This window comes from Pipistrellus kuhlii, unplaced genomic scaffold (genome assembly GCF_014108245.1).
Source record: "Pipistrellus kuhlii isolate mPipKuh1 unplaced genomic scaffold, mPipKuh1.p scaffold_m20_p_7, whole genome shotgun sequence".
In the NCBI taxonomy this organism is placed as follows: domain Eukaryota; kingdom Metazoa; phylum Chordata; class Mammalia; order Chiroptera; family Vespertilionidae; genus Pipistrellus; species Pipistrellus kuhlii.
The window spans coordinates 1,177,328-1,247,713 of NW_023425573.1; the positions used below are offsets into that span (position 1 = coordinate 1,177,328).

Sequence of the window (70,386 nt, forward strand, 5' to 3'; positions counted from 1 at the left end):
ATGAACAACCTGTGCAGAGACCTGGGCTCATGGGAAAGCATGGTTTCTCTAAAGAATGACACAAGATTCAGGTTGGCCCTGCTGAGTGTGTGGCAGAGTCAGCTGCTTTGAAGGGGCGCAAGCCCATCTCTCAATCTTGGTGATGGGTAAAATCATGTCACTGGACCCATCAGTTCCACTCACAGAAAAGCAGCATTTCCTGGTGGCTTGGTAATGAGGCTCAACTCTCTTAAACAGGCTCCGCACATACAGCTGTGCAGGTTGTGCCCTACACAATAACAGCCTCACCAGAGCGGCAATGTTCACACAATATACACCATACATATGTATGTTCATGATGACTATTTCCTGGAAGGGCTAGTAGAGTGTCTTGTTCTAACAAAATCTGTATTTTATAACAGTGTTCTAACAAATAGAAGTAAAGTATCTTGAGGGAAAGTCCCATTTCCTAATTCACACAACTTGGACCCATGGGCTAGGGGTGGTATCCTAGCTCTTATCTCTTCTCCCTCTTGAACTGTAATGAAACCTAGATTCCAAGCACTGTGATTGTGCTTGGCTTTTTCATGGCTTAGATGCATTCTGTCAAACTTGCTTCAAGTAACACTTTCTCTTTTCTCCTATCCCATGTGATTCCATCTTTCCTTCCTAGCCCATCTCTGTCCCCCTAGATCTGGTTCTACCAAAAACTTCTTCTAACTCACAACAGGTCACTTTTACTGGTTCATCTCATTTTTCCAAAATTCAAATACAGCTCTGGGATTGTCCACTGAAGAAACCCCAGAATCCTGTGGTCCAAGAAGACAAGAGGCCTCCAACCAGAAACTGTGTAGAGAGCCTCCCTTTTCTGCCATATCTCTCTGGAATGGCTCCAGAAGACTCCTGAACATCAATTCTTAAAATGATTAACTTATATATTGCTCACAGAAATATAAATCACTCTGAGTCATACTTGGCTCCAGCTCCTTCAAAAGTCAGCCAGAGGGTCAATGCAGACTCTAATTAAATTGCCACCTGTAGCAAGTACCTCTACAAAATTAACTCTAAAGTAGCACGTAGTTTCACCCTCAAAACAGTTCTCACTCTGTTCTATAAGGAACTTCATGGAAAACCTGGAAAAAACGTTGTGCAAAAAAAAGATACAAATCTAATTCAGGAATGTGGCTACCTCTGCGGGAAGCTGGGGGGGGGGGGGGGAGCAAAGCAGGAGCAAGAGCAGGAAGTGGGCTGTTCTCTATACCACTGTATTTCTTTTGAACAAAATCTCAAACGAGAATGGTGAAATGTTAACATGTGTTGAATGTGTGTGGTGAGTAGAGGATATCTGTTATGTCATCTCCTGTTCTTTGAATGCTTGAAATATTCCATAATTTACATTTTAAAATGTAAAAAGGACATTTTTATGCACTTTGACAAAGACTATATCCTAATTATTTATGAGAGAAGCTTTAGGGCATTCTATGGTGAACCCAAAGTAATTGTTCTGTCCCCCTAGGTCCGGATCTAGCAGAAACTGGTGGACCTGGACTCCGAGGTAAAGTGACCATGAATAACGCTTCTGCTGAGCCTTGAAGGCAAAGGGCTGTGCGAGGCTGGGCAGCACACGGTGGGCCCACCGGGCGGGTGCGGCCCTCCATCCCAGCTTCTGCTTTCCACATCCCACCGGGTCCTTAAAGACTTCACCAGTCTCAGCCTGGAGCCTTCTGGAGAGGAGGCATCATTCAATGATGTATCCATTCTGCCACCTAGCCTTCATCCTGGTCACTACAACAACGCTGCCTCGAACACCTCTCCATCTTCCTTCTCCAAGGAAGAGGTGGCAGAGAGGCATCAGTGGGAAGCAGAGAGTTGAGAAGCAACTGGCCATGCAGGGGGCAGTGAACCTTGCCCCTCACATGTGCATCTGGCAGGAACAAATGAGCCCCTTCCAGTGGAGTTCATCGACGCAAACTATTTTTCCCAGAAGCAGTCTTCCAAAGGTGACTGTGAACAGATCCAGGTCTTCAGAATGGAGGGCAGGGGGGATGAAATCAAGAAAGGCTCGTGGGCATTGCCCAAACCCAACGTCCCGTAACAGAACCTCCCGTTCCACTGTCACACATTAACTATGGACTTGTAAAAGCAAAGCCCTCTGACCAGGATCCCTACCTCTGGACAAAATTACTTCAGACAATCCCAGGCTGCTAGGAGCCTACCCGAGGGTCCCCTGCACAGCAGCTCATGTCCCATCCGCTCTCACCCCTCCTGACTAAGCCCACGTCAGAGTCCGGACACGGCTGGCGTGGGCACTTACCATTCACATGTTTGCAGGGTCCCCTCTCTCCAGGGCTCCCTCTGCCGCCCTACCCCAAGGACCAGCTCCTGCCACAACTCTTCTGTCTCCCTACCCTTGTGGTCTTCCCCCATGAATCATCCCCTCTTCCTTTCACCTGTCCTCACACATCTTATTTTCCAGCCACTGGAAGTCGGCTAGACAAAAAGCCATGTCACTGAAGGCCATCTCTCTCTGAATAGAGAGAGGGTGGTTGGAACCAGGCAACTCGTGTTTCTCTGGAAGGAGCACCACAATTTCCCCATTCATCCTAAAGGCTACCAGCGCCTGGGGTCGGCCTTGCTGCCTGCTGAGTGGGTGCAGAAGCAGGGGCAGGGGGTGGAACACACAGCGCACTGTTTGGCCGCTCTGCTAGCCCGAACTTGACACAAAAAAAGAAAATAACACATGACCACCCTCACTCCTCAAATATTTCAGCCAAATGTTTCCCTCCTGACTTACCGAGCACCCAGACAGAGGGGAGAGGAAAGGATGAAAAGCCTCCATGGTTTTCTTTTTCTTTTCTTTTTTTCTTTTCTTTTTTAATCATTACACACAGACCCTCCTCCTTCTCCCAGCCCACGTCTAAGACCCCTCTGGCAATACAAGCAAAAGCAGGCCTTTAAACGTTAGCCTCATTTTTTAAGCTGTGCCTTTAGGCAAGTATAGTGAGAAGAGAGATCAGAATCTGGGAGTGTTCACAGCACAGAGAGACTTGCTCCTGACCCAAACCAGCAAGAAAAATATTTTCCTAAAAGCAGTCCTGCAGGAAGAGTTCTTATCGTAGATGAGAGCGCAGTCTAGTGGCAAACTTCATGCAATGCAGCCCCTTCTAGGGGAAAGGCACTTCCAGAGGAACAAGGGAAATGTAAGAAGCAGCACTCCACCCCAGCTTCTCCCCAGTGGGCAGCAAGCCGGTCATTTCCTTTGACCTGGCAGTGAGGGCCCTAACCTGTCCGTGTCAGTTTCAGGGGGGAAAAATAAAATGGCCACGTTCCTTCTTTGAAAACTTGAGCTTTCTCTCATTTTACAAAGGAGAGAAGGAGTCCCCGGTGTCTGAATAGATTATATGGTGTTTCAAAGGGGATAATGATGTTCCTGGTCAGAATCTCTCCGGAGTCAGTCCTGCGGCCTGTCAGCTCCTATTCTTGGGACGTTCCTGTGTGTGCGAGTTAGCCAGAGAACAGGGTGTCTCGGGACTGTCCCCCAGCCCCTCCGGAGAGGTGGCCCTGCGCCATAGACGTGCCCCTTGAAAGAGAGGTGGAGGGAATGCATTATTCCAATCGGCCTTCCATCTAAAAGTCCCGCCCAGGACACTTCGGATCACCAGGCAAGATTTTCAGACTGTTTCCCCCACGTGCCAATCTCTGTAACTCACTGCTGTGCACTGGCTGCCCCTGCATGCTCACCACACACACGCACACACACACACACACACACACACAAACACACACTCACACACACACACTCATACACACACACACTCATACACACACACACTCATAAACACACACTCATACACACACACATATACACACTCACACTCACACACACATACACACACACTCATACACACACACTCACACACACACACTCACACACACACTCATACACACATACATGCTCATACACACACACTCACACACACACCTCTTCCCTGGGCCAACAATGCAGCAGAAGGGAAGGGGCCACGTCGTGCTTGGCCATATGGCCGAAGACAATCACTCCACCAACAACAGAAACTCTGGATTCCATTCCCCTTCCCCAGGCTTTTAGGGGAGAAATCCAGTTTTTCTTCTTTTCTTTTTTTTTTTCTTTTTAATCCAGGTCACCACCCATCACTGGCCATCCTATATTAATACCCCCAACACACACACACACATTCATGCACACACCTTACATGGTAACTTAGACACCAGCAAACTTAGACACTAGCAGGCAGCCATTTACCAAAGCTGGGGAAGAACTTCTTGGGCACCGAGTATATCCAGTTGGCTAATAAAAATTAAAAAAAAAAAAAATTCTCCTCGGGCCTGGGCCTCGGCTCGTTAAGGGGCGGGAGGCGAGGGGAGACTGAGTGACTCCTCATTGTGTCCACCTTGCACAGAACTCTCATCCCCACGACCCCCCCCCCCCCACTCCTCCCTCCCACAGCCCCTGCCTGGTCCCGGCGCCCCTTTCTCACATCCGGGGGGAGGGGGGGAGGAGGGTGCTGTGCGTGCAGGGAAGGGAGCCCCTGTGTGTCTGGAAGGCCCGTCCCCACCCCCACCCCGTGTGAGCTCGCCCCGCACCGCGCTCTGGCATCCTCGCCGGGCTGGGTGTTGGGAGCTCAAATTGCAGCTACGAGCTGGCTGGCAGCCAGGGCCGCGCGTTTAAAAGCGCCCGCTCCCCCGGAGCCGGAGTCTCTGTGGAAACTTCTGCGGGGTGAAGAGCTGGGGAAAGCTGCCCGGCAGTGCGGGCTTTCTCCTCCTTTTTGCTCCTTCTCGGTCCCCTCTCCTCCGCTTGCACCCTTCTCCGGGATTCGCGCCCAGGCTGCGAATTTCGAAGAGGTGGTTGCAAAATAGGGAGAAAAGAGGGGTTAGGGGTTTTTTTCCTCTTTCTTTTCCTTTCTTTTTTCTTTCTTTTTTTTTTCTTGATTTCAATATTTTCCCCTGCCCTTGCGGCTGCAATCGCCACCTTCTCCGCTGAAGGAGCAGAGTGCGCTTTAGATTTTAAACCACATTTTTTGAAGACGAACCTCTTTTTCTCCACCCCACCCCGTCTCCCCCGCAGCCTCCGAGCTCCTTACTTCGGTGGTTGCTCTGGGGCGAACAGTTTTTGGCTTTCCCCCCTGCAGTCGGCTCCGGAGCCGCTGGTCCGGTGCGCGCACCTGGCGCCGCTCTCTCGCCCCCAACCTGTTGCAGGTCTTGAGTCCCTGTGATTGGGACTTGCGCGCGGGCACCCCGGCCTTCTCCCTCTCTCCACACTCTGCCATTGTCTGGGGGAGGGCACCTGCTCTACCTGCCCGGATTTTTTAGGTTTCCTCCTCCCAGCCCCGCTCTCCCCGCGCCCTCGCTCTCCGCCCCGCCCGAGGCGAAGGGAGGCTTGAAGATGATGTTCCCCGCGGTGCTCCTGCTGCTGGCCCTCGCTGGGCCGGCCCGGGGCCTGGGCTCCCTGGTGCACTGCGAGCCGTGCGACGAGAAGGCCCTGTCCATGTGCCCGCCCAGCCCGCTGGGCTGCGAGCTGGTCAAGGAGCCGGGCTGCGGCTGCTGCATGACGTGCGCGCTGGCCGAGGCGCAGGCGTGCGGCGTGTACACGGAGCGCTGCGCGCAGGGCCTGCGCTGCCTGCCGCGCCAGGACGAGGAGAAGCCGCTGCACGCGCTGCTGCACGGCCGCGGCGTCTGCATGAACGAGAAGACCTACCGCGAGCAAGTCCGGGCCGGTGAGCGCGCTCGGGTGCCGGCCAGACACCCGGTGCACGAGCGGGGAGCGGGGAGCGGGGACGGGGACCGGCTGTGCCCGGAGAGTGGCTCAGAGCCGGGGCGCAGCCCGGGGGGAGCGCGGGGGACGGGGGGGGGGGGTCTCTGCACCCAGGAATCGGAGCCCTGGCTGACCCAGCGACCCCAGGCTGCCGTCCATCCCAGCCCCAGGCGGTCTTCGCTCTGGCTCCACACTCTGCACCCACCCTGATCCCCCCACCCTGCTCCCCACACCCCACCCCCTCGCCCGAACACTGACTCTGAGCTCCCCTCACGTCCCAAGGTCCAAATCCCCAGGTGCTGAGTCTCCAGGCTGAGCGAGTATATGTATTTCATTGCCAACTCCCTCCTCCGCCACCTGCTAGCCACCCCACACGTTCTGGGGCTTTTTTTCTGAACTTGGGGGAAAAAATCTCTTTGTTAACATAGTGCCTTCACGGAGGACCTGGGAAGAAAGGCGTCCTGGGCTCACTCTACCTTTGTCCTTCCCTCAGCCCCTGCCCCCCTGTCAGCCCCTTTGGACGTGTCTATCCTGCTGCCCCGAGACACACACACACACACACACACACACACACACGCACGCACACGCGCACACACGCGCGCGCGCGCACACACACTGGCACCGTGTGTAGTTCATGCCTTTGGGGTGAGGACTGGGATGCCCCTCCCATGGGCACACCCAGGACTTTTGACTCGCAGTGATTGATCGCGATCGCTGGTAAATAGGTTAAAATGTAAAATACCTTTTTTCCTCCCTGGAAAGGTAAGCTTACTGTGGGCGCGCACGGCGGAGGCGGGAGGTCAGAGGGCTAGCGGCGGGGGGTGGGGTGGGACTGGGGGGCGGGAGGAGCAAGAAGCAACGGGGTGATGTTCCTGTGCTGGATGTTCGCCCCGAAATCCAGTTACTTTTCCCGGCCCTGAGTTACCTGGGACGAAAGGGGGAGCTGGGAGGCAAGAGGGGGTGTGAGACAGAACTCCTAACTTCTCTGCCAGTCCCAGTCCCCTCCGCCCCATCCCCCTCAGACTGGATCCCAAGTGGGTGTGGTGTGAATATGAGAGGGGCCCTGGGATCTCTGAATGCCAAATGAAGAGGGCGGAGTCTGGGGCGGCCCCGCCCTGCTGCTCCCCTCCGCCTCCAAGGAGCCCCGCCCCCCCCACTGCCCTGCCCCCCGAGTTCTTACCCCCCACCCACCCCCCCACCCCCCCACCCACCCAGTCCAGAATCTAAAAGGCTGACTAAGCTACTTGTTTAATGAGGACAGTTCTGCTCCCTTGAGATCGGAGTTTCTTTATGAAAAAGGTACCTGATCTTAAGTTTTTTAAACTATTTTCATGAGCTGTACACAAAAACCTGCATTCTGAGACGTCACACTGGTTATTGATTCTCTCCAAAAGGGGTTAAGATTCGGCTAAACAATGCTCATTCTGCGTCGTTACTTCCTGGGACAGTGCCCTTCTCCCCTCCTCTCCCCTTCCCCTGGGAGCACCCCAGCACGAGTTTTCTTAAACTGCCAAGTACAGACTCTGTCACGTAGGGGAGAAGAGCATAGGTGCTTGGGAAGAGGCAGGGAGTTTTCCCAGGTTCAGCCTGCATCTCCCAAACCCCGCAGGCTCTGCCCTAAGGCAGCCGCCTCTCTGGCCTGGCTAAAGGCAGTCTCACTCCCACTGCTGCCTGCAGAAAAGAGAGGGAGGCAACGGGCAGACCCGGACGCCCCGCGGGCCAGTGTGTGGAGATATTTTTATTAAGAACCGTTTTTAAAAAGCGGCCATTCCGAGGGATATAGATTTTTTAAATGCTTGGGGTGGAGGAGAGATGGGTGAGAGATAGGAATCTGTTTCCTGGCTTGGCAGGGAGGCTCTGCTTAACAGCCTGGCGAACATGGAGAGTGTGCCAGGTACCACCCAGCCCCGCTCTGCCCCGCTTTTATGTGTCCAGCCGTGCTGGTGGAGTGATGTGGGAGGGGCAGGCGCGCAACTGCTGAGACAGCAAACAGGAGCATCCAACTTTCCAGTTCAACCCGCCACACACACACACACACACACACACACACACACTCACACACACACTCACACACACACACTCACACACACTCACACACACTCACACACACTCACACACACACACACTCACACACACTCACACACACTCACACACACACACACTCAGACACATTCACACTCTCATACACACACTCAGACACACACTCACACACACACACTCACACACTCTCACACACACATACACGCACACATACACACACACACACAGTTCAACTCATCACACACACACAGACACACACAGACACACAGACACACACAGAGTTCAATCCACCACACACACACACACTCACACGCACACATACATACACACACATACACACACTCACACACACACACACACACACACACACACACACAGGATGGGGAGGAAAGGAGGCCAGCTTTTGTCCCAAGCAAGATGCCCGTTAGATTCTCTGCATCCCTTTCCTCAACTCCTACCTTCAAGGTAGCTCTGGGCCAATGCTAGCCGCCTCTCCGCCCTCTCCCCCCTAACCCCCCCCCCCCCCAGCGTGTCTCAGGGACTCTGCCCGCCTGAGGCAGGTGCCTAATGGATTGTGAGGGGGGGGGGGCACAGGACGGATGGAATGGGAGTGGGCACTCCCCGCTATAGCTTTTCAGCTCCTAAACCGTTGGGCTGATTCCCCCAAAAGTTGGAGCCACACAGAGGCGCTTCTTAAGGAGTGGGAAGTGAACAGAGAGACGGGGAAAAGTGGCCGTTCCTTTGAGCAGAATTCCCGTTCCCCAGCACACACTAGGACATCCCCACCCCTAAACCATCAGTGTCAACCTGGGTGCGCCCCTCCCTTCCGCGGTTTCCAGATAAATGTAAATAAAGGTACCAAACACACACACACACACACACACACACACACACACACACCAAAAACATAGATGCCTATGGAGAGACAAATCTATACCTTTTTTCAATCTCTCCCAAAGAAGGAGTCTTTGAATTAGAAATGGGGAGCTGAGGAGGGCGAACTGGCCGGCGGCCAGAGCTCCTGGGAGGAGGAGGGAGGGCGGAAGGCAGGGGGGTGGGGTGCGAGGGCTGCTGAGAACCAGTGTTTGCTGGGCACGTTGCTGTGCAACCGAGAGGGAGTGGGCCCCAGAGCCAGGGCTGGGAGCGCGCGGGGCCCTGCATCTTATTTCGTCCAATTGGAGGGGCAAAGACACATATAGAGACACATGGCAGAGTGTCTGCGGGCGGAGGGAGGCGGGAGATGAGTTATTTGTTGGGGGGGGCGGGGCGAGCTCAGTAATATCGGTGAGCTGGGTGGAGTGGAGGAAGGCCAGGCTTTGCTGGCATTGTTTGCAGGACTCTGTGGCTCTGTGGGTGGAGGGGGCAGAGGGAGGGGGATGCTGCACGCATCTCTGCCTGGTCTGGGGGACCTCTGTGCCAGGGAGACTTACATTGGGGGTGCAGGAAGAACCTGACTCTGGGTTTCAGTACCGTCATTGAGAAGTAAGAAAATATGCTTCTGGAGGAAAAAGAAAAAAAAAAAACTCAATAAAAATGAATTAAGCCTTTGCTTCTTTTAGAGGTTTGGCCTGCGTCACCCCAGCTTCCACTCCACACCCGGTCCCAATGCCATGCTGGAGTCCAGTGCCAGAGTTAGGTTTCGTGGCCAAACTTGTGTCTGGGCTGAACCAGATCATGGAAAACTGAAGGAGGCAGATTCCTTTCCCACCCGCACCGCCTCCCTTTGAAGCAAGTCTCTGAGAGGCTGGCTGTGCCCTGTGCCAAGGAAAACGGGGCTGGGGAGAGAGGAGATGCTGCTTTTAACTTTACTTTTCTTACCTTCCCCCACCCCACCCCACCCCTCTCTGCTGGCGAGAAGAGCGAGCACCCTTGGCCACATTTTCTTTCCCTCTCCATCTTCCCTGCCACTTCCTTCCCTCCCACTCCTCCCTCCCATTCTCCATCCCCCCGATGGCCAAGGCATCCCCTCACGCAGAGGTCTGCAAACTCATTAGTCAGCAGAGCCAAATATCAACAGGACAGCGATTGAAATTTCTTTTGAGAGCCACATTTTTTTTTAACTTAAACTATATAGGTAGGTACATTGTTATTAATTAGGGTACGTGGTATCTTGTGGAAGAGCCACACTCAAGGGGCCAAAGAGCCGCATGTGGCTCGGGAGCCTTGGTTTGCCTACCACTGCCCTAAGGGCTTGCGTATTAAGTCAGCAGCTGTGAGTTAGTCCCAGGGCTTGGGCTGGGTTTGAATGGGCAAGTGGGCTTGTAGCTGTAGGGAGCCAGAGGTTAGTGGGCGGTTACGGCAAAGGGCATGGGGGTAGGAATCCCACCAGGAGCCCTGGTGCCTTTCATAGGGGAGGGAGGAGCTACGGAGAAGAAAAGGTGATTCTTGTCTAAAGATTTTACTTTGTCCCTGAGCAATGCCTTTGAAACTTCGAGTTATTTAATGTGTGAGAAATAAAACTTTAAAGAAGGAGCACCGTATGCCAGGCCCAGTGCGTCCAGAAGCCGGAAAAACACCATAAAGGGTCCAGGCACCAAGGAGGAGCCAACCAGGAGAAGGAATGGCGGTGGTAAGAGACAAGGAGGCAATCTGAAGGGGTTTTGTTGGAATCTTTGTTTTGCAGTTTTACTATAGTTGGTCCAAAAGTTGCAGATACCCAGACATCATCCTTAAATTTGCCAGCTGTATGTGTATTCCAAGACAACGATTAATTCGATACGTGAGAAAATAAATAAGTAAATAAACAAGGAAGCCAGTCCTAAGTGTCTACTCCACTTTCCCCTATAGCCGGGGATTCCCCCACAATTTTTTTTAAGTTCCATTTTTCCCATGATTTCTGTTACAATGTCCTCTCTCTCTCTCTCTCTCTCAATATAAATCCAACGGAGTGAGTGGAAATCTCTATATGGGGCAAAGTGCCCTTTCCTGCCTAACCACTTGGCTTAGCAAGGTCCTAACATCTCTCCAGGAATTACCTGGGCATTCGCCAAAGATTACTAAAGCTCAAGGAACCCACACAATCCTTGAAGTCCAGGTCCTCACTTTACAGATGGGAATGCTGAGGCCCAGTATGCAGAGTCATTTGCCCAAAATTAGATGCAGGGCTAGTGGTAGAAGGGACTAGAATTCAGCTCATCCTATTGATTTTAGGGTTCCATTTTGCTATTCTTCACTGCTCTTACCTGGACCCAGCCTAACCTGCCATGAGGCCTTTGGCAAATATCACCTGATGACATCATCCCATAGTGAAGGAGGCGAGGATGAAATAGGAGCTCAGATCTTGAGGGTGCCCCAGCTGACCTCGGCTAGCATGAAGAGATGTTTAATGTTGGCTCCGGGTATTCTGAACCTGGATTGTACCACCACACCTGTGATGTCTCTCTGACCCCAGCGAAGATGGCCCTCATTCCAGACACTTTAGGACAGCACTTTCGATTGAAATATAACACCAGTCACATCTGTCACATTTTCTAGTAGATACAGATGGCCCCTGGCTAGCCCCTACCGCCCTGGGAGGGAACTGCTCTCTCCACACTCTCCTCCTCCCCACAAAGAGTCAGAGGAGAAAAGAGTCTGGGCTTTGATTAATGGACAGGAATTGATTCCCTTGTTTGGCTCATACCTGTCTCCTCAGGGGTGCCAGGGAGAGTCCAAACTACCTGCTCCCTGCCGCCTCCTTCTGGTCATGTGGGTCACGCAGGGAATGTGGCTGCCTAATTGTAATGTTGGGAATAGGCTGTGCTGAGTCATGAGTGGGGGCGTTGCCAGGTCAGAGAAATGAGCAGAAGCTTCCTCCCCCTCCTCATCTCCCATTCTTCCATGCAGAGGCTTCTCCCTACCTAGTCCTTCCACTGCCTTCCGGAGTGGGGTGTGTAGGGAAAGGACAGACGTTTCTACTGAGCATGCTCCATCTTCCAGGCCCCAGAGAAACCGGCCTGGAGACACTCATCTTGGGAGTCTTGCATTAGTATGTAATTGGTTAGAGGTGCATTTCTTACCAACTGTCTCCCAGGGATCAAGAAATACGTCCTAGAGTCCTGAATCCTGGCTTGGCCCAGAGAGGGATTGGGGGGGGGGGGGGGGGGTGTGAGGAGAATCCTTTTTTTAACCTCTGGTCCCCAGGAGTGAGTGCAACCCCACCTTCGATCTGGGGAAGTGTCACCAACTTGACAGCGGCCACGTCTACCCTGAGCAGAGTGGTTGGCCACCTTTTCTCTCTCCATCTGTAGAAAAAACCCAGTGCCTTAGGGCGGCGCGAAGGAATGGGATTAGACAGGCATCCACTCCCAGGGTGGGTTCCCAGAAGCACTGGTGCCAGGTCGCTCTCACCTGGGTTGGCCATCGACTCCCCAGAGACAAGGATAGAGCCGTTGCTTTCCGGCAGAACGGTCTGCATTGGGGGAGCCTTAGAGCTCGTGGGGTGCAAGTCAACCAGGGCCAAGCCATCAAGCTTTTAGTTGACCATTGGAACTAGGGATGTGTGAGGCACAGGGACCGGTGCTGAGAGGCGATTAGCACATACCGACTTACTTCTTCCCCGTAGCAGCCCTGTGGGGAGGGGCTGTTGACATTCTCCCCATAACTCAGATGAGAAAACCGAGGCAAAGAGAGGGGAGGAAGAGAGTAAGAGTGATCACAGTAAATCTGCACTGAGGCTTAGGAACTATCAGCAGCAGCCTCGTCTTCCTCCCCAGAGGAGCGGCTGAGTGTTAAGGATGGGTAGTCTGGCTGTGTTTATCCGCTTTGCTGTAGGACGTCCTTATTTCACCGCGCAGGGCAGAGATGTGACACGCTCACGCTGGTCAGCTTTGCTGTTGGTTTAGGTGCCTGGTTGCGTCAGTTCTCCTAGTCTGAAATGGGACGGGGGCTGGACAGGAGCTCAGCTTTTGCCCCCCCACTGTCCAGTCATCGATTCAGAACCTGCCCCCACCGCTGCCATCCACCCCAAGTCAGCAGGACTCCCCTCTGCGGCCTCTCGCAGCTCCCCCCACCTGGCACCTGAGGATGGCGGTTGTTTGGGTTTGCTTTCCTCTTGGAAAGTCAGTGCTTTTTTCCTTCTCAGCTCATAACTCTTGCTCAGAGGAGCCCAGAACATACGCATCTGTGCCTGACCACAGAGGAAAAGAAAACAGTGTCTCCAGAGGGACTGGGACAGGCAGACATTGGTTAGAGGTAGAATGGGCAGGAGGGCTGGGGGAGGGGGGGGGCAGCTCCCGGGAAGGCTCCAGCCGCGACCTCGTGCCCTGTCCCTTACTCTGTGCAGAGGCACGCACATGCGGTGTAATTGAACCATTTGGCATCTGCAGCTGGGAATGGTCAGACTTCAGGAGACGGAGACATGCCTTATGGTTTTTTAAACAGGGAGCAGCGGACTCATCATTTTCCTATAGCTCTGGGGTCATAGCGAAGAGCAGGAGGCTGCTGTTGGCTAGGAAACAGGGCAGGGTGGGAGGGGACCAGGAGCACCTAGCCCTACCCAGCCATAGACCTGTGCCCTCTGACCAGCTGTCCAGTAGAATTTCCTGCAATGACAGGTGTGGCTATTGAGTACTTGAAATGTGGCTAGAGCAACGCAAGAGCTAACCTTGTAGTTTGGTTTCCTATTTATTCATTTAAATAGCCACGTGTGGCTAGTGGCTACTGGATTGGACAGTGAAGCCTGAGACCAGAGAGAAGCCCCACCAATCCAGGGGACCCGTCCGTCTGACCCTGTCCTGTGAGGCTCATTGCTCTGCTCCCCCACTCCTTCTGTGGCAGTCACTGTGCTTAAAGACAGTGGCCCCAGTGAGATGGCCGCCCAGGGCACCCACTGAGCTCTAAGGTATCCCAGCCTACAGGCAGAAAGCCTCCGGGCCCACTTCCCTTTGTCTCTGGCGTAGATCGATGCATCTCTCCACTTAAAGATTATTTATGGACTACCATTCGCCGGGGAGACGAAGATAAATGACAAGCCTCTGCCCGGAGGTTATTGTTTAAATTCCACCGAGGGAGCCGGAGGAGAGCCAGTGGAAACCCGGCTCCCTTTCCATGCCTCGCAGAGAGGTTCTGGGCGAACCCATCTCGTCTCTGGCTGGGGAGAGAGACTTTCCTCTCTCCGGGTCCAGGCGGCCTGGCAAAGCCCTGCATTCCTCCTGAGCCGAGAATTCCAAGTCCGCCTCAGTTTCTTCCGTTTCCGACACAAAGTCCCAGGTCTGGGCCACCCAGGTTCCTCCGAAGGTAGAGTCTGAGGTTAAGATGAATGGGAACCAGCACCAGCCTGGGAGCAGGCTGTGAATGATGCCAGGGAGGGGCTGAGAGCCCCGGGGTAGGAGGTCAGATTGCAGGGAGCAGCAGGTTCCCAGCAGCACCATCCATCTCTGTAACCAGGGAGCAGGTGGTATGGAAACATTTCTTAAAAACACATGCCTGTCATTGCTGCTCGAGCATCAATGACAGATGCTCGAGCAGATAACAGCGGCAGCAAGAGGGCATATTGGAGACGGTGGTGGAGCCTGGATGGGGAGTATGCTTTGGGCACCTGTGCTGTGAGTAGATCTGCCCATCCTACGGTGTCTCTGGGGACATAGCGGCCAGGCCTGCACCCAGACGCCGTCTGCGTTTGCTGGGACATGAGGACGGTGTCGTCCTCAAACAAGTGTTCACGTGAGCACAGGGAGGGCCCATGTACCCGTCTGTGCCTCGGTGAATGCTACTGCCCCGGTGTGGATGGGCATCACATGGCAGGGGCTGGGCTATCAGAGAGTTGGTTGGTTGGCAACCCACCCCAAAGGTAAATATCAGGGCAGTATGATAGCTCTCATTCACTCCGTCATCAGCAAGATCATGGAATTAAGAGAAAAGGAAATAATACTGAGCATTTCACACCTCCCATCCTCTGCAGAATCCTTTGGAAATGACATCAAGTGATGGAAAGGGAGGTGCCAGATACGTTTCATTTCTTCCCCTGGCCATTTGTCAATTGCAGATGAAAGAAATAGCTAAGGGTTTTGCACATAGAGTCTTGCCCCGCTCCCCCTCCAGTTCCCACACCTGCCTTCTCCACTCTCCCCCTATGAGTCCTTTCCAGTCCTCGCTTGTCCATCTCCCTAACTCTTTAAATACGTGCTGCAGACACACAGAGAGAAGGAGAGGGTTTGGTGGTTGTCAGAGAAACAGGCGCACAAATTCCAGATTTTAAAAATTACTTACAGTCCCTAGCAATGAGCACCCAGGCATGCTGTGTGGTCTTGTCTTTGTCGCCACCTACTGGCCATGTGGAGGTATTGACATGTTTGTCCAGCGGGTTCCAGAACCCAACGCCCTCCTCTGTTCCTGGCTGTTCAGGCACAGGGTCACCTCACCAGGAAGTCCTCCTTATATCTCATCTACATCCCTTCCACAACCTCAGTCTGCTTTCTCTTGATGAAATAGCGCAGGAGCTGCCAGCCTACTGGTGCCTTCCTGCTTTATCTCAGACTTAAACCCTGCCCAAATCAAAAGCCTATTTATGACTCAAAGCAGCTGAGCGGGGCCTGCTGGCTCTGGCATTCCAGCTCTGGGTCTGCGCTCCAGCCCTTTCATCTCCCCGGTGCTGTCCTGGCTCTGCCCCAACTCTCCACTGTCTCTCTGGAGCCTACAGGTGACCACAAGACCTTGATGAATATCTGTGAAACTCAACTCCCCCGGTGCCAAAGTAACAGGTCACAGGGGGGTTAAGTGGCATCTAAAGCCAGAAGACCCATCAAAGCTCTAAGCCTGCCTTTCAGAGCAGCAAAAGAGCCCGCACCCTGGGGAGGGTGTGCTCCCAGGAGGCCTGCCCTGGGGAGGCCCGCAGAAGGAAGGGGAGAGGGTTTGCAAACGTGTTTTGAGCTCCCTTAAGTGGATGCAGGAATCTACAGTTGGTTTTCCAGCCTCATCATTGCTTAGCCCAAGGCAATGGGAACACTTTCAGAGAAAAGACTAAGAGACTAGATGGCCTGTGGGGAGGATCCCAGGGCTGGTCCAAAGCCCTGGAGGTGAGCAGCTTGCTGGGGTCTCTCCCATTGGAGAGGCGGCCCCTGCGCTTGGCTTTGCAGGTATCCCACACATCCCCCTGATTGGCTGGTCCTCCAGGCCAGGCTGGGGCAGCCCCTGAAGGAAACGCTCATCTCCCTCCCATTTTCAACACCCAGCCCCCTCTCCCTCCTCCCCTCACTTCCTCTAGTTACAATCTTAATTGGAGAAGGGGTATGACCACGCACCCCAGAATGCCCCCAGCCTTTCAATGGCAACATCTCTTGCCCTCTCCCCTACCCCAGTGGTCAAATGTGTTTTGAAGATTAGAATGCTTAGTTTTGCCCAGAGAGGTTGAAGGAAGTGTCTCTGGTCCCTCAGTAAGACTGGCTCAGAGACCCATCCATGCCTTAGTAGGCTTTTCCTCTTCCCCCACCCCGACCCCACCTTTCCCTAAGGCCAGAGCCCTCGGCATGGGCCTCAGCTACTAGATCAGAGAGCCCTGGCCTTTCTCTTTGTACAGAGTCCTTCAAACCACCAGTGCTCCTCCCTGCATCCCGCCCCCCTTCTAGCTCTTCCCACAGCCAGGAAAAGTAGGCTTACCCCAGAGCATCACTCTATCAGCTAATTCCTGGAAGGCTGCATTCCACCAACCCTGCGCATCGCGTGTTGATGAATCATCACAGCAGGTTTGGATACAGTAGACTCTGAGCACTGAGTCAAGGCGAGGTGGGAAGTCGGACTGAAAGGCCAAAAGTAGGGGTCAGAGATCCTGGTGTTGAATTTGGTTCAGGGAGAGTCTGCCCCTGACTTTGTTGTTTAATACATATAAATATATATATATATATATATATATATATATATATATATATATATATATATAATATAAAATTGATTTTTTACAGAGAGGAAGGGAGAGGGACAGAGAGTCAGAAACATCGATCAGCTGCCTCCTGCACACTCCCCACTGGGGATGTGCCTGCAACCAAAGTACATGCCCTTGACAGGAATCGAACCTGGGACCTCTCAATCCACAGGCCGATGCTCTATCCACTGAGCCACACCAGTTTCGGCTTTGTTGTTTGCTTTCTGCCCTTCCTCTTCCTCTCCTGGACAGTAGCCCAAATCAACTAACCGCCCGTAGCCCTACAAACCTGGGGGCTTCTTCCAGGCAGGCAATGTCCTGCCAGGGCCTTTAGGACAGAATACCGATCCGACTAAATGTGACAAATCTGAGCCAACTGCCAGCAGGTGCCTAGGTGCTTCCGGCCACCTGCCAGCCTGAATGAGTTTGGCCGGGTCTCCACAGCCTTTCTTCACACACACCTGTAACTTCCTCCAGCTGAGAGCTCCCCCCCGGGGAACACACACAGTGCCTTTCTCTCCCCCAGCACCTCTCCTCATCCCACCTGCTTGGATTCCTCTCCTATTTTCCAGCACAGTGCCTTGCCCTTAAGTGGGTTGGTGATAGGATTTTCCTACACCCCAGTGGAATCATTTAGGGTCACCTCAAAGCCCTTTGTTCTTTTTTTGAATTTGAAAAGAGGGCAATAACAATAAGGCCCCCCTGCACCGGGCCTCCTGGCCACATCCTCTCCCTCCCCCTGGTCTGCATGGGCTGGTGGGGCTGAGGAACTGAGAGGAGACACAGGGACCCAGAGGAGGGTCCCTGTGAGATAGGAATTAAATGGAAATCTGTGGACCGAGGAAAGGCTGGGGGCAGGCCGGGGGAGGAATGAACAGGTCAACAAATAAATGAACAAAGTCCTACGTCTTTAAAGGTCATAAGTCAGCTAAGTATAGACTGTCACCGAGTCACCCCTTTATATAACTGTGCCAGCCCAGCCAGCTGTTGGCCGCTCTTGGCCTGGAGCTATGTTATGTTCCATTCCATCCAGGGCCCAGAGCACAGAGCCAGCTCTGAGCCAGTGCAGGGAGGAAGGCCTCAGGGTTCTGTGTCCCCTCTCAATGGGCCCCCTCCCCGCTCCCCCCCACTATTCCCTTCCAAGCCTAGCTTCCCAGGTCTTCTTCTCCTGCTAGTCCAGGCCCCCAGGACCCTCCTGCCCCCAGTTCCCCAAATCCAAGCAGCTCACGTCCAGCAGCTCTGAAAGCATGAAGACCCCACGGGAAGTTACACGTGGCCTTTCTTGTCCTGGTTGCCCCCGATTTCCTCCGACAGCCAAGATCTCCGGACTGTGCTCTAACGTCAAAGCCACACCTCTAGCCACGGCACCATCTACTTGGCCCCATAAGCAAGCCCCTGACCGGGCCTGAGCCCTCCCAGAGGCCACGGCCCCCCTCCTTCCTCTTTGCTGCCCCCAGAATGTCCTCTCCCTCCTGTCAAACTTCCCTCGCTTATCAGCTTGACTTTTTCAATACCCCGCCCTCTTCCCACCCCAACTCCATGAAATCTTCCTGGATTCACGCTATGGGACTCCAGTCCTGCCAGCAACCCCCCTCCCCGTACATGAGTGCTGACTCTTACGCCCTGGTTCTCATTTAGGCTCCAGGAGGGCAGAGACCCCCTTCTCTTTGAACCAGCTTCAGAGTCTTGGGCTCTGCAGACAGATGTACCTGGGCCCCAGGGGCTGACCCCCTGCCTTCTTCTCCCTGCAGATCGGGAATCCCAGGAGCACGAGGACCCAACCACCGCTGAGGGGGCTGAGGAGACCTACCCCCCCAAGCACTTCCGTCCCAATTCCAAACACTCCCGCATCTCCGAGCTGAAGGCCGAGGCCGTGAAGAAGGACCGCAGAAAGAAGCTGAGCCAGGCCAAGTTTGTGGGGGGAGCCGAGAACACCGCTCAGACCCGGGCCAACGCTGCCCCTGAGATGAGACAGGAATCCGAACAGGCGAGTCTCAAGGATCCCCCATGGTGTCTTGGGTGTCCACGCCCGCAGCCTCTGCCACTGCCCTGACTTGCGTTCGTGGCAACGGGAGATGCTAGACCTGGTGAAGGACCTGCCACTTACAATAGAGAGCTTTTAGAGCTTCCATTGATCAGGACCCAGGGTTTGTCTGAGGGAGCAGACATAGAGGCAGGACACAGGGAAGGTGCCAGTGGGCCACAGCGAGCACAGGGCAAGTGCCAGGAGGGTGAACAGCCGGGGGTTCTGTCCTCCTAGGGCATCTACAGAGGACCACCTCTGGACATAACCACTCAGAGGCAGGGAAGAGCTGAGGGTGGGGAGCAGGGAACAGATGGGACAGGGTGCCCCTGTGCCCAGTCAAATGCAGGTTTTGCACACTTTGTACCCCCGGTGCATAGCAAGTGGGCGGAGGAAAGGTCACTGGTAGCAGCCAATGGGAACAAAAAATGGTGGCTTTCCCCACAGAACCTTTGTCTCCCCCACCCACCCACACACCCCGCTCCCAGGCCACTTGTTCTGCCCATGGGGACGGTTTCCACCTGGTCCTGCCATGCCTCTCATCCCTCCTCTCCGCACACAGGGCCCCTGCCGCAGGCACATGGAGGCTTCCCTGCAGGAGCTCAAAGCCAGCCCTCGGATGGTGCCCCGTGCTGTGTACCTGCCCAACTGCGACCGCAAGGGATTCTACAAGAGAAAGCAGGTATGCCCCGTCCCATGCCCCCAAGTCAAAGGGCTCCTGGAACACTCACCAGAAACCTCTACCTCGAAATGCCTAAAATGTATGTCTTTAACAATAGTCTTTTTCAAACCTGAAATATCCATAGCACAAATGTGATTTTCCCATTCCTGCCTGTGCTACAATCTACTTAACGTTTAACCATCCATCTTATTTACATGGATTTTATTAGGAGGGGAGAGAGAGAGAGGGAGAGAGAGGGAGAGAGAGAGAGAGAGAGAGAGAGAGAGAGAGAGAGAGAGAGAGAGATTGCTGTGTTGTTTCACTTACTTATGCATCCACTGGTTGATTCTTATATTGTGCCCTGACCGGGGATCAAACCCTGGGATGATGCTCCATCCAACTGAGCTGCCCAGCCAAGGCTACATGAATTTTAAAAGAAAAACTTGACATCACTGGGTCTCATCCCATGTCGTATGTTATTTCCTGATACACACACACAGATATATGCATATATGTGACTTTAAAGCATATTTTCACCAGGTACCACCTGAAATCACAGCCAGGCTACCCTTTGAGCTGCCGTGGCTAACCGGTGGTGCTTAGGGTATTACATTGGATCCGAGTTCCCTTAAGGCAATGGTGTTCAGCCTTCCTTGGGCATCCGTGTCACCGGGCAGGTTTGACAAAGCACTAATGAGGGACCCCCCTCCCCAGTGTTTGAACGGTGGCTCTGGAGAGACTCAGAACTTTGCTTTTCTAACAAGTTCCCTCCCATGTGACACTGACGCTCTAAGCGTCCCCTCATCTAAGTGAGGGGTCAGGGCCAGGCAGCCTTGGGCCCGTTCGTGGCTCTCCCACTCACTCACTGTGTCCTCTTACTCTAGTTATTTTTTTTTTTAATCTCTGCCTCCGGTTCCTCACGTAAATGGAGAATAGTTGTGCTTATTGTTTTCACACGATGATGAGGAATAACGGACTAATCTCTGTAAAGCACTTACAACAGTACCTACTATGTAGTAAGTGTTAAATAGCAGTGCTGGTACATGGTAAAAACCTGCAGAAGTGATACCTATTAACATTATCATTATTATTAATTATCATCATCGTCAGTATCAGATCATCAGTATCAGATGTAGCTCTCTGGAGAATACTAAGTTGGAGGATCCCGAAAGGGTCACATAAAATGGGTTAATAGGGGGTAGCCAAGGTCAGACTGCCTAACCTATCATTTCCCCAGACCCTCCCCAGGCAGGGGTACAGCCCCCCTCAACTCTCTGGGGGTGAACGTCTGTCTTGGGACGGGAAGACGAAGGGTCAGGCGTGGGTGCAGCCTCCTGAAGGCACAGCCATCCTCACTGCCTTTCCCTGTCTGCACCCCCAGTGCAAGCCTTCCCGTGGCCGCAAACGTGGCATCTGCTGGTGCGTGGACAAGTACGGGATGAAGCTGCCGAGCATGGAGTATGTCGAGGGGGACTTCCAGTGCCACACCTTCGACAGCAGCAACGTTGAGTGATGCGTCCCCTCCTCCTCCTCCTCCTCCCCCACCCTGTCCCACCCCCAGCCCCAACTCCAGCCAATGCCTCCCTCCACCCCAGGACGCCACTCATTTCATCTCATGTAAGGGGAAAACATGCATATATCTATCTAATCGAGGAACCTGAGGGCCTCAGAATCTCTAGCAAGGTCTCAACTTTGGAAATGGCAACAATGGAGATGAAAAAAGTTAAGGAGATTTCCCTCTCCCCCCGTTCCCCCTTTTTAAATGGTTTTCTTTTTGAGGCAAGTTGAGTGAATAGGGAAGAGAGGAAGAACAAGAGGCAGAGAAGGGAAGAAGGCACTTGTGTACAAGAGAGAGGAAGACGAACAGAGTGAGGAAAGGAAGGGAGAAAGTGGGCAGGAAGGAAAGATCCCAGGCCTCACGGCGGGCCCCACCTCTCATATGCAGCCCTGGCCTGAGCTGGGGAGACGTTTGGGTGCTAGAGTTTTGGCCCAAGATGTAGTATTTGGTGACATACTTGGAGCTTTCCCAGGCTGGATGGGTCACAGAGGGAGCAAGGCAAAGACAAAGCTCCTCCTGCAGCCAGCAAAGTGGGCAGCTCGAACTCTCCTTCCTCTGCTTGCCCCACTAGGTGTTCTCTCCCCCGCAAATTTATAAAAGCTAAAGTGCATTCCACTCCCCTCAAAGCAAAACAAATTAAAAGCTGAGTGATATTAGATAGATAAATTTTCCTAAGCAGATACATAAGTATTACATATGTGTGCACATTTCCCTGTGCAAACTTGGAAATTAATACACACGCAACAGTGGGAAGACATGTTCCTCCCGGTTGACCAGAACTCCGAGCTGAAGCATGAGGTTTCAGCCCTTCCATGCATTTGATTCACAACTAGCACAGCCTCTGTGGGGGAGGATAGGCTGAAAAAAAAAAAAGTGAGCTTGTATTTATCTACAAGGCTCCATGTAGTCATATATAGGCATATAAATCTACTTTCTTTCTTGTTTTTTTTTTTCCCTTCCTTCCTTTCTTTCAAAAATTTGTATTATTAACTTTTCAAGTAGTTTCTATGGGGGCATTGAGGAGTTTCCTCATTCTGGGCAAACCACAACTCATATGCTTCTAACATGACCCATAACACCAGTCTTGCCTGCCTCCCATGAGCAGCAAGCTCAACTTTTTGTGGGACACAGTGTTGGATTTTTTTTTTCTTGATTTCCCACGTGCACACGTCTTCACACGTACCACCCGGCCAGGTGGATGAGAGCCCTCTGTGTGGGCTCCTCAGACCCTCCAGAAGTAATCGTCTCCAACCGCACGCTGAGCGAGCCCAACGGGCCCAAGTTTGACCTACTGGTCCCACCGGGCCTTTCCATTTCATCTGGGCAGAGCCTTCATTTTGAAAGCCTCTCTCCCTCTTCACGATGGCGAAGCAGGAGAGAGATGGCAATGAGAGAAGGCAAAGAGGGATGTGGAGGCGAACAAGTTTCAATACAGGGCAGTTTGTAAAGTGACTGTTCAGGCCAGATAGATGGAGTGAAGGGAAAGGGGCTGATGGCCCCTTTCTAGCTTGGAAGCAAAGCAACCAAAAAGGAGACAAAGCCAGAGAAACTCCGCTGGCTCATCACCCAATAAGCCCTCTGGGATTCAAGAGGAAGATGGGGTATAGGTTACAAATGAAAAATGAACTAACTCAGCCCTAGAGCCAGGAAGGGTGGGCAACCTTAGGGTTCTAGACTTAGCATCTAGACCACAGCAAGGGGCAGTAGAGGGTGGCCATGTCTTGAAGGGACAAGACTTTGTGCTCAGATGCCCGTCTTCACCCAGCAGTGGGAAACTGAGGCCAGAGAGTTTTCATTCACGCTGGCCAGTTCAGCTTCCTCCCTGGGGTGAGGATGGAAGAAAGGCCTAGGACAACCAGGGAATGGGTGCTTGGGGTGCTGTCACGTGGCAGCCACATTCCGAACCAAGGACACTCCTGTTCTCGCCGACTTCTTCAACAAGTGGGCGGTCTGGGGGCTGTCCTCTGCGGCTGGAGCTAGCCTGTCAGGAAAGGGGGCTTGGACAATGGCAAGAACACCCTTTCTCACTGTGAGCACAGCCCTCTCCACGCTTCCCCGATGGCACCACATCGTGGAGACACACCAACACTGAGCGTGGGGCAATGAAGAGGGACAGCAAAGAAGCCAATCTAGTCCAGCTGGCGGAGAACTTGCAGCTGTGCATCATGGGGGATGTCTCCTGCTCCCTGGGACAGGACAGTTGGCTGGAGGTGGGAGAGATGGTCGATCTTCAAAGGACAAAGGGCCTGACGGGAATAGCAGCTGCAAGGACTTACTTGACCTGCTGTCAGTGTACCCCATCTCCCTGTGCCACTGTCCCCAAACCCCGACTCACATTTCTATGCTGTAGGCCAGTATCCTGAACCTTCCCTGCATCCCTCTTCTTCCTACCCATCCTTCCTTTGGATTTGAGCAGTCATCTAACTGGGTTCTGCCAAGTGGACAGTGGGCTGCCATTCCCCCTAAGAAAAGACTGAGCCAGGAACTGCATGCCCCACTCCCACCCCTCTCTAGGCCTGGACTGGTTCCTGAGAGGGCTCTCCCCCCGCCCCACCCCCCTCCACTGTCTCCTGGACTTTGAATGGGCTCCTGACATTAGCTCTTTGCTGTCGCCCAAGGTGGGGACGATGGCCTGGCTCAACTCCACCAGTCTCTTCAGGTCTCCAATGCTCATGACGACGACACACCTGTGTGTCCCCAGGGTTTGCAGGGAGTGATCCTGGTCAGCTGGCCAATCCCTAGAGGACCCTGGACCTTCTTGAGGGATGAAATCTAGCCTCTCCCAGGGGAGATCCGACCTGAGCCCAGTATGGAGAGACCACGGGAGAGAGTCACTGGGGACAATGGAGCTGTCCCCCGGCAGGTGGGAGGGAAGGCAGATGTGGAGCGCTGCCAGCTGCAGGCTTCTCCTTGACCCCAGGCTGCCTGGGCCTCTGAGTGCTCTCCTGGCGGCCTGAAGCTCCAGCTTCTCAATGGCCTCAAGTCTAAGTGTTGACCTTCCCCATCAGGGAGGTCTCATCCCAGCTCCCTTTTGACTCATGCCTCACTCCAGCAGTGTAGACCATACCTGATGTCCCCATGGAGGGAGGCCTAGCCAGGACTGATCCTCCTTCCCCCAGAGCCCTCCCCACCCTGGCATCAAAGGGCATCTGGGGAGGAAGTTTCTCAGACAGCCAGGCCTGGACAGGCCCGGAGACTTCAACCCTTACCCAGGGAGGAAGGGAGGCCCAGAGGCTGTGGGGTCCCACAACCTCTCCCCTCGCCCATGTCCCCATCACCACTTCGGTGTTCTCCACTGTACCCCTACAAGGGGCAGCCTCCTCTGGGGTCTGGGAGAGGTGGGCCATGTACAGCACAAGCTCCCTTCACCAGCAGCCACCCAGCTGCCATGGCAACCACCAGGCCCCCTCAGGAGGAGGCAATGGTCTCCCTGCCCATGGGCTCCTCTCCCAGAGGGCTCCAGCTCATGATGGGGCTCTGAGAGGAGGGGGCCAAGGAGAGACAGGACCCTCTGCTCTCAGAGAGGACTTTTGTGGCTTCCCAGAGAAACGAGGCTACATTTTAAGAAGTGGTGAGACTGAGGGAACAGGGTTTGACCTGCCAGCAACCTGGGCGTTGTACTGTCTTTATTTTTTGAAACCACTAAAGTGCAAGGCGTGTTTTGCACTTTTCTCCACTTCGTTTTTCTCGTAGGTTCTTGTGTCTTTTTTGAAACATACTTCCTTGGTTTCCTAGCGGAGTACATGGCTTAGCCATCTCCACGGTCTCTGGCCTCCTCTCTCCAGCTCCTTCTGAATGGGGAAGGGGGTTGGGAGGGCAAATTCCCCCCACTCCTCTGGTCCCCGGACACCAGCCTGAGTCCCACCTGCCGCCATCAGCACCGTCACACAGTAGCCCACACGGATAGACAGTTGTCAGACAAGATCCTTCAGATTCCGAGTTGCCTACCAGTTTGTGTTTTTGGTTTTTGGTTTTTTGGTTTTTTCTTTTAGACAGCAGTAACCACAACACATATTACTGTAGTTCTCAATAGTTTTACATACATACATACATATACATACATCCATACATACATACCATAGCTCTCTTTTCTTCTATTTTTTGTCTTCAACTTTTTTTAAAGAAAACAAATGTTCATAATCTTTACTGGTGAAAAGGATGGATAAACAAACCAACGGACAAAACCAGTTCATGGTGAAAAAAACAAAATGCAGGAAAAATAATTTGCCTGAATGTGGAAGAACTCACCTCCTGTTTAGTATTTTGTACTTAAGGAAATAAAAACGAGAAAAAAAATAAAAAAACACAATAGAGGATCTCACGTTTTCTTAAAAAGGTGAAGATTGCTGTATGCTATTTATTCATCTTAAAACTTATGTTACTCCTGATCTCTGTCGTTTGACGTGACGAAGCACTTATTTAATAAAGTGATGCATTCAGTTAGCCTGCGTCAGCTTCCTCCAGGTCCCAGGACTCTCCTCGGGCCACATCCAGAGGGAAGGACAAACGACCAGGCAGAGGCAGGACCCAAAGAACCTCAGGCCCATCCGGAACTCGTGGGCCCCCTTCTCCATCTCTCCAAATCTGTCTCAATGAGTTCATGCATACCAAATATCAACGCATGTTCAGCTACTGTTATTACTATGGTATTCTTATCATTTAATCTCAGCCCCTGCTATTAAATAAAGTGGCCTTAGTCTATCCATAAGCAAATGATGAATCTCTTCTCTTTGGAGAGGATTTTAAGGAAGGCATTTCTAGAATGTTCCTCAGTCACTTACTCCTGAGAACTTCTGTCCAAGGCAAATCCCACCTCCCGCTCCTCCCCAGCCCATTGTTGTTTTTGCCCAGTGGAGAGGGAAGCTATGAAATGGCTGGTGACTGATTTTAGTCTCTCAGGGGCTTAACGAGCATCGTTTCCACCTGTCCTGCTACCACAGGCACCCTGCTGCGGTTCCCCCTAGACCCCTCTCCTCCCAGCTCTTCTCCCAGCCCCGGTCCCCTCTTCCTTTGTGGAGCCCATAGCAGCACACTTCTGTGGGTGTCTCTGACCACCCTCTACAGGACCTCTATCCTATCTAATCAAAGAGTAATATGCAGATTGACCATCACTCCAACACACAAGATGGCTACCCCCATGTGGACACAAGATGGCTACCACAAGATGGCCAGCAGGGGAAGGCAGTTGTGGGGAGGGACCAAGCCTTCAGGGAAGGGAAGTTAGGGGTGACTTTGTGGAGCCCAAAGCAGCACACATCTATGGGTGTCCCTGACCACCTTCTACAGGAGTCTCCCCGTCCTTGGTATCTCCACTCTGCCCCACCCGAACCCTGTGCCTTGCCCCTTGCGAATCACATGTCAAGTGAACTAACAGGGAGCGCCCCTGCCTGACCAGGGTGTTACTGGTCATTGGGCCCACTCCTTCCCAAGGGTTGATGTGTTCCTGAGGCCTCTCCACCCCCACACAGCTTTGCAAGCGTGCAGGCTTCAGCCAAGGCCCAGCAGGGAAGGCAAAGCTGAGAGTGTGAAAGCTGGGTGGGAGGCAGAGAGGGGTGGGTGCCTGGCCCACTTTCCTTTACATGGGTGCTGACCCATGGTGGGGACAGGAAGAAAAGGTACAGGAAGGCCATGCTGGACTGGGTCACCCCACAGGACCTGCCCTGGGACTGTCTCCTGGCCTCTCCACCAGGAGCTGCTCACCCTGCTGTCACCCACATTCTGCCTGAAGGGGGTGTGGGCAGGCTCTTCTTTAATTGCTGTTTCTGTGCCCTCCCCCCACCCCCACTCCACCTCAACCCGCCACTTCCCTCCCCTTACACTCTCATCTAGGAATTCCTAGAGTTCTGGCTTCCAGCTGCCACCTCTTCTCCCACCCCAACCCTGGACAACCCACACAGCACATTGGTGATCACACATCCACCCGGGTCCTATGATCCAGTAGGACTGGGCTGGAGTCTCGTGTCTACAATAGAACATTTCTAGAAACATGGTTCTATTTCACTCCTCAACTCTACCAGGTCTCCCCTCCATCCACTGAAAGCACACTCTGAGCCTCGACACCTAAAGTGTTCCACATGGAAAATCTGAAAAAGCCCACCCTTCCGTTCCAATCATACCCTACTATTGCGGTGAGAGGAACGGGTGGTGGGGGGCAAGGCGGCAGTGTTAGCATTTTACTTAAAAGACAATGGAAACTCTGGTCTGTGTGTGTGTGTTTGTTTGTTTGTTTGTTTGATCCACTGACCATCTGGCTCTGCTTCCTTCTCTGAGGACCCTGGAGTCTGTGGTTCCACTGACAGCTCCGACTTGGGGGGTGGGGGGGAAGGGCCTCGCCTGCCCTGAGAAAGCTCACCAGCCAATCTCGTCACTCCTGCACAGCCTCGCTGAGCCCTGAGGGAGAAAGTCTCACCATCCTGTGAGCTCCCAATCCTGCCGGGGAACCCATTAGGGACTCCTCCCTGGGTTATCTCCCTCCCATGTTCCATTCCCCGCAGGTCTAAGCACACTGGCTCGCTTCTCCCCATACTGCCTTCTCCCTGTCCGAGAAAACCAACACCGCTTACGAGACCGTCCTCAGCTTCCCATCTCAAATGCTACAGAGTGATCCACAAGAGCGCCATGATGTTCTTCTTCCCTCCCCAATCAGTCCCCCTGTTTCCAAAGACAGCCCCCTTCCTTTGCTCCCCCAACCTGCTGCTTCTCCATCTCCTCCATCAACCATTCCCTCTCTCTCCCTACAGGTGATGGAGGAAGGGGCGAGATGAGGGTGGATATGAAAATGTCTTGGAGCTAGAACCAATGGGACTTGTTCGTGAATTGGATGTTGAGATGGAGATGAGGGAAAGTCTTGGGTGTCTGTCTTCTCCACTCAAAACCCCCCAGGCAACTTGAATTCACCATGCCCAAATTGAACACATCCTGTAAGCGTACTTAAAGATGAACTAAATGAGGTCCAGAGGTCAGAAAGGTGTCCACAGTCACATAAGCCATAAAGTAGAAGAGTTCAAATTCGGCTCAATGGCTGCCTTCCCTCCAAGCCCATGCTCTCAACTACCACATCATGTGTAGCTAGTATTCAAGACATACCTGGCAGACGTGGTCACGGCAGGGTAATTCTCCAATTCAGAGGCACAAGCTTGGGGCCTGCTCTGTGGGCGTGTAACCTATATCATCACGCAGGGCCCAGTGCTTGGCTTAGTGCTCTGCTGCTGCTGCCTTGACATTCTTAACAATTCCTGAAGCAGGTGCTCTGTATTTTCATTTTACCCTGAATCCTACTAATCAGGTCACCCAGAAATCAGGTGGTTCTACAAATGAGAATGGCCCAGGAGGCATGTCTTAATGCGTATTGTCGGGCCCCTTCCTAAGGTTCTAGCTCTGGAATAAGTTCTTTGATCCTCCAAGTGTCACAAGCATTCCCAGTGAACTCCTGGGATGCCGCCCTCTTAAGCAAAACACACTTGGAGGCCCTGTAAAGTCAACTGCAGCTTCCTGTTCTTCCACACGGTGGCAGTATAACCCCAGTCCCTCTCCACTGCCAGGTTTTTAAACTTCAACAGGGAGGCTGGATCTGGAAAGTGAGCAATCCCTGCCCAGCCCACCACCTTCATCCATGTGCCTTCCCTCTGCAAAGGTTTCTGGGTCATTTACACATCAGTGTGGTTCTGGTAGCTACCGCCACAGTGGTGCTGCTCACCCCCCACCCTGGCCCCCCAGCTCCAAGTCCACCTCTGCAGAGGTTTTAGAGCACAAATAAGGAGACTGTGGCAAGTGACTTGGAACTTGGCAGAAGACGGTGGCATCCTCAGGAGCATGTCACAAAAATGTTCCAGAAATGACCCAAGCAAGCCGGCTACCATGGGGCATGAGGGCTGACACGAGGGCTGACCCCAGCAATAATCCCATAATATCCCTCCCAGTTCATACAGTTCTATCGTTCTCAAAGCACGATCGCATCCGCCATCTCACCTTGACTCCAGCCTGTTACTCGAGGTGGAAACCGTCCCCATGAGAGAGATGAAGGAGACAGGCTCAGAGAAGGCAAGTGACGTAGCTCCAGAGCAGTGGCATGGGAAGCAATGTGACTGGATTCCAACCCAGGCCTCCTGACGCCAGCATTTTTCTTGCCTCACCCCCAGCTATGCATTAGAATCACCCAGGAAACCTTTAAAAAAAAAAAAAACACCTGCTGCCTGGGCTTCACTTCAGACCAATCAGATCGGAATCTTTGAGGTGAGGCACCCTCAGTCATCCAAATGTTAGCCCAGGTTACACGCCGCACTTCTCCAGAGAGCCAACAGGGGGTGCCCAACCCCAAGACAGCAGCTAGGAGCTGCTGGCTGTAACTGAGGGGACAGCGGATGGGTGGCCAGCACCCAGCTTTGAATAAAAGAAAACCAGACCCCAAAATCCAGCCAGGGGCCCAAAGCACTGCAGGGCCCCCAATTATCCCACAGGGGGCGGTATAACTCCAGGCTGAGCAGCTTGCACACTCGAGTCAGAGACTTCCGAGTCTGGGACTGGAGTTTGGGCACCTCTAGGGACCTTTTTCTCACCCATAAAGCGGAGCTAGTGATAGCACCTCATTTGTGGATTCATGAAGATTAACTGAATGGATGTACTTCCGGGATGGCCAGCCACTGGCTAAGAGCCCAGAGGTAGGCGGGGATGTGTCACTCTGGGGGACCTGGCTTCCTTCTCATCTCCCCCAGGTGAGGCCCCGGTGTCCTCTGCTGCAGGAAGGACTCAGACCCTGACCCAGAAGAGAGGGTCACAGGGAAGTGGGGCTCTGCAGTCTGTGCTGGGGAAGGGGGAAGCTTGGGCAGTGTCTGCCTTCCCCCATGGCCCGGTGCCATCAGCAGCCCCCCGCAATTCACCAGGGGCTGAGCCCCACAGAACGGAGTGTGTAGGGCGCCTGCAGGGGATTCTGCTTCATAAAGGGGGCGCACATCTATGCCTCGGTCTTCTTTAATATTTGCTGTTCTGGGTCCAGTGACTGGGTCCTCAGAGAGCTGCCCCGGGTTCGGAGGCTGTGCGTCCGTGAATGCACTGGCCCACAGCAGCCCGCTCCCTGTCCCTGGGGCTGGATGGACATCTCCCCGCGCAAAACGGAGCTCTCATTGGAGGGGCCAGAGGCCCCAGTTCCAGTGTTTCTCCCTTTGGAGTATCATCTGAATGTGCGAGAGGGAAGACAGGCCTGCTCTGCCTCCCCTCACCCTGTGCCCACAGGGTGGTGGGGGCAGAGGGGGCGGGGGGGACGGCGGGATGGGGGTGAGGGCCAGGGACTCAGCTGGGGGTCCAGGCAGAGACACTGGGTCCTGGGGTCACAAGTGAGGGCTCCACACCTTGGTTCCCACAGGCTGAGACCATGGGAGGGAGATCTGCCTTCCTCATGCCCCATCCTCCTCCTTCCGGTTTCATATGGGAAGCGCAGGCTGGGCCTTTCCCACTTCCCTAGAAGTTGGGGGCCCCAAAGACTCAGGAGAAAGACACGCAATTTATTTTTCTTTTCTTTATTCTTAAGCAAGAGACTCGGGGGTTCAAAAATAAAGATTTCTTCTTCCCCCTCCCAAACCTGGACCCCAGCTCTGCCTTGGCAGGCACCCCTCCCAGCGGGGGTCTGAGAAGTGGGTGCAGCCTCTCCCGCCGGGAGGGGCAGGCAGCGGCGTGCCAGGCTCGGTGCGGGTCTCTTTCCCGGTATAAATACATGTGTCACACTCCCGGGAAGCCCTCCCCTCCCACCACCCAGGCACCCTCCTCTCCGCCCGTGTCCGGAGAGGGCCGTGGGTGCCAGGCGCCGCTGGCTGCGGTTTACTGCATCCGCTCGGTGTAGTAGCGCTGACACTCCGGGTCCCCGCGGACTGTGGGGGATCCCTGCAGCGGCTTCCCGGTGCTGGGGTCCACGCACCAGCACTCCCCACGCTGCCCGTTCACGGCCATCTTGCACTGGAGAGAGAGGAAAGGAAACCGTGAAGGACAGCCTGCGGCTGCAGCTGCCATGGGGTCACTCCGGCCTGCGCCGAAGCCGGGCTGCAGGGTGGTGTGTCTCTGCTTCACTGCACCAGGGGGTGCTAAAATGCAGCTGCCTGTTCAGGGGGCCAGGGGTGAGCCTCCCCTTGGGCAGAGTTAACACTAGAGCTGCTGGCCCTGTGGCTGCACTGGACATGCAAGGCTGCTGGGGGCACCCAGCGGTGGAAGGACTCTGCCCCAGGGCCAGGGAGGTCCCGCCTGGGTGGCCAGGATGGAGCTGAATCAGAGTGTGCGGTGACGATGCTCGTACACGGTCAGGCACCACGTCAGCATCTATAGGCTGCTCGTTACAGTTTACATCTAACACGTATGATCCTGGAATCCTCACAGCCCCCGTGGGAGGAAGCCTGGCTCTCAGGCGCTCAGCTCTCAGACCTCAGCGGGTTTCGGGTGTGGAGGGCAGGGCTGAGGCTCCCCAGCGGCCCCGGGCGGTCCTCTCACCTGTTTGAGGTTGTACAGGCCGTCCTTGTCGCAGTTGGGGATGTGCAGGGAGTAGAGGTGCTCCAGGGGGCCCCGCTCATCCGGGAGGCGCATGGTGGAGATCCGCTCCAGCACCTGGTCCAGTTCCTGCTGGCACGGCGTCTGTGGGGGCGGGCGGGCGGCACAGAGGGGGCTTAGAGACGGCCCTGGGAGCGGCCCCAGAGAGAAGCTCACGCCTGGGAAGGGACTTCCCGGAGGCCACGTGGGTAGTTGGTGAAACAAGGGGATTCTGACACCCGGCCCAGGGAGCTTACTACCATGTGTGCCCATCCGCCCCTGGAAGAAAGCCGCAAGGCTGTGAGCCTTCACGCCTCTCCTCCTCCTGCACCAATGGCTCTCAGGGGTCAGGATGGAATCTACTTGCAAACACTGCCTTCAGATGGTTGCCTCTGGATCTCCCTACCCCGGCCCAGTAGAAATGGCCCAAGCTCCATTCCTTTCCATAAACCATCAGGGGCCAAGATCCAAGACGGCAGAGCTGGGCTGGAGAGAGGAGGGGAAGCTGAGGGAGGGGAGCACATATCGCAACACGAGCGAGCGAGCAAACGAGCTCAGGTGCTCCATCGCCACCTCTGGCACCCCTGCTCCTGCCTGTGTTCCACAGCCACCCAGAGAGGTGGCGGTTCCAGCAGGAAGGGGTTTCGAGAAACCACAGGCCCTGTCCATGTCACAGCCACAGACACCGAGGCCCCTCCCAGGAGATGCTGATCTGCTGTTGGCCCTCAAGGTTACCGAGGGTAGAAAAGGAAAGTCCTATTTGCCTGCTGGCAACACAGAACGTTAAGATCTTATCGGGCTGCCCTCCCCACCGTGAGATTCCCTCTCCATGTCCCCCACCCCTCCAACGAGACCCGACCCCTCTGACCCTGGGAGACGAAGGCCAGAGCTTCTTGGGGTCCTCCGGGCCGGGGGGGTGCTTGCCACCCTTGCCCATCTGGCGATGCTGGTCGTTGACCTTCTCCCGCAGCACAGCCATCTCCTTCATGCCCGGGGTGAAGGCCTTCCGGCCGGCGCTGCCTCCACCTCCCAAGATGGTCGCTTCCCTAAACGCAGGGTAGTTATAGTCTGCGGAGAAGCAGAGAAGTTCCAGAGAGATGGGCCCTCCAGGGACTGTCTGGAGCCCTGACAATAAGGAGGACGCAGAGAACTAACAGCTAAGCAATGAACTGAGTGATTCCATGGATGACCCATTTCCGCGGCACAGCGACTCCTCGGTGGGCCCTATGCCTCCCTCAGCGTCTGCTCTGCTCTGCCTCCATCCGGGAAGTAGAGCCCAGAAGGATCGCTAGGTCTGTCAGGCCCTCCCTGTGGAAGGGTGTGAGTCCCTCCCGGGTCCATCATTCTCTAGGAGAAAGACCTCCCAGAGTCACCGGTCACTAACCCCCCATTTAAGGGACTCATCATTTATGGTCTGAAAGGGCATGGATTGGGTGAGATTTTAAAACATGGAGGTGGAACCATCACTGTCAAAACCTAGTTTCCAACACCTTCATTGTCGTGTTGGCTCTTCATTTGCTTGCTTGCCCCTCCTGTGGGTCCCCTGAGGCTGCTACAGTCATACCCCTGTACCCCGATTTGTTCCCCGTGACACCACGAGCACCAAGAACAGGAACGACAACCTGCTCAACGTTGAAGTTTCATCGTATCACATCCTGACATGTGTCCGAGGAACATCGATTAAGTCTCTTTGGACTTTCTCGAAGCGCCAATCCATCACCAACAGAGAAAAGCTCCTATTGTGTGCCCAGCTCTGGTGCTCGAACCACCGACGGGACCAAAGACGCACCCTTCGAACAAGCCCTAGAAGCCAGCGCTCAGGACAAGGCCAGGCCCTGTGTGAGCCTGGACACAAGCTGGATGAAGAGAGGCACCTCTGGACAGGGCCGGCTCACTCACAGGGCGTAGCAGGCACGGTGCCCTGGGGTCTAGCGAGGGTTTCGATGTCTTTTAAAATCAGAAAGAAAAATAAGCATTTAGTTCCAAGAAAATGTTCTCATATACAACATGGACACGTTCGCAGTCACAAGACACTGTTATAAAATATGATTTCAGAGTATTTCTTATGAAGGAAGGGTAAGGTGACCAGACGTCCAGCTTTTGGCGGGACAGTCCTGATTTTTAACAATTTGTCCCACGTCCCTTGGAGTTTAAAAAAAATAAAAAATAAAAAAATAAAAAGGTCCCAATTTTTGGAAAGAATTCTAAAACTTGGGCTTTTTTAAAACGCAGCAAATGGTTAAAAATCAGGACTGTCCCACCAAAAGTGAAACGTCTGGTCACCTTAAGGAAGGGGCCCCCAAAGGCAAAAGTGTGTCCGGCCCACCGGAGTCAGTAAGGAAGCTCTGGTCCAGGGTCAGAACACGGGGTCTCTGGAACACGCTTCTCCCCGGAGCTGTCCCGAGATGCCACACTTCTCTGCAGTGAGGACCAGCTTGTCCGCCCGCGCAAAGGTCACCGGAGTCAGAGGCGTGCTTCCTTCCATCCCTGTACCGCTCTCACCCCTGCCAACGAACACGCCCATCGGACAAGGACATCCACGGGCCTGGTTTGCTGTCGCACGTGCTGACACTTCACATCTGAAATAAACCCCTGGGAAGGGGAACGAACGGACTGACTGGGTGGAGACCAGAAAGGACTGTGGCTGGGAGAGCCTCCTTCCTTGACTGTTACTATCTCCAGCCAAAGAGTTCAAGAATTCAGACTTCCAAGTCTCATTGCCCAAGTCCCTGTCTCACCACTTGGCCGTGAAGCTTACGCGCTCTGTGCCCCATCAGTAAAATGCAGACACAACAGCAGCCACCTCCAGTGCGTGGCCAAGAGGCATCCAAGAGATTCTGCACACATTTACAGCGCGCTGGAGGCTAGCTCTGAGCTGCTTCCACCACTACCACCACACACACACACACACACACACACACACACACACCGCCCCTGCCACCCTGAGGGAGGGAGGCCCACACCGCCTCCCACACACAGACAAGGCCATTGCCGCCCATCACCGAGCGTTTCCCATGCACGCACACAGGTGACAGAGCCGTCCTCAGAAAACATTCCAGACGCAGGACTCCAGCTAGAGATGGAATGTGCTTTCAACACAAAAATACCAAGTTGCATTTTTTTTCTGCCTAAGAGAGTTAGGTTCAGAATAATATTTATTAAGTAACCACTTATGTATGCAGCTCTGCGGGCTACAGTGCAAAGGTCACTCCAAGAAAAAGTTCTTAGTGAGCTGAATCCTACGACTGGAAAAGGATTCGGGCTTGGAGACGACAGAGAGGGACCCCCCCACAGCCAGTGCAGAGGTTGTCCCCTGAGGATTGGTAAGCATTGGCTGTTCTCTACACAGACTCCCAAGAAAATGGGATTAGAGGCAGAAGGTCAAGCTTTTCCAGAGAGAAGTGGGGGAGACAGAGAGGCAGAGCAGAGAGCCCAGTTGCATTCGGGGAGGGCTGTCAGAGCCTGAGAGGTCCTGTCCTGCTTCAGGTGTGTGGCCACGCCTTTTTCCCTGAGGTGCTGAGACAACAGCTGGAGATGAGAAAGGCTGGCGGAATGGGAAGAGATGGACGAGTTGTCCCATCTTACAGACAGCACACCTGGGACTGCCATCTGGGTCTATAGGAGCATGCTCATCCTCTCTGCTGTCATCAGAGGGGCTCCACAATCGGCAGGGGTCCGCACACCATCCCCTGACCCAGCCTCACTAAGCCAGCCAGACACGGTGCTGGGAGCTGACGCTCCAGGAGAAAGAGCTTTGAGGACTTCACACCCTGGTTTCACAGTGCTGGTGGCCTTCCTCAATGAATGGGCAGCTGTGTCCAGCAGGTCCTTGAACCCGGAAACCTCATTTTCCCCTAGGGTAACACTCTGACCTCAGCGCTCCACTGGACAGTCGGCAACTCCAGATCTGTGGGAGACCTTAGGAGCTACAAGCAACCCTAGTCCTTCCTAGGGTTGGAAGTACTAGTGTTGCTTGTAGTGAGGTGTGGGGAGAAAAGGAGAACCGTCACACATCTTCACACAGGTGTCTCCTTTCTTGTCTTTTTTCTGAAAAAACCTAGTGATCTTCCAACTGTCTCCTTTGTCTCATGGTTACGTGAACATCTGAGAGCAGGTGGTACCATAGAGATGATCTAACGCTGCCAGGAATCTGCTGTTCCCCCCAATGGGTTTACCTCCTTCGACAGGTCATAGCCCTGCACCGGTGGATTCCGGCTCACAGGCCAAGAGGATGCTGGCTGCCTTCCCACTTCCATTCTTCTTTGATGATTTCTCAAAAAACACAAACACTTAACCTTAACATATGTTGGGCAAATGAATAAATACTGTCATCTCCCTCCTGAAAAACCTCTCTATTAACATCCATGGAAGTGGATAATTCATTAACAAGCCCAGCTAGGCAAAGAATTCTGGGAGTCAAGAGCCCTGAATTCCAGTCCTGACTTTGCCACTTAGGACCCAACCATCATTTTGGCCAGGCTCTTTAATTTTCCTGAGCTCTTATCACGTCTGAATAATCCTAACTCAAAGCCTTGGCCAACGGGTCTAGAATGGTAGGAAGAACCGCGCTGGCTCTGTTTGTGATGTTACCCAGCCCGGGCTCTGAGTGATGCTAACAAGGAATGTAAGATGTGTGGGCTTCAGTGTGCTCATCTACAAATTCAGGGAGCTCGACGAGCTGACTGGTTCCCAAACATAGCTGTTCACCAGAAATCCACTGAAGAGCTATGTAAAAATGGCATCCTAGACTCCAGCCTCAGCATTTCAGACAGAAGCCTAGACTGAGATCAAACTCTGGCTTTGCAGGGCCCCATTCCTCTATGACTCACTCTCCTGCCTCAGTTTCCTGAAGAACTTCTTGGTGGTGGGAGAAAGATGCCTCTTCTTTTCCAGAGGCATGGCTCCACATACACATTTTACGAAGACACAGTCAAGTAAGCTCGTTCCACCCACCCACGGGTTCATAAACAGGCACACGTGTGTGCTTGGATGCACGCTAAGGAGCCCTTTTTGGCCAGGCATCATGGGGATTCCTGGAGCACGCCCTCCCAGCGCCGTCTCCTGAGTGAGCAGAAATAGCGCAGCCTCTGCAGAGTCTCCCTGCCTACGCACTCCCCCAGGCCTGCTGTATAAACACCAGGGTCGTTCCTGGAATCACAAAGACCCCGGGAGGGTCAGGGCGAAGGCAGACAGTTTGAGAAAACAAAAACAAGCTCACATTCAGCCAAGTTCCTCCAGGACTCTGTGAGCCAGGCTGTCCTTGAGAAGCCAGAGAAATGGATAGCAAGATGGCAAACAGCACTATCGGCTTACTCCTTCCCCTGGTTCCCAAACACTGCTCCTCTGGTTCAAACAAAGCCACCCAAGCACTTGGCAAGGTGACCTGCCTGCTGAAGGCCCAGGTGAGCATAGAGTGTGCTTTGGTGCAAACCTGGACCGGCGGCTATGGGAGCAGGGCCTGGGTCAAAAGGCAAAAAGAATGTCCGTTTACTTGCATTAGCTTTGTGTGCATCTCCACTGACTTGGTTTCTTCTTAGATGGCATTCAACTTTTTCAAATGCTTTTCTTGCTGCCTTCCAGGATCACGAGGCATGTGCAAGGACAGTTGCATTTGTGTGCAGTTGGTCTCAGAATTTGCACTCAGTATGTGCTCAATCAGTGTTTCAACAACAGGAAAGCTGACTGTCCCGAGAGCATTGGAGTATCACTATCCCGCCTAGCGTACCACCGGGGGCCCCCTTCCTAACCATCTGGCCCCAGGGCAGCAGGAGTGACTAGGAGAACAGAAAGGCCAAGAGCAAAGAGAAGCGGGAGATGGGGGAGGAAAGAGACTTCCCTTTCCCAGGACCCAATCAAACAGTCCCTGTGCTCAGTTCCAATGGTGTAACCCGGCAGGACTGCTCTCCTAGAGGAATAAAAACTGGCTCCTACTCACCTCTCTACTCCCACTCTCCCCCTTCCGACTGCCTCTTCTCCATCCCAATAAGGCTGTTGTCAGACACTCCAGGCCTGACAAATGGAAGCCGGACGGAGGATGCAGAAAGGAACTAAAAACCTGCAGAGATGTCCAGGATGTCCGGCCACACTCTCCAGCCAGCACCAGAGGCGTCCTGAATATCAATAAGTGCCTTTAACTAGGTCACCGTGCTTTCCGGTCCCTTCAGCCACACGTTCACTGACTTTGTCTGATAAAAGACGGCATCACATCAGCTGTCTCCCTGGGTTGTGCTCTGCCAGTTTCGGGGCAGCAAACAGAACCAGAGGCAATCAGCACAGCCAAGTGAGACTCCTCTCTCTGGGGCATACGTAGGCCATGGCCGGCCATCAGCCACTGGTGGAACCGTAACGAGTGACAGTGGCCTTGAAGGCCACGACTGCCCACTGGAAAACCCTCCACCACTGACTCCATTCTGGGTTTTCCAGGCAAAAGGCGGCACCCAAGCAAGCTCAGCTGTGGGAGAAGCCGCGCTGCGGACCGGGATTCTTAAGTATCTCTTTTTCATAAATGTGGCCAATCAGGAAGCATCCGAAACCAGCCTGCCCATTCCCTTTGCTCTGTGTGTGGAGACTAGAGGAGGAAGGAAGGAGGGATCAGAGCCTGCAGCACCACACCTGAGCCTGTAACACCTCGTTTGTGTTAAGTGGTTTGTGTGCATAACTTGGTGTTATCAATTGCAAGAGGCCGATAACTTCTATCCCCTCTCGCATTTGATTGGAAAAAAAAAAAAAAAGTTATTGGTTTGAGGTCAATTGTACACAGTCACGTAGGCAATGGCAGAGCCAAAAATCAAACCCAGGCTGTTTAGCGTCACAGCTCTTCACACACCAGAATGGCATCTGGTCACCAGGCATCACCTAAAGACAGACTCTCAACCTGACCTTGTAGCCCCAGCACTTCATTCCCTCTGTTTCCCCATCACCTGGCCCTCTCACCACCTCCACCTTCTCTTCCCAGTGAAGGGGCCAGCTGGCCCCTCCCACCCTCAAAAGCCTCCAGCAAACCCACCCCACCCCCTCCCAGCGTTATCTGCCTGACACACCCCCTCCCACTGCTGCACTGTTGCTATAGAAACTGCCCAGCCTTATCAGGCAGTGGCTGGGGCCCGGTATCAGGGAATTGTAGTTTGCGTTTTATCTTGGCCTCAGGCACTCAGAAAGCAAGGTCACCAACCAGCAGCAACTTGGCACCTCCTCCCAGAAGTCAACACAGTAGACCTAAAAGCAATACCCTCTGGAGCTTCGGAGAGGGACATTTTTGAGAACTTGTGCCTTAACTGCCGTCTCCCAGGGGAAGGGAGCTTTTCCCAGCAGCAGTGTATAATCCACTGCTTCGCTGCCTGTGTGCCTGATGGGACGGAGCCCGGGCATGAGGAGCTGGAGACCTGGACTCCGTTCTGGTCCCTACGTTGACGGTCGGTGCTTGCCTTGGCTTTGAACCGGAATGCGGCCAGACATACGTTCTTTATCTGTCAAGTGGGGAGATTCCTGAGGCTAAAACAGAAATGAAAAAGAAAAAGAAAAAAGTGACCTACAGACACTTCGGTAGAAATGGACCTGTCTAGGAAAAAAAAAAAAATTTAATTATCATGCTTTGCCGTGTACCCTTCGAGGTTGCCCTTGTGCTCACTGTACCCTCACAACCCAACTCAGATTCCTCCAGCTGGAAGGTCCCCATCTCTTCACTCCTATCAGAATGGACACCCTGAGCAAGCTCCTGTTGCCTCGCCTCCACCCCCACCTCTCCCAATGACTAAGGCCTTCCTGGGCTCGGCTCCCTCCTCTACCCTCCCCAGCCTCCTGGCCTCCTGAGCACAGTTCCTTGAATGAACACAGGCTGACACACCTACACCCTCACCTAATTAGAAACCTCCCCGGGCCCTTCTCCAGCCAACTTAGCCAGGGCCTGCAGGCCAGCTCTACTGGCCCCAGCGGGCGGCCTGCCAGCCCCCTCCCCAATCTCTCTCCTGCTCCCTCCCAGCAGCCAGGAAGGGATGTGGGGCTGGCGGCCAGAGGGGCTGAAGGATGGCCAAATGCCCCCCTCCTCCCACAGAAAAAGCAAAGAGAAGCAATTCCGGACTCCAGTCCCCTCTGTACTTCTTTCCGGGGGAGAGCTTTCTAAGCAAGGTCTCCCTGGTCCTGATCGGACCAGGAGTGGTGCCAGGCTTTGTTCAGGAACAGGCCCGGGCCCATGGTCAGGAGCCAAGTAGGGGAGAGGCCTGGGGGATGTCCGTGGAAAAACGTGTCCTAGAGTCCGTACACTCTGCTCACTGGGGAGGGAGGGGGGAGGGCAGTTACTCTGGAACCTGAAAGCCTGAAAGCAAAGACATTTCTCTGGACAGACTCCCCGCCTGTGGACCCAGAATCTAAGGGCACCGGCCACCCCCGATTCCCAGCGGCAACGCTGTGCTTTGTGCCCCTGTGCTGGGCCTCACAAGCACACGCTGGCCCACGAAGGCTCAGCATCCATCTCCGCTGCTTCCTGAGGCCTCACCTCCATCAGATGCCTGAGAGCAGTCATCGCTGTTCCCAGACAGACCGCCCCTCCCAGGGCTCCCTGGACCACAGAAGAAGCAGACATGAGGACCAACGCCAGCATCCCAAAAGCACTCCTGCTCTGAACAGCCCCGCTAAGACTGTCTACCACCCCCAACATTACCCCCCCACCAACCTCCACCCAGAGAATGAGGTAAACTTTGGAGGCTACTAGTAAGAAAACGTCACTTTTTTGGACGGAACATCCAGTTTCTTTGCCAGGATCACGTTCAACTTTCCGGCACCCTCAGCTCAGCCAGGATGGATCAGAAAGCCCCTTTTCCTGAATCAGGAAACGGGCTCCGGGTCTTCGCTGGTTCTGACATCTCAAAAGAACGTCCCCTTCACGCATGCCCAACATCCTGCGTATGCTAGGGGTAGCTGAGCATAACCCCATTATTCCTCAGGTTTCCCATGGAAAAGGCAGCCTCCCACCCGAGATGTGGCCTCCAGTTCCCGCATCACAGCAGGCGGGGGCCTGGTCCTATAGGTTGGCTGGCAGAGAAAGCAAGGCCCAGCCCTCTGTCACCCGTTTCTGAGCAGCAAGGCCAGCACAAGCATCCAGGATCTCAACTCTGGGGCCACCTCTGTCCCCCACGATCCCTCCACCCCATCGAGGCGCCACCGGGGGAAGCTCAAGAATGGTCCGCCCGGACATCAGCGTTCAGGCCCCAAAGAGCATCGCCCAGCTGGCCCCTAAAGAGCGCAAGCCTGCTGACTCCAAACCACGCTCCTTGTCCACTGGGCTTATCCGCATCGGAAGGATCCTTTCCTCGCCCTCTCTGCCAAGGGCTTCCCTGCCGCCTGTGAAAGTAGGTCAGAGATACGAATGTTCCGTTTTCTAGGTGAAAAAGTAGAAATCAGGTGACTCATTACAAAAGAAAATTTAAAAACCCGAGTGCTTAAGCTTTTTATGTATGATCTCCCTTTATACACACCCACACATAAGCACACGTGTACACTCGTGTGTAGACATGACCCAGTGGAGTTGGTTCTATCAATTCCTGATTTACAGGTAAGGAAACTGAAGCTCAGAGAAAATATTGATTATATCTCTGGCTGGGCCCCTCCGTGTCACGGTAAAGCCTTAGCGAGTGGCTGCCTGACACAGCCGGTTGCCCTTCATGTTCCAGGCCCACTCGCTGAGCGTCAGAAAGACCAAGGCAGCAACGTCTGTGAGAAGCTGTGCGCCAGACACTGTCCTCCAGCACAGCCGCCCTCACATGCACTCCGTGCAGGAGACACCATACAGTCAATGATATGGTAAAAACTATGCACGGGGCCAGCTGGAAATATTGGGGGCAAAGCTTTGTTAAGTCTATGACTGCCTAGCCACTATACATCTGGAACCAACACAAAATAATATTGAATATAAACTGCAATTAAAAAAATAAAAAGATGCAGCGAGCAAGTACTACAAATATACCTCCATGTAAATGTTTCAACTAGGTTTTTAAATGGAAAGAAAAGACATGCAATCATGCCTATCTCACCCACGGGGAAGGACCTCCCTCATCCCCACGCGGGTCCTCAGGGACAGGCCTGCACAGGCCAGGGTGCTCCCACCCTCAGCTCTCTGTCCCTCCCGCCCTCCAGTTTTTCACTCCATAGCTTGGACCCTCTGTTCTCTCCTGACCGTGCACACTGGCCGCTTCCATTTCTGAAGTCCCCAAGCCCCAGGACTCGGACCTGGTGAAGGAGGCAAGGGCATGCAAATAGCTGAGCCTGAACCTGAATCTGGCCATGAGGAACCGAGACTCGTCCGTCATCTGCATGTGCGGGTGTCCAGGAACAAACCTTTTGGCGGACAGGGTGAGAGACGCTGACAGGGCGAAAGGCTTTTATTTTGCCTCTCCCCCCCCCCCCCCAACAGTTCCCCTTAGTCAGAGGAAAGGTATCTATCTAGCCAGGTTCGTCTCTCATCCTAATACCTGCTAAGATGCCCTTGAGGAAGCTCAAGCCCCACACGTAAGAAATAGGGGCAAAAAGCCTCCCTAGGAAGGATGCCAGAGACAGAAGTTGGCAAAGAAGCTGGTTCATAACAAGATAAGAACAGATGAGAGGATAACCCATCTCCTGGCAGCTGCCTGCCACCTCAGCAAAAAGCTGGCCAGAGACAGCAAAGAGAAGCCAGGGGCCTGGGGCATCTGCCAACTGATCGACAGCGCCCCTGGTGGACTGAAAGGATAACAAACCTCACTCCTCTGGGCGTGGCTCCAGCAGAAGCAGCCCTAGAGGTAACTCACCCTCTTGGGAAATGTTTCAAATAGATTGGAAACACTCTCCGCACCCACAAAACCTGGCCCTGCCCTGCCAGCCACCCACCCACCTCATGTAAGGATTCGATTGGTTTCAAACATTCCAGTCCCCAATCACCTCTAATTGCATCCCGAGACAGGCTGGGCCAACGTATTTTCCATGCTGTTTCTCAAGTTCAGGCAGGTGGCTTAGACCAGGTCCCAGTTGGGAGGGGTACAGGGGAAAGGGTGTTGAGAAGACAGGATGGAGAAAACGGAAGGGGAAAAAAAAAGATGGGAACACAGAGAGGAGAGATTGAAACTAAACATAGCTCCTAGGTATGGATTCTCTTTAAAAATAATAACTTTTTGTTATAGAACCTGAACAGAGCCAAAAACAAAACCGAATGTGGGCATCATCTGTTTATTTTCTGCTCCTTCCTTTTAGCAGCCCTGGCCTGTCCTCCCACCACCACCACCACTTCGTCCCTGCAGGTGACGATAAAGCTCCTATTCTGCATTCCATTAGAGCCAAGAATTTTCTGAACGCCCTCATATCAAAACTTAACAGGTGTGTGTCCCATTTGCTATGGCAGAGGACAGCTAATCTGAGGACCAACTGGAATTTGACCTGACAATTGGGAGAGCAGTGATTCTCTCAGAGTGAGCCCTCAAATGTGTGACACTGATTATGCTCCTGGTTGCCTAATTTCCATGTTGTCCCCCCTCCGACACCCCCCCTCCTCCAACCCGATCCAAAGGACTGGTTTGTCAGGAATCTTTATTTTAAAGCTCAATGTCTCTCCCTTCCCCCCATCACCCCCCCCCCCCCTGCAGCCCTCCCACTCCCAGGGAGCCGGGGACACGGCCCCTGAGCCCCGGGAACAAAGACAAAAGAGCTGAGAGTGAAGCCGGAACTGCTGGGGTTTGCTGCCTCAGAACCAGAGGGTGTGTTTAAAATTCTCACAAGCAACCTGCTCACAGAGGATTGCGGGCTGGGGGTGGGGGCCGGGGAGGCTCGCTCTTCAGATGAAGTGGGGGGGGGAGGTGGGGGAGAGGAGGAGGCGGCAGCCTTCAGAGTTCAGGTCTCTCTCTTCTGGGCCGAGCTCCAGGCCGGACCCCAGCGCTCCCCCTGCAGCGCCCTCCCTGCCCCAGCCCAAGGTCCGCTGGGGCACAGAAGCCTCCAAACGCCCCCGCGCGGGCCCAGGCTGCTCCCCGCAGGCCCCCATCACCCCCTCCCCACCCATGCCTCAGGCACCTGCTTCCCGTGTGCCCACCGGGCTTCCCCCCACGCTGGCTCTGTCCCCTCTCACGCCGGGAGCAGTGCTGAGGAGCAGCTGGGGGGGAGGAGTAGCAGATCCAGGGCGAACACCCAGGGGGCATTCTTCACATGACCTCACCCCACTGTCCCCGGGCTCCTCTGACAACGGCCCCTCCCTCTGGCCCGCCGCTGCGGGGTGGGGAGCGGGAGAGCCGGCTTCCAGGCTGAGAGTGAGAGGCCAGAGTAATAGTGTAGGAAGAGCAGGTGCCACGCACTTTATTAAAAACAGTCAGGATCCAAGAGATTCTGTAAGCTCGCGGGCCTTCTGCAAAGCTGCCCCTGCGAGAAAGATGTCAGTTGGCCTGAGCCGGTCAGGCACCGCGGGAGGCGTCTCCCCGGTGGGCTCGGGGGCGCGGGGGGTGGGCAGGGGGCGTGAGGGGGTGACGGGGAGAGACGCAGGCCTGAGGGGTGGGCGCAGCGGTGAGCAGAGCCTCGCAGGCCTCTCTCCTCTCGGTGTGACTCTAAGGGAAGCGGGACAGAGGGCTCACTCGGAGGCTGAGGGACGGGAGCCAGAGGCAGAAGGAAGGGTCCGAGACGGTGTTTCCTTTGGAGTCCTCACAGGGGGAGACCGGGCTTGCTCTGCACTCAAGGTCAAAAGACGCCAGAGAAAGAGTAAAAGATTTCCACTCTGACCCCTAAGTCCATTCTCAAGGAGAAGGGGGGCAAACCACAGTAGGCTTCAGGGACAGTGGAGGGGGAGAATGGGGGAGGGGGTGGGGGTCTGGCAGAGGGGGGGCAGTTGTTCAATGACCAGAAACTGAGAAGCAAGAAAGAATGTTTCCACTTTTTCTTTTCTCTTTTTCAAGTTGCAGAAACTTGCTCAGACTCCCTTGCTTTTCAAACAACAGGCAGCGGACACCCTTCCCCAGTGTCTTCAGGAGGAAAGAAAAGCAGCACAGCTCCCTCCAGTCCACTGAGGCCGGAGGGAGGCTTTGTGACGTTAAAAACACACAAAAAACAAGCGAGGTCCTTAGAGTTTGGTTGTGTCCCTAAAAAACACGAGGGCCCCTCACAGAGAATCTCAGGGCTCCCGTTCTGTCCCATAGGAAGTTTTCTCAATGTAGAATGGGGGGGGGGGGCCGCAATGGATACACACCCCTCCCGTGAGAGTAGCAGCGCCCACCGCCGCCCCCACCCCCAGGCCCGCGCCCTCCAGCCCCCAGCGGGCCGGGTGCTGAGCTGGCAGGACGGTGCCCCCACCGGCCGCCGGGACTGCACCTGGCGCCCCGGCTTCAGCTCCAGGGACTCAGACGCTGGGGTCTCTTCCTCGCCCCCCATCCCCCCCCCAATGCCTGCCCTCTTTTATTTTTCCACCCAACATAGTATAAGAGCCTTTTCGTTCTCTGCGTGAGAAAACAGCGGCGTCCGGGTTTTCCCTCTAAGAAACCCACCTTGCCAAGTACCAGCCAGTCCCGGCTTCCGCCGCACACTCCCAGGCAGGCGTCCCACACGCGCTGCCTTCTCCCTGCGCCCCTTTCACAGAGGCCCCCCCTTTCAGGAGAGGTGCCCCCCCCCCTTTCAGGAGAGATCCCCTCTGTCACCTGCACCCGCCACCTCCCCCCACCCCACCCCTGCAGCGCCCTCCACCGGGACCTTCCCAGGACCACGGACCTGACCAGCCCCCTCCATCCCAGGAACCCCCCACCCTCTCTCCAAAACAGAAGTCGGGGTACGTTCCGCCCAGGGGGCCCGTCCTCTTCCCCAGATCACCAGCCAGGCTCCTCCCGGCCCACCAACCCCAGTCCCCTCGCGGGCTGGACTTTCGGGTCCCCCTCCCCGCAGTCCCCGAAGCTGCGGACGGGCTCCCTCTGCCTCCGCTCCCAAGGTCTCCGAGCCCCTCCCTGCAGAGCGGCCACCACCCCCACCCCTCCCCACCCCCGCCCCAGCTGCCCCACGGTCCTCCCGGCCGCTGCTCCCCGGCGGGTGCTCCCCGTTACCTCGGCCCTGGTCTGAGTCCTCCGGGTCGCGCACCTTCTCGCAGGTGGCGGCGCCCTGCAGCAGCGCCTGCAGCGGCAGCTCGGCGCCCGGGCGCGGGTAGCACTGCAGCCCGTGGGCGCAGCGCTGGGTGTACACGCCGCAGGCCTCGCCCTCCAGGAGGGCGCACTTGGCGCAGCAGCCGCAGCCCGGCTCGCGGGCCAGCTCCACGCAGGGCCGCGCGTTGTCGGGCGCCGGCGGCGGGCAGGCGGCCAGGCTCTCGGGCGAGCAGGGCGGGCAGCTGAACAGCACGTCGGCGCGCCCGCCGGCGCCCAGCAGCAGCAGCAGCAGCAGCAGCGGCAGCGGCGGCGGCGGGAGCAGCGCGGGCCCGGCCGGCTTCATGGTGGCCCGGGGGCGGCGGCGAGGGCGCGGACGGCGGGCAGGTGGCCGGGAGCACGGGGACCGCCTCCGGGGCTTCTGTCGGGGCGCACCGCCGCCCCGTCCTAAAGGGCCCGCTTCTCCCCGCCCCCTGCTCTCCCCTCCCCTTTGGGAGACCACCCCTTGCCCCGCCTCGCCCCGCTCTGCGGCCTCGGTCCCTCCGCACCCTCCCGCCCCGGGCTCCGCTCCCTCCCTCCCTCCCTCCCGGAGAGGAGGGACCCGTGGGTATTAGCGCGGGAACGGAGAGTGGGCGCTTCTGTCTCCTCTTTTCGGTCCGGTTCCCCACTTAGTTTGCGCGCTCCCCGCGCGGCCGGCACTGGGCTGAGGGCTGGGGAAATGCCAAGGACAAAAGGCAGGCTCTGGACCTTAAGTAGATTTCGCTCCCAGCCCCAGTGACTCCCTCTGTCCCGGGTGTTCACGGACCCGCTGAGGTGCGCTTGGGACAATGGTTTTGGTGTTGAGTCGGGAGGAGGTTCGCGCATCCTCTAGACCAGCTTAGCCCCTGACAGCCCCCCTTCGTGACCTCGGCAGTTCCCCGGCCTGGGAGCACCTGGTGTGATCTAAGTTCTGGACACTGAGATACCTGCTCCCTGCCTCACTGCCTACTCTGCACGAGAGAGAGAGAGAGAGAGAGAGAGAGAGAGAGAGAGAGAGGGAGAGGAGAGGAGAGGGAGAGGGAGAGGGAGAGGGAGAGGGAGAGGGAGAGGGAGAGGGAGAGGGAGAGGGAGAGGGAGAGGGAGAGGGAGAGGGAGAGGGAGAGGGAGAGGGAGAGGGAGAGGAGGAGGAGAGGAGGAGGAGGAGGAGGAGGAGAGGAGGAGGAGGAGAGGGAGGAGGAGGAGAAGGAGGAGAAGGGAAGAGAAGAGGAAGGGAGGGAAGGGGAGGGGAAAGGAGGGGAGGGGAGAGGGGAGGAGAGGGGAGGGGAGGAGATAGGGGGAGAGGGGAGGGGAGGGGAAGGAGGAGAGGGGAGGGGAGGGGAGGGGAAGGAAAAAGTGATACCTTAGTCACCTGGACCTCTACCCCACAGATCTGGAGGCATTTGCTACAGGAGAGTTCCGGGTGTTGGGAGGTGTGAGAGAACACCTGAGTGTCTATAGCTCTCTCCAGCAATGCAGATGGATGGAGTAGGATGACCTCCCTTCAGTGTCCTGTTTGACTTACTGAGCCATCCATCCATCCACCCACGTTGTCTCCAACCCTGCAGCATTCCAGCTGGCCCTGCCATCTCCCAGGCTGGGACCCTAACGGAGACCCTTGTTATGTGATGGACTCTCTTGGTACAGCATGGACCATTAAGCTGCCCCAGCGATGTTTAATTTCTCACTACGGTCATGCACCGCAGAAGGACTGTACTGTCAAAGAGAGACCGCATGTACAAAGGTGGTACCATGAGATTATGATGGAACTGTAACATGCTAACGCCCAGGGACGTCACAGCCATTGTAATGTCCTTGCCCAACACATTACTCGGGTGTTTGTGGTGATTCTGACATAAACCTGTGCAAAAGTAGAGTAGGTACAATTCTGCACAGTACACAATACTATATACTATTATTTTTAAATTGTTTTTATTGATTTCAACAAGTTTTTTTAAATATATTTTTTATTGATTTTTTTTTTACAGAGAGGAGGAGAGAGGGATAGTTAGAAACATCAATGAGAGAGAATCATCGATTCTAGTGGGGATGTGCCCGCAAACAAGGTACATGCCCTTGACCAGAATCGGACCCGGGACCCTTCATTCTGCAGGCCAACGCTCTATCCACTGAGCCAAACCAGTTTCGGCTGTTTTTATAGATTTCAGAGAGGAAGGGAGAGAGGGAAAAAAACATCAATGATGAGAGAGAATCATTGACCAGTTGCCTTCTGCACGCCCCACACTGGGGATCGAGCCCAAAACTCTGACATGTGCCCTGACCAGGAATCAAATCGTGACCTCCTGGTTCATAGGTCGACACTCAAACGCTGAGCCATGCTGGTCGGGCTGAGTATCCGGACCGCATTACTTCCTCTTGTGCTTGATTATATCTTTCGTTGCTGTATACAGCGACATGCCAACATGCTGAACAGGTCTGTAGCCTGGAGCTATAGGTTAAGTGCCCTCCATGATGCTCCCACACTGAAGAAATCACCCAATGACACAGTCCTCAGAATGCGCCCCTGTTGTGAAGCAGTGAGTGACTGTACTTCTGTGCCACAATCCCCCACTCCCTCCCTCCACCCCCCGCCCCAGACCTCCACTCCAGCCCTTTCTAACTTTAGGACTCAGAGCCAGTTGATGCAACTCAACAGCTATTTGCCAAGCGGCAATCTGGCCCTGACGATGAGGCAGGTGCTCAGCAAGGCAAGTTCCCGATCTTAAGAAACTAGCCATGTTATGGGAGAGACTTTGTAAGAGGACAAATAACCCGTTGCCAGAGGCTTTGCAGAGGAGACATGTTTAGATGGAGATTTCATGGGTACATAGATTTGAAACTGAAGCTTGAGACAAATGTAGGGACAACAACGGCACCCAGAGCAGGGAGATCGGCCACAGCCAGGACATGGGAATGGGAAAGTGAGGTGGGGAAAAGGAAGCCGAATCCAGCTCCTTGTGTGGAGGTTTGGCTTCATTTGGTGGGCAGAGGGGCACAGCAGCCCTGTGTGAGTATAGGAGTGGCATACACAGAGCGGGACTTCTGGAAATCACTAGAATGGTGTCCAGATCTGAAAGCAGTAAAAAGGGACAGGCATGGAGAGGCTGTTGTCCATGCCTCTTTAGTGTGCCCTGGCGTCTTTTGTCTGCCTGGCAACATTTGTTTCTGTTGCTATCATGCTTGGAGTCTGAGTACCTTCAAAGTAGGACAGTGTCTAGCATGACTCTTCAATGGAAATCTAATGCAAACCACACGTTAAAATATAGTTAAAAAAGAAATAGATGGAACCCATTTTAATAATATACTTTATCCAATCCAACATATGCAAATTTTATTTCAATGTAGAATCAATATTAAAAATTATTACTGAGAGTTTTAACATTCCCTTTTTTAAAAAAAAATATGCTAAATCCTCAAGCTCTGACGTGTATTTTATGCTTACAACACATTTCAATTTGAACTAGTCAAAGTTAAAACGCCCAATGGTCACATGTGGAGGGACTGCCATGTTGGACGGGGCATGGAATGCGGTGAGTGACACCATCTCTAAAAATACTCCGGGAAGGGCTTTTCATCCTCAGTCTCCATTGCAATGCCCAGAAGCGGGGGATGAAAGATGGTGATGGATGCACTGAGAGGACAGAGGAGGCATTTATTTGTTCATTCGGCTACTCACTTTCCTTTTGCGATTCTCCTTCCACCTCTGTCAAAATTTCTGTCTCCTAGCCAAGAACCCTGGAGGTGAGCAGGCAAAGCGAGGCTAATGAGACCAATGCAACGTTTCAATGAGCTTTCTCTTGCCAATGAGTCTGAAGACTACTCCCCAGTTCTTTCCTCCTGGTTCTCTGGTTACTAGTCACACATACACACCACCACCAGCGGCAGCAGTAGCAGCAGCAGCAGCCCGGTCTTTTTAAGTCCTTTTCTAACCACCATGAGGTTCAGAGCCCTTCTCCAGAAAGGCGTCAATCACAGAACCTCCTTCATGGGCTTAGCCAAGGCCCCACGCCAGGTTACATGGGCTGGCTCAGAACAGTGCCTGGACCCCAGAGGCTCCGTCAATACTTGAGTGAACCAGGTCCTCCACTCCTAGTCCCTGCTTTGCCCACTATTCCTGGAGCATCCCTTGCTCTGCATTCCTCACGAGTCCTCTGCGAGGGTTATGTATGTCCTCAGGCCTGAGTCTGTCTGTGCTGTGCAGTGAGGACTTGTTGAGAGATGGGGACAGGCTGAAACTGGTTTCCTCCCCTCCCTCTGACCCCCGCCTTTTTCCATATGAAAAGAATTTCACCAACTCCACCCTTGCAAGGTTTACTGTGACTGAGAACTACTTGTGCTATTATTTACACACTATTTTTAATGTCAGTCAATTCACTCTTTTCTTTTTTACTTAAAGCTATTTTTAAAAATGAAGTTTATATCACTACCATAAATGGAAATGCTGCATTGATGGCCATATATAGATAGCAACCACAAAAACAAACACAAGGAGACAGAAGTCGTTCAGTTCGAGCTGGATAGTGCTGTTTACTGAGGCCTCTGAGCCTGCGCACGCCCTCTGCCTGGTTAACAAAAGATAAGCCAGTCTAAGGCAAGCCAGAGCCCAGCTGAGACTTTTTTCCATTAAGCAATCAGGAGAGAAGTATTTTTCAAAACATCTTATTGAAATACAACATATGTGCATACAAGTACACATATCATCAACTTGATAAATATTCAAAATTGGCCATCCCCGCTGAAAGAGAAGAGTAACTGCGCTCAGGAGCCCCCTTCATGCTTCCTCCGGTCATTACCACCCCACTCTGTGGGCAGCCGTGATCCTGACTTCTACTGAACCAATGAGTTCTGCCTGTTTTTGCATTTCATATACATGAACGCATACAATATGTAGTCTTTTCCTCTCTGGCTTTTTTTTTTTTTGCTCAGCATCATGCTTGTGAAATTCAGGTGTATTCTTGCATGTAGCAGTTGGGTACTTGTCACTGTTGGGTAGTGTTCCAGGGTAGGTCTCCGCCACAATGCATGCATCTGTTCCACTGTTGATGGGCATTTGGATAGTTTCCAGTCTTAGGAACACAGCTGCTGTCCTCTTTGAGCATGTGTGCACATTTGTTGGGTCTATACCTAGTCGAAGAAGTTCTGAGTCATGGGGTATGAATGTGTCCAGCTTTAGTAGATACAGCCAGAAAGTTTTGCCCAATAGATGTGTACATCTATACCCTTATCACAATATATGAGGAAATGTCCCCCTTCCCTCCTCTGGTTCTTTTGACTGATTGAATAATTAAAATGAGGTAATCTGCAGAAGAGCAGACATTCAGTAATTAGATGTTTGCCCTGTCCTATAAATAGTTCATGAGAAGTTATTTCTGTTAATAACTCTTATTATGGACAAGGCCCGTAATTTAAATTCTTCCAAGTAGTTAAAGAAAAGAGGATGGGCAGGGGCAGGAATTTCTCTTCAGCTCGAAGGTTTAGCTCAAAATAATTCATGTGTCACAGAGGCACGTCTTGGAAAGACTAATTCTGAATTGCTACAGAGGGTTTTGCTTGCTCCCCATTCCTGCCAACCCTTGGCATGTTCCGTTCTTTTGCAATGCACCCATTCTGGTGGATATGTAGTTGTATCTTATTGTGGTGGGTTTCAGGCTTCATCACCAGTGGAAGTCATGCAGGAGACAGCCGATCAATGATTCTTTTTCATCATTGATGTTTTTATCTCTCTCCCCCTTTCCCTTCCTCTCTGAATTCAATATAAATATATTTCAAATGGAGAGGACACCAAAAGGTGATCCTTTTGATGAGAATGTGAGAATGTGAGCACTGGCGGCTGGTGGAGGACTCAAGAGAAAGGGCACCCAGGCCAGCAGTCAGGGGGATGTCCAGCTCCTCCTCCACTTACTGGCTGTGCCATTTGAGTCAAGTTACTTCACCTCTCCCAACCTCTGTTTCCTCATTGTTAATAAGGGAGTGATAATAATGGTGCCTAGTTTAGAACGTTGCTGGAGAGAGTAAATGAAATAATCCAAGTAAGTTCTTAGCACTCTGCCCAGCATGTGGCCTCAACAATAGGCAGCCATGCTGCTGTTCTTATCTCGTGCTGATGAGGAGGGACCATGTCCCCTGGCACCATGCAGGCCTGGCACAGGAGGCTGAGTTCCTCGGTGTGAGGACAGGAAACCGCCAGGGACATCCCTTCCTCTGGTTAAGCTGGGGAGATGGTTGCAGGAGGAGGACCTCACGCTAGATCGGGAGGGGTGGGAGCTGTCCCTGGCGTGCAGTGAAGCAGGAAGAAGACACCTGGGTACATGGAGCTCCAGGAAGTGCCCTGAAGGGAATCAAGAAAGAAATAGGAGAAAACATCAGAACACAGTGGCCCTCGGAGGCCTGAAAGAAGGCACACAACTGGCAGTGGGGGTCCGGAACCTCTCCCTGCCATAAGGAAGTCTGGCTGATCTGATGGCCATAGTAACAGGCAGTCTCAAGGGCAATGACAAGAGAAAAGAGGAACAGCGATAAGAGCAGTAAGTCTATGCAAACACATTCATGAGCGTTTTTTTGTTTAATTCTCATTCGTGTCAAATGAGGCTAGAGAGGTCAAGTGACCTGCCCACGGTCACCCAGAAAAATATTACAGAGCCAGATGTTCCCAGAGGAGCCGAGCAAGCAGAACCCTGATTCGAGATCTGCTGCTAACTCCCAGGTGTGTGGCCATTACCCCAAAGCTTGTATCTGAAAACAGCCATTTGTATCATCTTTTGTGGTTCTATTGTCTGGGCTCAACTGGGTAATTTTCACATGGGCTCTTTCACCTGGTCACAGTAGCAGGACTTGGGTCATCTGAAGGCCTGACGGAGCTCAGCATCCAGAGTGTTGCTCACTCACTTGGCCAACCGTGGAGGCTGGCTGCTGGCTGGCAGCTGAGCTGTGTCAACAGTAGCCCCTACCTGTGGTTCCACCATGCGATTTGGCTTCTCAGAGCACAGTGGTAGGTTGGGAGAGGGAGACCAGGAGGCCAGGAGGAAGCTCCAAATGCCAACCAAAGATCATGTGGAGGCCACCTCTGGAAGCACAGCAGGCACGACCTCCATCCTCCTCCTTGGTAAGAACATCTGTATGTAGGCTGTTGTGCCCAAGTGTCATGAACCCCAAAGACTACCGGAGAGCCGAATCCGATGCAATTGCAGAAAGCCTGTATTTATTTTGGGACTAGTCTGAGCTTGGTCCCACTTACACCAGCGGCGCCAGGGCATGGTGGGAGAGAGAAAGAATTTAACATATCAATGGGTTTTATGGGGCGGGGGGGGGGGGGGGGGGGGGGGGCGCTGCCACTATCTTGGTTGACCTGATTGGTTGGGTTAGGGCTAGGGTCCAGTTACACAAAATGGAATCAGGAGCTGGCCTTGCCCCAGCCTGCCCTCTCATAGGCCAGGCTGTCACTTCTCCAACTGCTGGTACTTCCCTGTGGAGGGGTGTCTGAGGATCTCCGGAGAAGGCTGAGAGGAATGAAAGGAATTAACCTATCCCCCTCCATTGGGCCACTCATCCTTCCCTGCCCCAGAGGCTGAGTTTTACCAAGAGCTTCAAGCTTTGGGTAGAGGGTCTACCCGTCAAAAAAATCACACATTCATCCTCCTCTTTTAAAAGGTTGTTGAGGTCAAGATGCTGTGGAAATCCTTGATGGTTCAGGACTGTGGGACCCACTGCATGTGAAGGAAGAATCCCTCCATTAGAATCCTCTAGTTCAGGGTCAACAAACGCTCTCTGTAAAAGGCCCTGCAGTAAATATTTTAGATGTAGCGAGCTTCCTATGGTCTCTGCCACACCTACTCAACTCTGCATTGTGGCTCCAAAGCAACCAGGATGACATTCACACACGTGAGCATGGCTAGGTTCCAGTAACATTTTATTCATGAAAATGCACAGAGGCCAGATGGAGCCCGGGTTTGCAGTGCCCCCACCCCTGCACTATGGCCTCCATACTTACAGAGAGCAGGCCGCTTTCTTTCAAACACTGTCAGGCCCAGGAGAGGATATAGACCCTCGAGTATTGCTTCCCAGCCTGCATCCCACTCACCACTCATTGCATCGTCCCCACATGTGACCTCAAGGGAGCAACAGGATGTCTGTTGCAAAGACCAGCCACAAACCAGTGACCCAGTTCCCACAGCTACTACCCTCTTGGTCCCCACTCTCAGGGTCCCCACTCTCTCCCAAAGCCCCACAGTGAGGTGTCCGGGTCCCCACTGTCATCAAGAGAGAGTCTCAGGTGTGCACCTGGCCAGGTCCCGGCACACCCTTCTGGTCATCGAGGACAGGACACAGAGCAAGGGGGACAAGGAAGGGGGAGAGGAGGCCGGGCAGATGCTGCAAATCAGAGCGAGAGAACTGGCTTCTCCTTAAAAAGCTTTCGAGCAGAGAGTTGCCTCCCTTAAAGGGGTCTGTCTCCACCCCTTTCAGCGGCAGCTTTTCTTTCTAGGAACAAGACTACAACTGTTATGTGGTGCTCTATCTGGAATCTTAAAGAAACCTGTCAGCAGCACCCCCCTCCCCCCGCCCCCACCCGGCAAATAACCCCCATCTTATTCCAACTCCAACTGGGGATCTCCTGAAACAATGGACTTCTTAATCCTAAATCTGTCTGCAGGCGTCCTCTGCACCCGCCCCTTCCCTCCCCCCCCCCCCCAATTCCCTGCCGCCCCCCCTCCCTGGCCCTCCACTAGGGGGAAAGACTTCTCATACCTGCCGCCCCCAACCCCTCTCTACAGGTTCCTGGTTTTGAGCTTCACGTTTCCTTTTAGTAACTTTCAGTTCACTTTAGAATTGTTGTCCTTGGTTTTCCTCCTTCTCCCTGCTCCTCCCAGGGGGTCTCTCTCTTGCTTGCTCAGTGGACCTCAGCCACACAATACAGTCTGAGCAAACTTGCTCAGGCCTCACAATTATCTCATCTCCCCACGCCCCCCCCCCCTCCCCTCACCCCCTGGAGGTCCCTGAGAAGCAGGCAAAGACAAACAAATAAAGGATGGGAGGAGACCCAGCCAGCCTCACCAGGCGCTGGCTCAGCTGCCTCTCACTCCCCGCAGGCAACAGCTCCCCCAGAGTCCCAAGAACAAAAAAAAAACCCTGAACCTTCCTGCAGATGAAACCCAAACCCACTGCGAAGGCGTGTTGCTATGCAGGCTCCAGAGTCTGTGTGTCCAGCTGAGCACACAGATCTCCCCGTTCCCCAGGCCCTCATTCCTTTCAAGTCACACATCCATTATGGCCCTAACTCCCCTTCCCAGGAAATGTATTGTTTCAGCAGAGAGTCAGGGAGAGCAAGAAGTTGCTGTTCGCACGTAGGCAGTTTGGCCTGGTTCAAAATTGCTGCCTGGTGTTGGTGGCAAAATAAATAAATAAATAAATAAATAAATAAATAAATAAATAAAATAAAAAATAAAAAATAAAAAATAAATGGTTTTGCATGGCACCCTTCTGCCTCCCCACCTCGGGAAGGCTGTGTGGACAGCACATACACCCACACAGCAGTCCTGTTCTGCCTTGGCTCGGGAGTTACTCAACCTCCCTTCTCCCATCAGTGGATCGAGGTTGAGGAGGAAGGGAGAGAGACAAGGATGGGAGGAAATGATGAAATCATCACCCAGGTTGGAAACTAAGTCACTTGGGGTGAGGGGGTAGCAAAGAGTCCTTCCCTAGAGGAAGAGGGTGACCCTGAGCTTGGAGATTGTCTACAGGCCAGTGTGGGAGGAAGGAAGCAGGACTCTCTTCTCATGTCATTCTTGCTCCTCTCCTGGAAGAGCACCTTCCTGGTGGTGGGTCACTGCCTCTGTCCCCACTGATGGCTCCTCAGGAATGAGCTCTGTGCAGACTGTTCAAGGTCTGCATGTATATTATTTGTTTCTTTTCTCCTTCACTTCCCCAGGGCACTGGGTGCACCCCTCTCCCTGCATACCCCGCTCTGCCCGGCTTTGCCTACAGCACATGGAGCTCACCCACTCTCCCTATGTGCCTGTGTGTGGACAGCCTCAGGGAGTCCTCTTTGCATGTATGGAAGAACTTCAACCTGTAGAAATGAAGCTCCTCCTTGCTCAAGGTCACTGGACACAGATGGAGTGCCCTTGGGTACAGCACTGAGCAGCGTTTCCCAAACATCAGTCACTTGGGAATCTGCCTCTGATGTGTGCACCACCTGGAATTATTTCCTTCAGATTTATCGTGAAGCCAGCTCATTGATTTTCCTTAAATAAAATACTGCAAGCAATGCATCTGAAACCACCTGTTTCATATGCTACATTTTCTTTACACATGAAAACAAAACACATAACTTGTCAAGTAAAAGATGACCTTCGGTATGCCACCTAAAATCAGTTCGCGTGTCATTACAAAATGCATGAGGCTTTTCATTTTTGCGAGGTAAGTATTGTAGGCAAGTCTCTGAGGTTCAGTTCCTTCTTCTACAGAATGGGATGAGATGCCTGCTCTGCCTTCATGAGATGATAGAAAGCCCACGAAGGGCAATGGGCAGCATGAAGAGCGATCAAGTAGAAAGGGAATGTTTCATAGACGACCTACCCAGGAGAATGGCATAAGTTTAATAAGCATGGACATTTTTTCATGAAAAGTATAAATGGCTAAAAGATGAAGGAATAGAACTCAAAAGAACGAGAGCCCTGCACCCGATACTGCAAAGACTCCTTTCCACAGCCCCTCACAGGCCCCTCTCAAGACCCACCACATCCTGGTGCACCTGCTCCCCACTGGAGATCTTTCTGGCTGCCATCTCCCAGAAACATATCCTCCTCACCCTCTGCAGAGTGTTTCTCTCTCCTCTCTGCAACTTGTCACAGTGCAACTATCGATACTTCTAGCTTCCATTTTGTTGTTCCTCTCGGTCACTTTGTAGCTTACTTGGGTTAATCTCTCTCTCTCTCTCTCTCTCTCTCTGTTTTTCTCTGCCTATTTTTATCCACTATTGTTACCTTCATGAAGGATTTCTTTTAAATATATATTTTTATTGATTTCAGAAAGGAAGAGAAAAGGGAGAGAGAGAAACATAAATGATGAGAGAGAATCATAAATCGGCTGCCTCCTGCATGCCCTACACTGATTGAGCCTACAACCCAGGTACAGTATATGCCCCGACTGGGAATTGAACCATGACCTCCTGGTTCACAGGTCAACGCTCAAACACTGAGTCACACTGGCCAGGTAAGGATTTTTTTAAAAATATATTTTATTGATTTTTTACAGAGAGGAAGTGAGAGGAATAGCTAGTTAGAAACATTGATGAGAGAGAAACATCAATCAGCTGCCTTCTGCACCCTCTCCCTCTGGGGATGTGCCCGCAACCAAGGTACATGCCCTTGACTGGGATCGAACCTGGGACCCTTGAGTCTACAGGCCGACGCTCTATCCACTGAGCCAAACAGATTTCAGCAAGGTAAGGATTTTTTTTTTTAATGTCCAGCCCACCCACTACTAGAAGCCTCTTTCTTTGACCCAACTCTTCCCTCTTTAGAAAAGAGTCCTGGGGACTCTGCTGCATTGTAATGACAACCAGTGGCCATGAGTCCCTAAGGTATCACTGTCTGGGGCTTGGGCAGAAGGGCATGTTTAGAATCACAATGAATCCCCTACCACCATTACACAACACACACACACACACACACACACACACATGAGTGGGGTGCAGCAGCATTGGGCATCTAGTCAATAATTTCCAAATTGTACCTCCTGCCCACAAGCCAGAATGTCAAACCAATAATTATTTCCATCCAATAAAAAAAAAAGCTGTGGTACAAATGTACACTGGACTATTACTTGGCCATAAGCAAGAATGAAACCTTATCATTTGTGATAGTGGATGGAACTGGAAGGTATTAGGCTAAATGAAATAAGTCAACCAGAGAAAAATAAGTACCATGTGATTTCTCTTATATGTGGAATCTAAAGAAACAATATAAACAAACAAACAAAAACAGGCTCATAGGTACAAAGAACAGACTGATAGTTGCCAGAGGGGAGGGCGGTGTGGGAGTGGGTTAAAAAGGTGAAGGGGTTGAGAAGTATAGACTGGTAGTTACAAAATAGTCATAGAAATATAAGGAAAGCATAGGGAATAGAGTGAATAATATTGTAATTACTAGGCATGGTGCCAGGTGGGTACAGGAAACATCAGGGGGAACACTTTGGAAAGCATATGATTGTCTAACAACTATGCTGTACACCTGAAACTAATGCAAAATAATATTAAATGTAAACTATTATCAAAAAAATAAAAATGTAAAATAATAATTATTATGACAATTATATTTATAATAGTAAACAGCCCAGAGGCTCAGCCAAGTCCATGACCTCAGCACCTGCTCTTTGTCCAGAATCCTGGCCTCTGGATCCTCAGTGTGTAAAGGGGCGTCTGAATGGATAACACCAAGGACTTCATGGCTCAAATCAACCAACATGAACACAATATATTTCAAGGCAGTTATTTGGGGGTCCCAACGCCAGCTAACCCGCAGGATGACTTCTGGCAAGTCACCAGATTGCTTGGAGCTTCAGTTTCCTCATCCGCAAGATGAGGTTAGAACACCTAGTTTAGGAGGCTTCTGGAAGGATCCATCAGAATCAAGCTCGAAGGACTCTGGAGGGATGTCTAGTCCAAAGCAGGGGTTAACTCCATGCCCACCGAAGCCGAGCTGGGACTTCCTGTGGGGCTCTTGCCTCTGGACCAGTCCTCTGGCTTTGAAAACTCCGATCCAGATTGTGAGGTGCCTGAGATTATTCAGGAACATCTGTCTGCATCTGAGCCCCAACCCTCCCTGGCCGACGGACCCGCTGAGGCAGAGTGTGCCCCGTGAGACCTTCACCTTGCACGTGCGTGCCCACCGCTGCCTGTCTGCCTGTTTGGTTCTGGCTGCCTGCACGGGGCCTGCTCTCTGATGAAAAATATTATTGTTTGTGGGGTCACCTGTTTGATCCTCCAGAGTCAATATTTGTGGAGATAAGCACAGTGTCACGCAGCCAGTAGAGCTGTTTATGACTCTGCCTCATCCAATTGGGTTCCAGTCCCTCCTGGGCCACAGGGTGAGGTGAGGGGGTGCATTTCAGGCAGTTGGCCATTTCACTCACCCAAACTGCCCCAGCAAGGACGTGGAGAGGGGCTGGAGTCAGACCTCACGAGTTCCCAAAGATGTGCTCAGCCACTCGGACAGGAGTGGGAGGTGAAAACTTCCTTCCTTCCAGGAAGGAAGCGGGCAGCCTTCAGTCCTCCCCTCCAGGCCTTCTCTGTAACACGCACCCCAGGCTGACCCCAGCCTTCTCCATCAGAGTGTACGATTCTGGAATGATCTTTTTTTTTAAATAAAAATAAGATTTCCTGTTTCCACTTCACATAAAAATGCCTGGACAGATTTTCCATCCAGTCTGGCGGGCTTATTTCAAAGGATTTGGCTTAAAATATAGGTTTTGAGGATGCAAACTTTCCTTTGAAGTGGCCTGGAGGGGAAGGCACCCGAGGGCTGGGTTGGCTGCCATTCTCCCGTGCAGCTGCACATGGGATGCGAGGGGAGGCAGGAGGACACGAGGCACCAGGAAGTCACCAAAGACAGAGAAAACAGACTTTATTAGATGCTTCTAATAAAGCCCCAAACCAAGGGCATGAGGACCCGCAGAAAGAATTGCGATCCTGATGTTTCATATGTGGGCAACCCTGTGTAATTATAAGAGAGTAGAAGCAGGGAGTGATTCATTTAAACAGGTTAATGGCTTTTTAAAGAGACACCGGGGTGGCTGGCCAGCTAATATTCCTAACAACAAAAGAGGAGGAAAAAAAGGAAGGAGGAGAAAGAAAGGGACAGAAATAGAGAGAAACATTGATCAGCTGCCTCTTGCGCACTCCCTACTGGGTATGTGCCTGCAACCAAGGTACATGCCCTTGACCGGAATCGAATCTGGGACCCTTGAGTCCACAGGCTGATGCTCTATCTGCTGAACCAAACTGGTTAAAGCGGCATTGAAGGTTTTAATCAGAAGAGCAACATGGAAAATTTGCATTTTAGGTAGATCCTGATGTGGGAAAAGGGGGTTTGAAAGGGACAAGGGAAGAGTGGAGAAGTCAGTTAGAAAGCTGTGGCCATGTCTAAGAAAAAAGACAAGAGTATGGTCATGATCTTGAGTTGTAGGCATGGCAAAAGGAGGAAGGGCTCAAGAAAGGTTTAAGAGTTTGCACCCAGAGAGCTAGAATAAGACAAAAGCAGAAACAAGACTTTCCGTTTTCTGAACTCCTTCTACATGCCAGACTCTCTGGACAGCTTGTTATACTAGTACAGAATAGTAAATTTTAATATTTATCCAAGTAGGTAGGGGGCCAAGTGAGTGAAAGTTTGGAGGCCCTCAGACCCCTTATGTAGGATCTAGATATCTTAGAAATGCTGTGCAGATGCTAATGTCAATATGCTGAGAGTAGGGGTGAGGAATGAAGTAGAGGGTGGAGTATAGAGTACAAATGAAAATGTCCCAACAATCCTTAAGGGAATCATTTTAGACCTTTCCCATGGTAGACCCCCTACTGAGTCTGACTCTGCAACCCCTGGGACTTAAGATATGGGAGTGGTGATAGAAATGTTTCCACATTCAGGGCGAGAAATTTTAGATCAGTAATTACTATGACAGCGAAGAGTAGGAATAGAAGGCATGTCCTTAGAGATCTCCAGAAAGAGGGTCAGCGGACAGGGATCTTGGTGGTTTAGACAACTCAGAGCAGTAAGCACCAAAGAATAAGGACAGTCGCTACACCTGCCTCTCACTGTGCCAGGCACTCCCTGGTCCCATTATCCTGAACTTCAGATTTCTCCCAGCAACCCCAGGAGGCAGGAGCCATCATCACCCCCATTTACAGAGCAAGAGATACCTGGGGAGGTGAGGCCAGGTGCCTAAGGACATTAACCTCTTTTCCAGCCCAGACCGGGCTCCAGAGTGGGTACTCCAAAAGAGGCTTCTCAAACCACCCTACTAAAGCCAGGCTCACCCCAACTCATCGCAGACGCCCTGTCTGTAAAATATAGTCATAAAATCAATTACTGGAAACATGATTGTGTGCTTGGATGGCATAGGAATGGAAATTGCTGGGAAAGTTTCTGAATGCTTACTCAGTTTCTACAAGGACCTGGTCCCTGAGCCGAGCAGCAGGGGGTCCCACACCCGCTCACCTCACCTGAGAACATGAAGGACTGAGTTGGGGGTGGACTGAGAAAAAAAAAAAAGTCACTTGTCTGGATTCCAAAGGCTTCAGTGCTCACCTCCAGGGCTCGCCCCCACAGTAAGGATTCCTGAGAGAGGCTCCCACTGTGCTGCTGGTGTGGGTGACTTGGGGAGAGGGGCCCTGTGTTGTACAAAAATGAGATTCATTCGCTCCAAAGGTCCCTCCAAAGCTAAACGCTAGGATTCCGGCTCCTTTGGCAACACCAGGTTCAGCAGCAGTGTCTGAGGGCCAGCTGGTTTTCTTCCTGCCCTCATTAATAAGCGGAGTGAATGCAACAATAGCCGCTCCTTTCTGTCCTTTGTGGGCCTGAAGGGGGCGGGGAGGGCGCGGGGCAGCCTGCAGACGCTGGGGACGTGCCAGACGTGCCACCGGAAGGCTGGCCAGGAGGCAGGGAGGCAGGTGGGCGGCGCCAGGCGGCGCCTGGGGGGCGGGGAGGAGGGGCGGAGGGGACTGAGGGGACCGTGTGACACAGGCAGATAGACACAGGGAACCAATTAGCCCAAGCGATGGGGTGGGTGCTCCTGCCTGAGAATAAAGAGCTCCTGAGAGTGTCTGGAACAGAAGAACACGAAGAGCGGCAGAGGAAAATGAGGCTGAGGACAGAGCAGGGCTGAGGGAGATGCAGAACATCTCAGTGCACTTACTCGGGGCCTGATTTGATTTGAATGGGGTGTTTCTCAGGCCCAGGCTGGACGCCCTCTGGGCCTTTTATTCAGAAAGGAGGACACTGGTGCAGAGGGCAGGGAAAGCTCCCTTGGGTTAGTTAGAGGGACCTCAAGATGCCTAGGAGCAAAGATTCTCCACAAGGGCTGCCACATAAAATACAAGGCGCTGGTTAAATTTGAATTTCAGATATATGCATAGTTTTCAGTATAAAGAAATTAGTATATAATGTGCTAAATGCCACAGAATTAATTATACTTTTTTAAGTGATAAAAGTGATAAATTCTGTTACATGCATATTACCATAATAAGAATGGAATATACCATTTTCTTTTGTCTATTGGAAAGTTTAACTAGTGCTCTGTGTTTCATTTGTTAAATCTGGCCACCCTACACCCAGCAGGAGCTAGAATAACATCGGGGGCAGCCCAGAGGTGACAGCTGAGACGTGGAGAGAAGGAGGGGAAAGGGTCTAGCTCCCCGCTTTCCAAAGACCCACCGTTCCTCCCATCAGCTCAAGCTTCCAAAAGCCAGAAGGCAAAGGGACCTCGGAAATACAGGCACAGAGAAAGAATCCAAGAACAAGCCTGTGCAGTTATTTTAAACGACACACGATGGCCAGACTTGCCAGGCCAAATGACCCCGATTCTATTTTTACCCACAAGCTGACCGGAAGCCCCAAGTTTCAATCAAATGACCACCCCGCTGAGGTCCTTGCTCTTGTTGTGGAGGAAGAAATGTTTCTCTTCCTTGTGGGTTCCTTTGCTTGGCCAATAATTAAGTCTACATGCGATATTAACAAGAGAAAGCTACCAGGTTTGATTACAGTATATAAGTTTCTCCCTCCTCCCAACTGGTAGGTGGAGTTATGACATTGCTGGCAGCTGTCTCAGAGACATCCCCAAGACATTGAGCCACCAATCAGTGTGTGCCAAAGTGCTCTGGAGCCCACCTCTTTCTGTTCTGCCCTGGGTCCAACCCTCTCATGTTCCTCACCTTAAAAGGACCCCAGACTAGCCACGTGCTGCTGATCCTCCATGTCCAGGCGGCAGCCCGGCTGGGTCCATCCCCCCTTCCCACTCCTTCAATTCTGATTTCTCTACCTCCGTAATGAGTCCCGCTCATTGCTGGGGAATAAACTTTACTTTAAAACGCCTTGGTTTCCTGCTCCTCCAACCTTACACAGTATATATAGGTACTGGATCCCCACATGCGTAATAGGTTGAGACAGAAAGGTAAAATGAGGTATCTATGGGGTGAGGTAAGGCATCCCGGACTTCAGAGGGGAGGAGGGTCGTTTTTAGGATGAGAAGAGCAGATGCTCAGTAATCAGATGTTTGCCTTGCAGAGAGAGGTCATAAAATGTTACTTTGGGGTAATAACTATTATTACGGGCAAAGCCCCTGTGGGGTCCAGAACAGTCACCCCAGGATGTGCCTCTGTGGCATACAGATTGTTTTGAACTAAAGGCAACTTTAGCTGCAGGCTCAGGAGACACTTCTGCCTGCTATCCTTAACTGCCTAGAACAGTGGTCGGCAAACTGCGGCTCATGAGCCACATGCGGCTCTTTGGCCCCTTGAGTGTGTCTCTCCCACAAAACACCACGTGTGGGCATACACATACAGTGTGATTAAAACTTTGTGGCCCATGCGCAGAAGTTTGTTTTTGGCTCTCAAAGGAAATTTCAATCGTTGTACTGTTGATATTTGGCTGTTGGCTAATGAGTTTGCAGACCACTGGCCTAGAAGAATGTGAATAACTAGTAGAAGCCTTGCTCGTAAAAGATTATCAGTGATAACCTTTTTTTCACCCCCCTATATGGCAGGGAAAACTTCTCTTTACCAAGCTCTGCTATACTTACCGTATTTTTCGGACCATAAGACACTCCGGACCATAAGACGCACCAGTTTTTAGAGAAGGGAAGTGAAGAAAAAAAGATTCTGAAACAAATAGTGTCCTAAAATATTTTATGTGCATTAAAACCCAACATCACAGTCATAAACACATGTAATCAACCCTGTAAAGTAAACAGCAGCATTTAGAACCATTTTAGAGCCGGGCAAGCACACAGACCACACAGAGCCAGGCAAGTAAAAAAACCTTTTTTTTTAAAGTATATGTGTAGGCTATATTTGGACCATAAGACGCAGGGACTTTTCCCCCCCACTTCTGGGGGGAAAAAAGTGCGTCTTATGGTCCGAAAAATACGGTACATCCTGCAATGACCCTTTGAAGCCCCCAAGGCACCTGACCTCATTCCTAGCTCAGGATGTCTATATGCCCATGTTCCCTTCCTGTCTTTGAACCTCTTATGAATGTGGGGTCTCTCTAACGCTCATGTATGCAGGGTTTTCATGCATATGTGAAAGGTTAAAACCTGTGGTGCATGGGCAGGCTAAATAGCCATCTCAGATAGCGAATAAAGAAAATTTGAATTTATTTCAAGAAAAGGTAATGGCGGATGGTGATATCCAAAGGGCAGGGTTGCACAGCACTGAGGCTACTGGGTTGATGACGGCAAGAAAAATATGCTTAGGACGGTGAAACAAGGAAGGTGCATAGAAGAAGTAGTAGGAGAGCCCAGGCTGGGCTGCGTTGGCTCGCGGAGAAGTCAGAGGAAAGGAGGCCTTGAAGACAGGTTCAGGGGACAAGCCCAGAGCAAGCTGCCGCTGCCCATGGCTCCCTGGTTGCCAGTCTCCTGGGTCCCTCAGAGGGAAGAAGGGGGAAGGGAATGGCGCTGGAGTGCTTCCTTGGGGAAAGCAAGCCCTGGATTCTTCATCCTGAGGGCATTTACTGGTATCTCTCTCTTGCGGGTGGAAATCTTAAGGGAGGCCTCAGGAAGGGTCTCATTAGAATATTCATCAGCTTTCCCAGGGTGCTTTTTCAGAGTCTCCTCTCCACTGATGGTCCGAGCTGCCACTAGTCAACCACAGTGTCACCTGTCTGGAGCAGAAATGCAATTGAGGCTTAGATGCTCTCTTTAGGTCAGAGAGTGTAAGCCACATGACCAGTGATATGCTAGGGGAGGATAGTTGCCCTGGGGACATGGTCCTTATTTTCCCGTTTTGCCTCTCGGTAGGCATCCAGGGCTCTCTGCCCCGGTGAGTTTCTGTACCTGGTCCTTCGCCCTTGCCGTGCTCATGCCTGTCCAACAATGTGTACGTCATGTATTAAACTTGGTCATTTTATTTTGCTGACCTGTCTCATGTCTGTTTGATTAGTAGACCAGCCAGAAGAAACTTGAGGAAAATATGTTCCTTGCCTTCACCCCCAAATCAAATTATTTAAGGGAGAGGTAAAAGTTTCTTGAGCCCTCAGGGTCTCCACTGCCTTTAGCTCAAAATAATCCACATGCCAAAGTGGCACATCTTGGGGAGCCTGTTCTGAACCCCTACACTCACTCTCCTGACCCCTGGGGTGAGGAGTCTCTGCCTGCTGCTAAGGCAACAGAGGAATCAAGAAGTGGTGCTCAGTAAGTGAAGGATGCGGTTCCCATCTTGCAGCTGCCCCTGCCTCCCGCACAGTCTGTTCCTGTCCTTATCCAGTGTCTACTTATAACACAGGCAAGTGAGTGTATGGGAGTAAGTTAAACAGTCACATTCCATATTCTCAAGGTGCTTGAGATTCGAGTTGGTTGGGGGGATATAAAATGCAATGAAAATTAACTAAAACACAAGATGTGAGTGACAAATTCGTATAAAGATTAGCAGAGAAATGGCGAGGCGGCTCACAATAAAAAGACATGGGTGGTCCAGTGGATGCTTAATGTAGATATATGTGTGCCCAGCCGCTGCTAGGTGCTGGGGGACAGCAGAATGAAGTTGGACACATGCCCCCTTCTCCAGGAACTCATGAAGTTGCCCACAAGAATCCCCAGAGACAACCACAAATATTTGCTCATTTGTCTTGGCTTCTTACACCCCCGCAGGGAGGCTGCTGGAAGAAGAGAGCACATTTTATTGCCCAGAGACCCTGGGTTCCTGCCAAGCTCTGCCTGCGGCTCTGTGGGTCCCAAGGCCTCAGGGGCCCATAGAGGATGAGGGTCTGGACTCGGTGATTGCTGCCTCTACTCAGTGCTTCCTCCTGTCCTGCCAGGTTGGTACTTCTCTGCTTTAAGTCCGCTTCTCGCTGACCATCCCCCGAAGTCAAGGAAACGTGTCACCCGAGAAGTGGCAGGAACTGCATCCATCCATTTATGTCCCTGGAACACCAAGTTCAAAGCGACAAATGAATGACTCCTGTGCAGAAAGTTGGACCGTGGCTCTGGCGTCAGGCTGCCGGGGGCTGAATGCTGGCTCTGCCAATGACCAGCTTGAACAGAGTTATACAAACTCACAGTGTGTCCGTTTCCTCATTTGTAAAACCTCATTTGGAAATGCTGGAATAGTACCATATGGATTTGTAAGGCTGAATAAGATATTGCCTATTGCCTGTAAAAGTGTTTAGAACTGTGCCTGTTAGCTATCATTATAATTATTTATTAACCGCCCTTCACAGATTCAGAAACCAATAATAAATGTGCCCTTTCTGCCTACCTTCAGGTGTTTGCTTTTCAATCTATGGGCTAGGAATAATTAGTGTGTTATGAAATCACTGTAACAGGTATAATAGTATGCATTTAGAAATTGTTCCTTGTACCTAATTCCAATGTGTGCCCCCCACCCCCACCCCCGTACGAACAAGCAATTCTAGGACATCAGCAAGATACCCAAGCATTCACCTCAATTCTGACACACTTCAGCACAATTCTTGAGATAGCACCAGAGTCTTCAACTAAAGTCCTCCTGCCACCCCACCCCGCCCTGCCAAACAGACACACTTACGTTGCCAGCTGCAAGCCCAGACTTTTACCTGCTTCTGAATATAGATTGGAGGTTCCAATAACCCCCTCCAACTTAGAATACCAGTCACAAGTCCAGGTTGTTGCCTGTACTTCTTATCAACTGGCTACCAACACAGGGTCCTACAACCCCTTTCTGGGGCTTGATTAATTTGCCATAATGGTTCACAGAAGTCAGGGAAACGTGTCACCTACTGGGTTACTGGAGTTCTGTGAAAGGATGTAACTCAGGAACAGGTAGACGGAGGAGACACACAGAGAGGGTATGCCAGAGGGGGTGGCGCTTCAGGCCCTCTCCAGGCACCCACTCTCCCAGCACCTCCACGTGTTCACCCACTCAGAAACTCTAAGCCCCATCCTCTTGTGTTTTTATGGAGGACACATGACATGGACATGATCAATGAAATCACTGGCCTTTGGCAATTGATTCAATCTCTAGCCCTTCTCCCCTTTTCCCCCAGGTGTATGTGGGGTGGGATACGAAGTTCCAATTCTTGAATCACTTGGTAGGTTCTCTCCAAAGCCAGCTTTCATCCTTAGGTGTTTCAGGGCCGATGGGAATATTTGAAAACTGGATTGTGGTGATGGTTGCACAACTTCATATATTTACTAAAAGTCATAGAATTTACTAGGGAGTGTACATAATGCTACCTTATTTCAATAAAGTTCTTTAAAATGGTAACATCCAACTAATAGAATAACCATCAATGAAGATTCCTGTTTTTGAAGAACACTGGAAACAATCAGAAAATAAATAGCCACTGGTTAATTGTGATAGTTTTGTTGTTGTTGTTGTTTTTTAAAGAAAACAACAACAAACACAAAGCCATGTATATAATTCCAATTGTTTGTGTGTGTGTGTGAGTGTGTGAGAGAGAGAGAGAGAGAGAGAGAGAGAGAGAGAGAGAGAGAGAGAGAGACCCAGACATTACTCTGGTGCTGAGATTTTTTTTTCTTTCTTATTACCAGCTTTATTATTTTCCAAACTTTCTACAATGAATATTAATACTAAAGATGCTCCATTAAACAAATAGGTACAAAGTAAAACCTATATAAAAATGAGTTAAGGAGTAAAAATGGCTAGAGAATAGGTCACAAATTGTCTGTGTGTAAGATTAGGAGTGGGTCTGAACAAGGCCAGAGGAAAGTGAAAGCAAAAAATTACAATGTTGATCATGGAATCATAGGTGATTTCAACATTTTGCTATTTGCTTATCTAGAATTTCATTTTCCACCAGGGAATGTATTTTTTGCCTAATGAAAAGGAGGCATAAAATCTTACAAATCATTGGCACTATGATGGTACAAATTACTTTCTGTTTTTTTTTTTTTCATGAACTATTTTATTCTTGTTTTTCCACTCTGAAAACTTAATTTAGTTTAAAAATTCCACAACTATATTTATGGAACACTTGTAGGCACGGCAGTAAGTGGAGGCAGATCAGGTCTCTTTTCTCGAGTAGCTCATCCTACCAGCCAGGGAAACAGATGTGGATGCAAAGAACAAAGCCATACCATGTAGATCTCGGTGGGAGAAATGGAAATAGAAGGTACAAGGGGAGTTCAGTTAATTAGTCAGCAAAAAAATGCCTTTAAAAAAAAAAAAAAAAGAATTTCTATTATTATTGCAACACTTCTGACAAAAGTAATTGCTCTTGTTTTACTAACATGCCAAGTACGAGCTCTGGTGGCCTAAGCTGTGTGAGTGGGTGGGACGTGTTGAGGAGCTAAGAGTTCATAGGCATCTGTTTGTGGGGCAGCGATCTTTCTGCTCATTGAATCTATCCCGCTGCCCCAGGCATATCGTGCGGGGACAGGGAGAAGAGCTGATGAACGACTAAACTCTAGAGCCAAGCTGCCCAAGTTCTAATCCCAGGGCTATTACTGATATGATAGTTAGATAACTTCTAGCAAGTTTTTTAGCCTTTCTTTAAAAAAATATATTTTATTGATTTCTTACAGAAAGAAAGGGAGAGAAATAAGAGCTAGAAACGTCGATGAGAGAGAAACATCTACCAGCTGCCTCTTGCACTCCTCTTACCGGGGATGTGCCCGCAACCGATGTACATGCCCTTGACTGGAATCGAACCTGGGACCCTTCAGTCCACAGACCGACGCTCTACCACTGAGCCAAACAGGTTTCGGCAAGCTTTTTAGCCTTTCTGTGCCTCAGTTTCTTCCTCCATAAAATGAATGTAAGAACAGTACACACCTCATGAGGTCTGTGGCAACTGCTAAATACATCGTCGTAGTACCTGACACTGAACATACTCTAGGATTTTATTATTATAGATTTCTATCCCACCAAATACCGTAAATGTTCATCCTACTTTGTGTTGCCTTTTCCAAGCAATGCTTCATTTTTTTTTTCTTTCTAAAGAGCCAATATATGATTCAGCAAATATTTTTTTGATCTCCTACTGTGTGCCCAATACTGTCCTCTGTTTTGGAAAAACACAGGATTCCACCCTGGACCTACTCATAGGTTCTTGCAGGAGAGAAGCACAAACATCAGTAATGGAAGAGGGCTGGAGTTAGTAACAGTGGTTACCTAAAATGTTCTGAAGTCCCAGAAAGCATCTCTCTCTCTCTCTCTCTCTCTCTCTCTCTCTCTCTCTCTCTCTCTCTCTCTCTCTCTCTCTCTCTTAAAATGTGGTTCCCATTATCATGTTTACAGTATTTGCTTGTGAAGGAAATAACATTCTTTGGATATCTGGTGTGTGCCAGACAGAGGGAGACTGTCTATAATAGCAGAAAGGTCATCACATGTCAGAAGCTGCACTGAGCACCATATCTTCCTTTAATCTTTTGAAGCAAGTTATTATCCTTGTTTTATAGGTAGGGTTCTTAGTTCAGAGGTCAAGTAACTCTCCCCAGACCCCTCAATTTTCAGCCAAGAAATTACAGTCAGAATTCAAAAATCAAGCTATGTCATATTCCATATATCAATTAATTTAATTCTCATTGTAACTCTTTGAGGGAGATGCTATTGAGTCTTATATATGAGAAAACTTATGCTTAAAAAGTTGATTCATTGCCTGGCTGGTGTGGCTCATGGTTGAGCATCGACCTATGAATCAGGAGGTTATGGTTTAATTCCCAGTCAGGGCACTTGCTCCGATTGCAAGCTTGGTCCCCAGTGTGCAGCAAGCAGGAGGCAGCCAATAAGTGATTCTCTCTCAATGGTGTTTCTATCTCTTCCTTCCTCTCCCTTCCTCTCTAAAATCAATAAAAATATATATTTTTAAAATTGAGTAATTTGTCCAAGGTCAAAGAGTTAGGAAGCTGCAGACCTAGGTGCCTCCAGAGCTGTGGTCTTTTCCTAGATACCATGTGGCGAGTTTCTTCCTGGGTGAGTTAAAGTTGAGCTTTCACCCAGGCCCCTGCAATGGAGCATCCTGAATTAGGATGTAAGAGACATGATTTCTCAACCCGACTCCGCCATTTACCAGCACGGTGGCCATGGACTCATTACTTTTCCTCTGGAGGCCTTCCTGTCCTTATATGTAATGGGATAATATAGAGCTTGCACTTTCCAGTGTCCCCAGACGAATGTCATAGGAAATCAGATGAGACCAGACTCTGCTGAAATAAACCTAGGCTGGGAGCCTGGGGTGGCACCCAAGGAGTGAAGAGGGAGGAGGACCCACAACTGCATGCCAGCCCTCTCTATGGGAAAGGGTCTCTGGTCTTCCATCTGCCAGAGAGGGAAGCGCAGGATGGCAAATAGATGACGTCTTCTGGACTGACCCAGACATTCTAGCTCATTTTGTCAACAGCAGCAAACATTCATGGAATGCCATTTATCGGGCTCTATGGTTATACATAGTGTTTGCTATGGGAGATAGGCATACACATGAAAGAAAGAGCCAAGTAAGGAAGCACAGACCAATCCCCATGGGGCTTTAGATAAAAAAGTGGGGCTGGGAGAAAATGAGAAAGACTCTATACATGAGGATGGAATGGCCTTTCTGGGAACTCAAGAAATGGCTCATATAAGAAAGAAGAGGAAATGAGGTGTCTTGAACTGAGCCAATTCTGGAATGCACAATGGACATGAATGGACCTATTTTAAAGCTAGTAGTAAACAGATCATTGCATGTAGTGCAGGGTTTGCAAGAGAAGTTGAAAGTTAGAGGCCAGTCATGGTGGAC

General features: G+C 52.1%; 2 protein-coding genes across 2 annotated transcripts; one reads left to right on the forward strand and one right to left on the reverse strand.

The window, feature by feature from the left end:
• Positions 1–4,708: 4,708 nt before the first annotated feature.
• Positions 4,709–25,329, forward strand: IGFBP5 (insulin like growth factor binding protein 5). The gene is made up of 4 exons (XM_036421204.2): positions 4,709–5,732; positions 18,398–18,633; positions 19,232–19,351; positions 20,712–25,329. Exons 1-4 carry the CDS (start codon positions 5,402–5,404, stop codon positions 20,841–20,843), a joined length of 819 nt encoding a protein of 272 aa, XP_036277097.1. The 5' UTR covers positions 4,709–5,401; the 3' UTR covers positions 20,844–25,329.
• Positions 25,330–30,395: 5,066 nt separating this feature from the next.
• Positions 30,396–45,890, reverse strand: IGFBP2 (insulin like growth factor binding protein 2). The gene is made up of 4 exons (XM_036421937.2): positions 45,422–45,890; positions 32,263–32,462; positions 31,359–31,499; positions 30,396–30,833 (listed from the first exon to the last, which is right to left on the reverse strand). The coding sequence occupies exons 1-4, from the start codon at positions 45,798–45,800 to the stop codon at positions 30,699–30,701; spliced, it is 855 nt and encodes a 284-aa protein (XP_036277830.1). The 5' UTR covers positions 45,801–45,890; the 3' UTR covers positions 30,396–30,698.
• Positions 45,891–70,386: the final 24,496 nt, after the last annotated feature.

What these genes read in the sequence shown, in the direction of transcription:
- IGFBP5 (XM_036421204.2), top strand. Translation starts at nt 5,402, where the DNA reads ATGATGTTCCCCGCGGTGCTCCTGCTGCTGGCCCTCGCTGGGCCGGCC. An exon ending in TGAGACAGGAATCCGAACAG is followed by an intron (nt 18,634 to 19,231) that starts GCGAGTCTCAAG and finishes CTCCGCACACAG; the next exon opens with GGCCCCTGCCGCAGGCACAT. An exon ending in GATTCTACAAGAGAAAGCAG is followed by an intron (nt 19,352 to 20,711) that starts GTATGCCCCGTC and finishes CTGCACCCCCAG; the next exon opens with TGCAAGCCTTCCCGTGGCCG.
- IGFBP2 (XM_036421937.2), bottom strand. Translation starts at nt 45,800, where the DNA reads ATGAAGCCGGCCGGGCCCGCGCTGCTCCCGCCGCCGCCGCTGCCGCTG. An exon ending in TCTGGCCTTCGTCTCCCAGG is followed by an intron (nt 31,500 to 32,262) that starts GTCAGAGGGGTC and finishes CCGCCCCCACAG; the next exon opens with ACGCCGTGCCAGCAGGAACT. An exon ending in GCCTGTACAACCTCAAACAG is followed by an intron (nt 30,834 to 31,358) that starts GTGAGAGGACCG and finishes CTCTCTCTCCAG; the next exon opens with TGCAAGATGGCCGTGAACGG.